The sequence below is a fragment of the Quercus suber genome, unplaced genomic scaffold (genome assembly GCF_002906115.3).
Source record: "Quercus suber isolate HL8 unplaced genomic scaffold, Cork oak 2.0 scaffold_678, whole genome shotgun sequence".
Taxonomy (NCBI): domain Eukaryota; kingdom Viridiplantae; phylum Streptophyta; class Magnoliopsida; order Fagales; family Fagaceae; genus Quercus; species Quercus suber.
In genome coordinates, this window is record NW_027070119.1 from 312,876 (window position 1) to 382,310 (window position 69,435).

The 69,435-nt window shown below is 33.9% G+C and overlaps 4 protein-coding genes across 4 annotated transcripts; 2 read left to right on the forward strand and 2 right to left on the reverse strand.

Annotated features, from left to right (window-relative positions):
* The first annotated feature begins 452 nt into the window (after positions 1–452).
* On the forward strand, positions 453–3,447 carry LOC111988865 (protein PATRONUS 2). The gene is made up of 5 exons (XM_065766075.1): positions 453–581; positions 674–769; positions 875–1,141; positions 2,607–2,611; positions 2,956–3,447. Exons 2-5 carry the CDS (start codon positions 700–702, stop codon positions 3,142–3,144), a joined length of 531 nt encoding a protein of 176 aa, XP_065622147.1. The 5' UTR covers positions 453–581; positions 674–699; the 3' UTR covers positions 3,145–3,447.
* Positions 3,448–16,191: 12,744 nt separating this feature from the next.
* On the forward strand, positions 16,192–19,382 carry LOC136064388 (uncharacterized). Its single transcript, XM_065766076.1, has 4 exons — positions 16,192–16,578; positions 16,766–16,991; positions 17,835–18,169; positions 18,607–19,382. Exons 1-4 carry the CDS (start codon positions 16,192–16,194, stop codon positions 19,135–19,137), a joined length of 1,479 nt encoding a protein of 492 aa, XP_065622148.1. The 3' UTR covers positions 19,138–19,382.
* Positions 19,383–25,213: 5,831 nt separating this feature from the next.
* Positions 25,214–30,671, reverse strand: LOC112038138 (uncharacterized). Its single transcript, XM_024070956.2, has 7 exons — positions 30,106–30,671; positions 28,616–28,687; positions 28,019–28,077; positions 27,726–27,882; positions 27,252–27,332; positions 26,948–27,037; positions 25,214–25,583 (listed from the first exon to the last, which is right to left on the reverse strand). Exons 1-7 carry the CDS (start codon positions 30,403–30,405, stop codon positions 25,464–25,466), a joined length of 879 nt encoding a protein of 292 aa, XP_023926724.2. The 5' UTR covers positions 30,406–30,671; the 3' UTR covers positions 25,214–25,463.
* Positions 30,672–35,200: 4,529 nt separating this feature from the next.
* LOC112038136 (probable apyrase 6) lies at positions 35,201–42,612 on the reverse strand. The gene is made up of 8 exons (XM_024070953.2): positions 41,782–42,612; positions 40,744–40,856; positions 40,126–40,233; positions 38,807–38,861; positions 36,574–36,765; positions 36,375–36,472; positions 36,060–36,256; positions 35,201–35,932 (listed from the first exon to the last, which is right to left on the reverse strand). The coding sequence occupies exons 1-8, from the start codon at positions 42,362–42,364 to the stop codon at positions 35,659–35,661; spliced, it is 1,620 nt and encodes a 539-aa protein (XP_023926721.1). The 5' UTR covers positions 42,365–42,612; the 3' UTR covers positions 35,201–35,658.
* Positions 42,613–69,435: the final 26,823 nt, after the last annotated feature.

The window sequence follows — 69,435 nt, forward strand, 5'->3', positions numbered from 1 at the left end:
ACTTGCAAGGCTCCTACCATCCTTTTTTTTTTTTCTCTTCAAAAAAAGCATCAATAAATAACTTTCAACAAAAGAATAATTAGATCACCGCTCATCCTTAGTACGATGCAGCGATGATCACTTCACAAGTGCTTGTGGAGTGTGGGAGACAAGAGCCGTGGTTCAAGTCTCTAGGAGAGAGTTTCACATATATATACACTTAGATTAAGTTAGAGTAGAATTTCTATCACATATAAAAAAAAAAACAAATAAAAAATAAAAAATAAAAAACAAAAACATAAAAACAAAACAAAAGAATAATCAGCAAAAGGGAAACCGTAGCCCCGAACACCAAACTCACTAATCTAATTCCCAAACAAAAACCTCACAATATCCGTCATATTTTTATTTTCCCCAAACACCTTTTCTTGTATAGGAAATTACGATATCTTAAACAGGTACAAGTGAAACCGTAGCCCCGAACACCAATCCCACTATTCTAATTCCCAAACATACCCTCACAATCTCCGCCATTTTTTGATTTTCCCCCAAAATTTTTGAACTGTTAACCCTAGCGCCTTACTCCACTTCCAAGTACCAAGGTAAGATTTTCCATCTCATTCTCCTTCTAATTTAATTTGTATTTCAATTTTTTATTTCAAATTTTCTTAAGTATTTGTTCATATAAACCTAGATTTCTGCTCAGTACCAAAGATTGTTATGGCATCTCGTTTCGCACAGAGACAACTCATCATCCCAAATGAAAATTTCGATGTTCACCCCAAAAAAAGTAATACCCATTTTGTTTTTTAATTTCTACATAGTATTTGACTTTATAATTGTTGTTTTCCTTAAAAAAAAACATCGAATGGGTTTGTTTCGTTTTGTTTTGTAGAGGCTAATGTTGATGGTAAAGTGAATGGTCTGATAAAAACAGTTACAAAGAAAGGGGATCGTAAGGCTCTTAATGACATAACAAACAAATCATCAAACATTCGTATTGAAGACACTTCGACCACGAAAAAGAATGTGCCAAAAAAAGAGGAACTTTTTGATGTGGCCCAGGAAATGTTTTTACATGATCACAAAAAATGCATTGAGTCACAAAAACAACAAAGTGGAATGAATTCATTTTACCTGGACTTGGTTCTTCCAGGACACGGTAACTAACTATACTTTGCTTCTTTACTTGGATTGTGTTCGTTAACATTGTCTTATTCATGTGTTGTTGTTTTACTATTCAATGTCTTATGTTATTTGATTTGATTGTCAATTCTGTTTCGCGGTTGAAATCGTTATCTAGATTTTATAGTGAATGTTATCTTGATACTTGGGACCTACTGGGAACAAAATATATGACCACTATATTAAGATATTGAAATGGGTACTTAGCAAATTTGGTTTGTGTTCGATCACATTTATCTGTTTGTTGTTGTATAATCACATTTCTCTGGGAATATGCATAATCCAAGTTCTTAAGTTTGCTTGCAATTTTCTGTGATAAAGATTGGGCCAAAATTCATGAATCCAAAAGAGTGTGGAAGATGAAATCAGTGCAGACGTATTCAAGCATCTTATTTCCTAAAATCAATAATTCACTGGAAAACATTCTCATGTTATTGTCCAAAATATATTTGTTTTTTTTATTAGATTTCATTTACTTGTAATATTTGATCTATTTTTTAGGCTACCTTGTATTAATTTTTATGCATAAGTTAGTTCTTTTGTAATGAAATCCCTTATGTATCAAAGAAAAAGGGGGAGGGGAAAGATCCTTGAGCAATGGAAGCACTGATACTTTCACTTCAATAAAAAGTTTGCTTTCTACCTATCAAAAAATTAAAAGTTTACTTCTTAAAATATCCTTGAGCAATAAAAAGTTTTCTTTCTGTGTGTATTCCAGAATAAAATCTGGAAATGGTTTTCTTTCCCTGATTTTGAGAAATTTTTATCTTATATTTGGGTTTGAAATACTTTTTGGCTTACTTATCTTTTCACTGGGTCTTAAAGGATTTTTATTGCAATCATCCATGTTTAAAGGCGCTCATCCACGATTAAGAGACAGGAATTGCAGACTGAAATTAATAGGTTAATGGCTTAATGCAGATAAGGGTTTAGACACAGAATAAGCCAAAAGAAATTTAAAAAAAAAAAAAAAAATTGTCTTGAAAAGTCTGTTTTGGTTTTAGATTCAAATGCTCTCTCTTCCCCCCCCCCTTTTTTTTTTTTTTTTTTTGCAATCACCCACTTTAAAGGAGGTCATCATCGATTAAGAGACAAGAATTGCAGACTGAAATTAATGGGTTAATGGGTTAATGCAGAAAAGGGTTTAGATACAGAACAAGCCAAAAGAAATTTTTTTTTTTTTTTTTAAATTGTCTTGAATAGTCTGGGATTGTTTAAGATTCAAATGATCTCTCGATACAGAATAAGCCAAAAGAAATTATTTTTTTTAAAAAAAAAAAAAAAAATTCTTGAAAAGTCTGGGATCGTTTAAGATTCAAATGATATCTCTCTCCCCCCTTTTTTATTTTAATATGATAACTCTCTTGTATTCCTCTCAAGTTGTGGGTAGTGGCAAAGTACATGCATGACTATATAAGTTATTTTTTCTCCCTCCTGTGCAGATTCTGTATGTACTTTGAACATCAAGATGCTTCTTTTTCACTTTCCTAATCCTATATCTCTACTTTGATATAATGTAAAATGTAAGGATAGGGTCACTTAACAAAAGCCAAATGATTTTGAGAATGTTATTCTACGATTGAGATTGTTTATATGGATTTGAGTTACAAAATGCAGTAAATAATTTTGTTATCCTTTTTCATTGAATTGACAATCATTCTCCTAACAATATTGGCATTTGGCACTCATATAGCTTGGCTTCATGAGTTTTCATTATTGTATTTGTTGCTTTGCAATGTTGCTTCTCCTTACCTTATTTTTTTCTTAAATTTTTGCCTATATTTGCATCAGGCTGATCTTTATAGCCCCTGTTGCTACCCAGAGCAGGTGGAGCTGCCCATGGCTGATTGGTTAGAATCTTCAACAGATTGGACCTCCCCTCCTTGTTCTCCTTTACATTGGGACTCTCCACCATCCACCCCTTTTGCATGGGAATCTGAGGTGGTTGAATTTGTTCTGAAACAAGAAGTTGATATTTGAATCATTGAATGTCTTTTCTTTCTTTTCTATTTGTTCATAAAATGTAATTCAAGGTTCACATTTTGATGCTAATGATTCTTTCAATTCTTCTTTAGAACTGTCCACTATATTGTTCGAAGAGACAATGGCACATAAGTATAAATGTGTTTCAGGCTTACAAGTAGTACAACAGTAGGAGAGTGAAGTAGAGAAGGGAACTATGCCAAGACTTCGGTAGATAAACTTGGGAACGTTGCCTCTGTTTTAAAGCAGTCGTATTGGATGATTGTTTGCGTTTAACTGAGTGCTGCCATTATGGTTCTCTATTTTTATCCACTTATGTTATATGGTAATTAAATTTTATGTGGTTTATTGAATAATACATTATTATTATTGTGCTGTTATCTTAAAATCATCACATTCCCCTAGAAAGTGGATTTTATTTATTTATTTTTAATGTGTTCTCATTTTCATTGTGCAAAACAGTTTTGGGTGTTTTCTCTTTTCATTTCTTGTTCAAAAAATTACTACTTATTATAATAATAAGTTGCGGACCCGCGCGTTGCGTGTAATTATTTTTTAAGGTAGTCTCATTATTATTATTTTGTAATTTAAACTAATTTAATAAAAGTAATGCACTTCATAATCATATTTATCACAAGATAATTTTTTATTATTGTATAATTGTTTTATTTAAAATTTGAAACCTTAATTCTACCATAGTCGATTGGCTAATTTTTACATCTCTAAGTCAATTAAACACATTTTCCATGCTACATGTAAACCTTCTGTTCCATAAGGATTGAAATAATGTGGATAATATTCTTTTCTATGGAAGTTAAAAAAATTAAAATTCACCTTGTCTTGATGTTTTCTAAAAATTAAATTTGGCGATTCTCTGTCAATAATTGTGAAAATCTCAAGCAATAATTCAGAAGGTAATTCATGTTACATGTTCATGCTTTGATTGTGTACTTGTATGATTGATTTGGGTTGTAATTTATAAGTTAAATATGGTGGTGTATATCTAAAATAACCTAACTCTGTAGCTTAGGATATTGAATATAGTATTGTGTGTGATTTATAGAGTAGCGACGGTTATAGTAATTAAAAAATGGTTTTTCATTGTCTTTTAAGTTAATAAAAACCTTACATATACTTTTTTTTTTAAACATTTACATAGTTTTTTAACGTGAATCTTTACATATACCTTAATAAGTAAACTCTATACATTTCATTTTCTTAGATGCATAAAAAAAGACATTTATTCTACAATAATAGTGGCTAATTAGTTTTTCATGATCTCAGTTATAACGTTTCTTACTATTATCATATTTTACTGGCTGGTAATTTTCATAATAGAGGTATTAAATGAGAGTTAAATTCTTAGAACATTTCATTAGATTTTAGAAGTCGTGGTGTGTGAAGAATATAAGCATTTAAGGATTTTTTTTTTTATATTTTATTATTTATAAATAATGTTAAATGAAATGACAAAAAAAATGATTTTGAAAATTTTCATCTTTATTTCTTATATATTTCTATTATTACTAAAGAACGTCTTCCTTTTAGTTTATTTTTTTACTTTTGGGAGACAAAAAATCTGTTCATGAACAGTGCGGGCACTGTTCATGCACTGTTTATGCACTATTTATGTAATAAAAAATATTAAAAATGGGTCTCACGGTACTATTTACACATTTAAAAATTATTTTGCTACAGTGTTTTCAGTTTTCAGTTTTCAGTTTTCAGTTTCAGCAACAATAAGTTCAATCCAAACACACTCTTAGTATAAATAGAGGGTCATACATAATTCTTATATAATTCTTTTTTTTCTTAGTATAATTTAAAATAATGCCAATCGCCATTGGCCAAATTCAGAATTGACATGTAAGAGTGTACCATGACCTGTTGACATTAAGTGCATAGCTTCACCCTTTCACAAGTCAAACATTACATACCTGTTTGGATAACGTTTCTATTCCTGCGTTTTGGCGTTTGGCGTTTGGTGTTTTCTTCATTTTTTTTTTTTTTTTTGAGAACGTACACTAGTTTTTTTTTTTGCTTTTCTAATGAATCTCGTGCACTGTTCACGAGATCCACAAACCTATTTTTTCAATAAAACTTTCATTAAAAATGAGTCTCACGGCACTATTCACACATTTAAAAATTATTTTATTAAAGTGTTTTTAATTTTTAGCAAAATAAGCGGTATCTAAATAGATCAAGAAATTCATTTCCAAAGTGGCCATAGATGAAACCAAATAATCTATATCTGACCTCATTTTGCAAAGAGAAAATCTTTAAAACTTATTAGGCTGCCCATGTCTAAGAATCTTTCCAATATCAAGACCTATTTTGATCACTTACTATTTTATTATATGCATTACAAAAATAATATCGGTTTATTAATCACACTACTTTCATGCCAAGTTGGTAGGGCATGAATGACATCATCATGCCCAAGTAATATTTTACTTGATGACAAATAGGAATTGAAGGGTAGGAATAAGATATGGAAAATACTAAAGTCACATACATTTTACAAACTTCTCATAAAAAATACTTATATGATGATTAATTATTGGTAAGTAAAAAGAAAGTAATGTTTGTGGTAGATACGTGAAGAAAAATGTACACCAAGAGGAAAAGACAATAATTTCCTACTCAACCACACAAACTCCGTAAAAGACATTTGAATATTGCTAATTATACGTGAAGTGCAACAACACCATATGCATGTTTGGAATTTCATTTCAAATTATTTTGTTTGGAAAAATTTCATTTGATTTAGAAAATATTTAAAGGGACCACTCACACAAAAATCATTCACACAAAAATTTACAGGTTCATAGCACACCTAACTTCCCGCGTGCCAACCCTAACAAACTCAAACTCAAACTCAAGTGCAGGTTTGTAATGCCTCTCTCAAACAGAACCAACTCAGTTAGCATTGAGTCATGAACCCAAGCCCCTGGCTAAACAATTCTTTGACCATGAGTTGTCTGGACCTTCCTTTCACCCCAACCCAAGTCCCCAACCCCTATAAATAAATTGTTTCCCTTTCTCCAAAAGTCCACACGGTTTCACTTACACACATACAAAAATATTCTTCCTTACAGCCTGAGGCCATTGCAAGTTTCTTCCTCTCTCAAGTCTCAAAACTTGCAATGCCCTCGGCAGTAAGGAAGAAAATTGTGTACCGAAGTGTCACTGCCCATTCTGAACCAAGGCTGACCTCAAAGACCATATTAAAAATGGACAACACTGAGCAATGATAACCAGTTTCTATTGTGTTTATGTGTTTCTATTATGTATTTATGCTATTAGCCCTGTTCCTCTTTATCTTCAAATTATGTTTCTCTCAATGTAATTCTGTGTGTTTATTTATATTAATTTGAAGATAAAGAGAAACAGGGCTAAAAGCATAAACACATAATATAGAAAGAACAAAGTACCACTGCTCAATGTTGTCCATTCTTGATATGGTCTCTGTGAGGTTTCTTGCACAGAGGCAACTCATCATCCCAAATGAAAATTTCGATGTTCACCAGAAAAGTAATACTTAAAAAAAAAAAAAAAAAAAAAAAAAAAAAAAAAAATTCTACATAGTATTTGATTTATAATTATTGTTTTCCTTAAAAATCGAATGGGTTTGTTTTGTTTTGTAGAGGATAATATTGATGGTAAAGTGAATGGTCTGAAAAAAACAGCTACAAAGAAAGGGAATCGTAAGGATCTTAATGACATAACAAAACAAATCATCAAACATTCATATCGAAACGAAAAAGAACGTACCAAAAAAAAAGAGGAACTTTTTAATGTAACCCAGGAAATGTTTTTACACGATCACAAAAATTGCATTTAGTCACAACAACAAAGTAGAATGAATTCATTTTACCTGGACTTGGTTCTTCCAGGACACGGTAACTAACCATATATGCTTCTCTACTCGATTATATTCGTTAACATTGTCTTATTTATGTGTTGTTTTACTATTCAATGTCTTTATGTTTTTTGATTTGATTGTCAATTTTGTTTCACGGTGGAAATCGTTATCTAGATCTTATAGTGAATGGTATTTTGATATTTGGGACCTACTGGGAACAAAATATATGACCTCTATTGAGATATTGGAACGGGTACTTTGCAAATTTTTGGTTTGTGTTCAATCACAGTTCTCTGTTTGCTGTTGTATATTGCTTGACTGACGACCCTAGGAAGGGAACGTTGTTAAACTTGGGAATATGCGTAATCCAAGTTCTTAAGTTTGTTTGCAATTTTCTGTGATAAAGATTTGGGGCCAAAATTCATGAATCCAAAAGAGTATGGAAGATGAAATTGGTGCAGATGTATTCAAGCATCCTGTTGCCTAAAATCAATACTTCACTGGAAAGTATTCTCATGTTATTGTCCAATATATATTATTATCTTTGTTTGCTTGTAATATTTGATATATTTTTTATGCTACCTTGTGTTAATTTTTATGCATAACTTAGTTCTGTTGTAATAAAATCCGCTATGTATCAAAGAAAAAGGGGGAGGGAGATCCTGGACCAAGGAAATCGCTGATACTTTCACTTCAGTAAAAAGTTTGCTGTCTAAAATATCTTAATGCTCATTATTAAGTAACCCCCAAAGTTTCCATTTGTGCATGTAGGTGTGAGAATGAAATCTAGAAAGGTCTTGTTTCCCTGGTTTTGAGAAATTTTTATCATATATTTGGGTTGGAAATACATTTTGGCTTATTTTTTCACTTGGTCTTAAAAAAGTTTTTTTGTTTTTTTTTTTTTTTTTGAAAGTGCATCTGCTTTTATTTATATATATATATATTTTTTTTTTTTTTTTTTGCGTATAATTCAGAATAATGCAATTAATGGCCAAATTCATAATTGACATGTAAGAATGTACCATGACTTATTGACATTAAGTATAACTTCACCCTTTCACACATCAAACTTTACATCAAGAAATTCAATTCCAAAATGCCCGTAGATGAAACCAAATAATCATTATTTGAGCTCATTTTGTAAAGAGAAATCCATTAAAACTTATTACTTAGGTCTGATTGCTTGCCTTTTTGGTTCTCATGGTTAAGCTTTCTAGGTGCAGATGCTTTAATTTGTGATATGCTGATTGCAATCTTGCTGCCTAGTTTGGGTCTTAATGGACAAGAATTACACTGCTGGATTAGGCTGACCATGTCTATGAATGTCCAATATCAATACCTATTCCGATCAAAGTTACTGCCTTATTAATCACATTGCTTTCATGCCAAGTGGGTAGGGCATGATCATGCTATTGTGAACTATTTTATAAACTTTTTTTTTTATTAAAAATTGCTGGGTAATTATTGGTAATTAAAAAAGGGGTAATGCTACATACACAAATTATTTTACAATATTTTTAAAAATTGTCACTTTGAAAAAATCTTACTGATTCTCATATAGGTCCACCAATAACACAATATTTTTACTTACTAATAACCCACCTATTAGTACCACATCAACACTTTGAAAAAATATTGTAAGTTTATGACTTTAACATTTTCTTTCAATAATTTTACAAATTGTCACCTCAAAAAATTCTTATTAGTTTTCATATAGGTCCACCAATAACACTATCTTTTACTTACCAATAACCATCATGCACATCAAGTGTGTAAAAAAAATTGTAAAATAGTTGGTGACTTTATTATTTCCTTAAAACTTAAAAAAAAAAAAAAAAAAAAGTACTGTTAGTGGTATCACAACCACGCATAGTCCATGGGATAAGAATGGAAGACATTGCAATGGTACCTGCTTAGACGTGAAGTTCAACACCATATGCATGTTGGGATTTCATTTCAAATTATTTGTTTTAGGAAAATTTCATTTTTATTTATAGAATATTAACAATCATTACAATTTTTAAGGGTACCACTCAAATGGAACTTACTGCTATGTAACTCCTTTTTTTGACCCAAAAAATAGAGAGTTGGTATCACACTTAAGCTTTGTTTGGATTGCATCTGCAATGCATTTTTGGCTGCTTCTTCTTCCCCTTCCTCCTTTTTTTCTTTTTTTTTTTTTTTTTTGGTGCACTGTTCATGGGACGTGAACAGTGCATTTAGGCTTACTAACAGTAATTTTAAAAGTGAACAGTAATCAAAAAATAATTTTTTATTATTTTCAGTTTTCAGCAAAATAAGTTGTAAACGCATACTTAGAGGGGGTTTGGATTCCGCGTTTGCGTTTCAGCAAACGCGTTTTCCTCCTCTTTTTTTTTTTTTTTTTTTTTTGCCGCATTTTTTTACTTTTGGGAGACAAAAAATCTGTTCATGAACAGTGCGGGCACTGTTCATGCACTGTTTATGCACTATTTATGTAATAAAAAATATTAAAAATGGGTCTCACGGTACTATTTACACATTTAAAAATTATTTTGCTACAGTGTTTTCAGTTTTCAGTTTTCAGTTTTCAGTTTCAGCAACAATAAGTTCAATCCAAACACACTCTTAGTATAAATAGAGGGTCATACATAATTCTTATATAATTCTTTTTTTTCTTAGTATAATTTAAAATAATGCCAATCGCCATTGGCCAAATTCAGAATTGACATGTAAGAGTGTACCATGACCTGTTGACATTAAGTGCATAGCTTCACCCTTTCACAAGTCAAACATTACATACCTGTTTGGATAACGTTTCTATTCCTGCGTTTTGGCGTTTGGCGTTTGGTGTTTTCTTCATTTTTTTTTTTTTTTTTGAGAACGTACACTAGTTTTTTTTTTTGCTTTTCTAATGAATCTCGTGCACTGTTCACGAGATCCACAAACCTATTTTTTCAATAAAACTTTCATTAAAAATGAGTCTCACGGCACTATTCACACATTTAAAAATTATTTTATTAAAGTGTTTTTAATTTTTAGCAAAATAAGCGGTATCTAAATAGATCAAGAAATTCATTTCCAAAGTGGCCATAGATGAAACCAAATAATCTATATCTGACCTCATTTTGCAAAATATATATATATATATAATTTTTTTTTCTTCAGATTTTGGTATATATATTTTTTATTTTAGTGTAACAAGTTGACCATCAAAACATACTGATGCAATATTGAAAGCTCCACCAAATGCATTGCACAAATCAGTTTTAGACTACTAGAAGTCAGTTAGTTTGCTAAAATTGGAATTGACTCGTAATCCAGTTTAATACGATTTAGTTTTGTTTTTTTTATTCTTATTTGTTTTTAAATGTTATTGTAGGGACTCAGTTTGGATTGACCCTGAGTATGAATGGGTTTTCAGCCCAATCAAGCCCAAACAATAAATTTATAGAGAGTGAGTTAAAGGTTTAGGTGCTGGCCGTCGCTCATCAAGCATGAACTTTCTTTTATAAAAAAAAAAGACTTAGAGTTTCTTTACAACTGGGGGGATGCTCCTCGGCCCGTGGCCGAGGAGACCCTTATCTTCTCTTTTTTCCCCCTCCTTTCTTTACTTTACTTGCTTTCCTTATATAGTTTTCATCTTCCTATCTCCTTATTCCATCTGTTGATCATCCATTTGCCTCTCTTTTGGCCGTTCGTCCATCAGAGGCCTTATCAGTACTCAAGTGGTTCACTCTGACCAACGTTGCCCTGCTAAGGGGTTATCTCCCCATTAATGCGGCCAGAGGGGTTGGGTGAATGCATTAATGCGAGGGTGACAGCTTACTTTGGGGTTGGTCTTTCCTAAAAATCATCCTTGTCAGGCCGAGGATGAGGAGGTCCTCGGCGTGGATTGGGAAAAGAGGCTTTCCCCAATTTAGCCTTGAATAGTCAATATTCCTCGGCGTGGGCCTTGGGCCTACTACACGATGGACCGAGGCTATCAGGCCCACGGGCCCCACAATAGCCCCTCAAAACCCTGCTGCACGTTCCCTCGGACGGGGAAGAGGGTTTTGATACCTGCGGGCCCTCTAGACGAGTCGCCCCACTTCGGTTCGTGTTAATACTGGCGACTTTTTGATTGCCCGATGCGCGTTTTTAGCGTTTCAAGACTTAATGGGTGCCCACATTAAATTTTGGCGGCACCACGTTTCCCACTTTCAACGGTATGATCTCTTGCTTTTATGGGTAAGCGGCTACATTTGGAGAACCTAAGGGGAGTATAAGTACCTGTTTGAACCGCCTGGTTTCCTCATTTTCGCGCTTACAATTATTGATGCGTATGATTTGAATCTGGTTCGACTTGCACACTATTTGAAGAGCATCGTGAAACTTCTGTAGTCTTCTTCTTCCAGTGACCCAAAATTTTCCTTAGTTCAATCCTTCTTTTCTTCTTCTGGAATTTTTAGTTGTTCTTGGGGGGATGGGTAAGTTTAAGAAGTTAGTTGAATCCGACGAGATGATGAACAAATTCATCGTAGACTATGGGATACCCAATAATGTGAGTCTGAAATACTGTGAAGAAGGGGAGTGGTATATTAGGAGGAGAGAGGGTGAAGTCGTGATTCCGATAGTCGCCTTCGTAGAGGGAGGGATGAGAATCCCTATGAGGCCAGTGACTCTCACTACCTTAGGCATTTCCGCCTGACTCCTACTCAGTGTGCCGTGAATGTATTTAGGATATTAGGGTGTGTAGACACCCTGAATGAGAAAATGGGGCTGAGACTGACTCACCACGATGTGAACTGGTGCTATAACCTTCACCACCTGAGGGGTAAGACGTACTATATGAAGACAAGGGACGATAGGGTTCGTCTCATCCAGTGTCTTCCTGATTCCAATAAGGGGTTGACATAAGATTTCCTCATAGTGTTGGGGAGTGGCACAACGGTTTTCACTGCCCAACAGTAGAGGGGGAGCCAGGTAGGGCATCCGAAGTAAAAGACAATCTAGGTTTCAGTATTTTCAAGTTTTATGACTGCATATTCGATTTGGTTGATTAACCATAGGAGTTTCATTTTTCTTTTCGCAGATCCGCACGCCTTTGCACGTCATTTCCACCTGGTTAACAAAGCGGATTTGGAAACTGTTCTTAGGTCGGACCTTTTCCTGAACGAAACTGATTACCAGGTCAGAGCTGCTCATCAAATCTCGGATGCGACCCAGCTCAGAAATCATTCCAGTCCTGAAGCACGTAATTAGAGCTCGTGACCCTCGGCTTACGCAGATTACCGTGGTGGAGGACGGTTTTGCATTTACTGAGGGGTCTTATATACCTGAAGGCATTCCGCTATCAGGTCCCTCTTCATCCTAGCAAGTAACAGTGGCTGAGGAAGGACTATCTAAGAAGGCAAGGGAGGTGGTTGAACTGAGTTCCTCTGAGGACGAATATAGCGTGTTCGACTAGCTGATCAGTCCGAGGATCCATCTGGTGATCTGGGAGACCTTCATTTGTCCGAAGCCGATCTCCAGTCCCTAAGAGTTGGCACTCCGACTGAGATGGGTTTAAAAAGACAGCCAAACCAATCCTCTTGACCTGCTCGAAGGCGGTTCAAGAAGGGTGTACCAGAAGAATCGCAGCCCCAGCCCCTAGCACCTCAGCCCCAGATTTTAACTATGCAAACCAGGTCGTCCTATGTCCCATAGTATCAGACCCCCAGACCGAGTCTCATGACTCGAAAAGGAAGAGACTTTCTAAGGGTAAGGAGCCAATGGATGGGAGTAAATACCATTCCCCGCCCGAGGAGGGTAGGTTTCGCAGGCCTCCGAAGCAACTGAAGCTCGGTGGTCAACGGAAGGTAAGAAGGCCACCCAGCAGTCCGAGGCTCAAGCCTGGCTGCCCGCTGCCATGCTCCATGATCAGCCCCTGATGGATAATGCGTCATGCGGGAATCTCAAGGAGAGAGAGAGAGAGAGAGAGAGAGAGAGAGAGAGAGAGAGAGAGAGAGGCTTTTGTGTGTAGAAAAATAGAAATTATGCATGGAATAAGAGAGGGAATGACAATTTTATAGTATGAGGATAAAAATAAAAAGAGTCAAAAATAAAGGAAGATAAAAAGATAGAATAATAGTAATACTGAGAGTAGTGGGGATATAAAAAGTTAAAATGGAATGAGAAAGGTTTAAGAAAGTTAAGGTAGAGTAGTGGTGATATGAAAAGTTAAAATGGAATGAGAAAGGTTGAAGAAAGTTAAGGTAGAGAGTAGTGGGGATATGAAAAGTTAAAATGGAATTGAAAATTTAATAATAAATAAGAATAGTTAATAATAAGATAAATTAAATATGATATTTTGATTGTAATATAGTAGAGTTTTTGATTCACCTTAAATGTTAAAAAATTGTATAAAAAATTGGAAAAAAAATTAATGATGACATGGCTGCTGACGTGGCTTAACGTGAGCATGACAACATTAAATACTACGTTTTAGTTTTTAGTAATATATAGATATAAATTCGATCAATAAACTTATTTTGTATACACAATTTTAGATCATAAAAATTTAAAATTTTAACATTTGTTTGATGAGATAGTAATTGATCTTTGATCTTCTTGAAATTTTACATGATGAATAATATAATAAAAACATGCAATCTAAAGTTTAGATTTTCAAAATCCACACTCAATATAAAGATATATGAGGAGCTTGTCTAGTTTGGAGAGAATCTTTGTTCGAAAGAAAGGGCCATGGAGGTGGAGTAGATAAATTGAGGGGGTGAGTGGAGTAATGTTGGGGACACCAATTTTAACACAACTTTGTGTCACAACTCATCACATGGCGAATTATGATTGGTAGGGGTGTATCCCCACACGGTCCACTGACACACCCTTACCAATCACAACTTGCCATATGGCGAGTTGTGGTAAAAAGTGGTGCTAAAGTTGGTGTCCCCAGCATTACTCGAGTGAGATTGCACTCCTTCATTAGCGTTGGAGAATTATATTTGAGAACATTTTACATAATTTTTATGTAAAATACGAACATGCTATTTTTTTTTTCGTCATTCACAACTCAATACGTTTATATGGAAACTTATAGTATAAATGAGTTATGAGTAGTGGAGATGTAAATCTATTATTATTTGGTAGTGTTAACGGGCACCACAAAGTGCCAGCTAACAAACAACTTTATGTTAATAAAGCTAACTTTTTGTTAAATTTTTAACCAATTTTATTAGGTATAAAGCCAATAGAGTTAACTTTTTAAATTTCACTTATCACTTTAATACTATTTTCACATATTTCATTAATTTATACTAATTTTTTATAAGAACCAATTTTTTTTTTTTGATAAATAAGAAGAACCAATTTTTTATTATCTTATAATGCCCCGTTAATATTTTCCTATATTCCATTGTTCAAATGTGATGTTAGCACTTAGCTATGCTCATTATATTTCTATTAGATTTGGATAGAGAACGGATTTTAATTATTAAACTTCAATAAAGAGAGAGGTGCATATACCTACTTTTTTTTGTTATTCTCTTCATCATTAATGTTTCTTCAGAATGTACAAGTTTTATTGCCAGAGGCCATGTGCACCACTTCACGAGAAAGTTATGAGAACTTGCTGAACTGATTTGAGTCATTGTATCGTGATTCGTGATCGAGATTTCAGATTTTAGAAGAAGATGAGATTTCGGCTGTGTTTGTTTTGACTTCAAACTACTTCCAGAAATTAATTTCTGTAAAATTTGGGTGTTTGGCTGCTTAGGAAAATTGGGTCAACGGAAAATAATTTCTCCTTTGACCGAAAATAACCCCTCCCCAGGCGGAAATGCATTTCACCTTTTATTTTCCCTTAAACCAATTTCCGAAAAAAACTCTCTCAACTCTCCAAGCTCTCTCACACAGCAACTCTCTCTCACACAGCAACACAACTCTCCAAGCTCTCTCACACAACTCACACAGCAACTCTCCAAGCTCTCTCACACGCACTCAGCAGTACTCCGATCCGGTCCAAACCAAAGCTCCAAGCTCCGATCCGCTCCAAGCTCCAAGCTCCAAGCTCAGCAGCAAGTCTCCGATCCGGTCCAAACCTCCGCTCTAAGCTCCAAGCTCCAAGTTCAGCAGCAAGTCTCTGTTCCGGTCCAGACCTCCGCTCCAAGCTCCGATCCGCTCCAAGCTCCAAGCTCCAAGCTCAGCAGCAAGTCTCCGTTCCGGTCCAGACCTCCGCTCCAAGCTCCAAGCTCCAAGCTCAACAGCAAGTCTCCGTTCCGGTCCAGACCTCCGCTCCAAGCTCCGATCCGCTCCAAGCTCCAAGCTCCAAGCTCCAAGCTCCGGTCCAGACCAACGACCTCCAAGCTTGAACCTCCAAGCTCTGATCCCCACACCGACGAGCTCCAACCTCCAAGCTCCGATCCATACACCGAGCTCCACCATCTCCCTCACGCAGCCGATCCTCTCCACGCATAGTGAGTTTTCCTTTTCCCTTTCTCAATCCGATCCGAAAATTTCTCAGTCTAATCCACCCTCATTTCTCAGTCCAATCAACCCTCTCATCACTTCATTTCTCAACCCGATCCACACACCAAAAATACAAAAACTGAAAGGGCCGACCCACCCTCAAACCCATAAACAATCCAACTGAAAATCATCAGTCCCTCGCAAACAACCCAACCTTTATTATTATTATTATTATTATTATTATTATTATATTTTTTTTTAGGTTATGGCTGAAATTTCCTCAGTTTTATTTGGTTGATAATGAGTATTGGGTTTAGCTGATGTTGAGTGGGTTGCATAAATTGATGTGGATACTGTTGGTTTGGGTATAAATTTGATGTAAAAATAGTTGCTATGGTGGGAGTTGGTTATTGGGCACAAATTTGATGTGGCTATTGTTGTTCTGTGAGTTGTGAAATTTGTTGCGGCTATTGTTGTTCTTTGTTTTTTCTTTTTTTGGGAAACCCTTGTTCAGTGTTTTCTATAATAACAATGCAATGTGATTTGTTCATAGGTGTAAATATTGACTGTGATGGTATTATATTGTATACGTTGTTGATGATACAATTATACAGAAATATATGTGCATAAAAATTTTGGTACTCGTTATCAATGCGGTTTGGATATTTTCTGTTTGTGACTGTTTTTATTTACGATGTAATCAATAGCATGCTTGTGTACATACCTCTTAGACCACAATGTTTGTGATTTTTTAGATGAAGAAAAAAACCAAAGCCGCAATTCTTGCTTCAGTTGCATCTGTCCTTCTTTTGGGTGCTGCATTGTTAAGGAAATTGCAGCGTAGACGTAAACGACTGCCTAGGGCGCCTTTTGTTAATCATGCAGCCGAGAGAGAGGAATACATAAATAGTATTCTGCATGGAAGTGGGACATATTGTGTGAATCAAATTAGGATGAAGCCTATATCTTTTCACCGCTTATGTCACATCCTCACTGAGGGGGAGCATGTACGCCCGACTATTCACATGCCTGTTACGGAGCAAGTGTTTATTTTCTTACACATTATTGGTCATAATGTGAGGTTTCATGTAATGGGTAGTCGGATTTATAGATCAACTGAGACTGTTCATAGATACTTTAAGGTCGTCCTTAGGGGGGTCCTAAAATTATATAGAACTCTAATAAGACTGCGTAGCGAAGATACACCTCAAGAAATAAGGAATAGCAGAAGGTTCTACCCATATTTTAAGGTAAATATTGCGACTTGTGTATTTTTGTAAATTATGAAGATTCATGTAATTCTAAACCATTATGTCTGTCAAAAATTAGGATTGTGTTGGAGTAATAGATGGTACACATGTTCGTGCATCTGTGCCACTTGAAATACAAGGAAGATTTCGTGGTCGCAAAGATGGAACCACGCAAAATGTGTTAGCTGCCATTAGTTTTGACTTAAAGTTTACTTATGTATTGGCTGGATGGGAAGGCAGTGCACATGATTCACGTGTGTTAAATGATGCATTTGCTAGGCCAGGGGGATTTTCAATTCCCAACGGTATTATACGTTTACTTCACCTTTTTGGTTTATTAGTTTAATAAATATTGTGCGTTTTCTTAAGCATAGTAGTGATTTGGTTTTATTTTTTAATATATGTAGGTAAATATTATCTTGGTGATGCTGGGTATGGTAATAAAAATGGGATATTGTCACCTTATCGAAGTGTGCGATATCACTTAAAAGAGTTTAGTGATCATCCTCCTGAGAATGAGAAAGAATTGTTCAACCTGCGACACTCTTCATTGAGAACTACCATTGAGCGAGGGTTTGGAGTGTTGAAGAAACGTTTTCGAGTGTTGGATGCAGAACCTTTTTGGTCTTTTGAAACCCAAGTGAAAGTAGTGTTAGCATGTTGTGTGGTTCATAATCACATTATGGGGGTTGAACCACATGACCATATTATGGAAGCTGCAATGAATGAAGTAGAGTCTAGTGACCCTCATCAAGAAACACAATCACGTCGAGAGTCCATTGAAGACAGTAGATTGTGGAATGCTAAGAGAGATGAGATATGTCAAGCTATGTGGTCTGATTATATCAGGAGTGGAGAGTAGTACTTTATTTAGATTTCTATGATTGTAATATGTATTTTTTTTTTTTATTAAGACAATGTATTTACTATAGACTTTTGGTGGTGTAATGGAAAAGTATTTTTAGCATTACATTGTTATTTGATGGTATTACATTGTCATTTTGAGGGTTAGCATGTTTCATTTTGTTGTGCAAATTTATAAGTATGGTTGTATGTGTGTTTGATTTGTTGTTCATATTCCGAGCGTAATTACTAAATGCTACTCTCATTTTTAAATGCTACTCTAACTATACAATTTTCATATGTAGTAATGTCAAAGGGCAAAGAGAAGGTAACCAGCAATAAGCAATTCAGGTGGCTGCCTCCCATGCATGAAACGATGCTGAGGATACTTGCACAAGAGGCTGCAAAGGGCAACAAGCCCTCTAGCACCTTCAAGGCAGGCTCCTTCGCTCTTGTAGCAAAGGAGATAACTGCCCAATTTGGGGTTGAGTGCCACCCATCATATGTTGATAATCGGATGCGAACTCTAAGGACCATGTGGTCCACTATTGAGAAACTTCGAAAGAAGAGTGGCTTCGGTTGGGATGATAATCTCAAAATGATAACATGCGACGCAAAGACGTACCAAGAAGAAGTCATGGTATGCCTTACAATTATATTTTCCGGATATAAATGCTAATATATGTTTTTGTCCATAAATTGAAATTTTTAGTTTGGAAATTGAAGGCAAAGAATTTATTTGAAAAGATATTCATAGTTCCAAAGAAGACATCTATGAATAAATGTTAGAGGTTAGATGAAGTTTTAGTAAATTATATAATGGTGTGAAGTAAACTTTATCATGATTTATTAAGTTTTAGTCCTAGAGTAATGTCACACTACCATAGCTAGATGTTTAAATGCAGCATCTATTCCACACCATGATTTTATGTTTAATTTGACAAGGATGGACACCCACTTTATTTTTCATGTAATAACAGTTTTTTTTGTTTATTGGCATGAATAATGCATTGAATATTGAATTTATGCGTGAAGTAATTATTGCATTGTTAGTATACGTTCCTTTCTCCTTTACAGGCGCATCGAAAGCATGCGGAGTTTTTAAACAAGAAAATAGAGATGTATGATGAGTTAGCTCTTGTTGTGGGCAAGGACACAGCCACAGGTGGCTTTTCAAAGTCCTATATAGATTATGAAAATGAGCCAGATAATGGCGACAGTGCTGAATTTGTTGCTGATAATGTGGAGGAAGATGTGGTGGAAAAAGGTAAGAATGTAGTGGAGTCCTCCACAACTGGGTCGGGAATTTCAAAATCCCGTAAAAGAGGTCGTGCACATTCTACTGCTGATGATAGCGTGTTGACTGATCTGTCTGATCAGTTGAAGGATATAGCTACGGCTCTTAAAGAAATCAATCGGGGCCCGATAGATTATACATCTCTTTATAATGAGGTTATGGCTATGATGGCGGATGGGTATAGTGAAGAAATGCTTGCAACTGCGTTTGACCATCTGTGTGAAAATGAGAAGGTAGCACGGGGATTTCTGGCTAAGAATGCTAGGCTGCGAAAGCTGTGGTTGGATGGTTTTTTTTTCTCACAACTTTGACTTGCCTGTTTCATGTAGACTGTGATGGTAGCTTTATGGATTCACTGTTGTTGTAGAACTAGTATTAACCTACTATTGTATTATATGTAGTACTTTGTATTATTGGGACAATACAGTTATGTATTTGTACTATTCAGATACCACGAGTAGGTATCATTTTTGTACACCATGGAGGTGTAATGACAATGGTGAACGATGAATGTGGCTATTTTTATATTAATATTATCGGTATATTTAAATGATTATTTTTTATGTTGAAGTGGATGATTATTTTTGTACTGTTACAGATATGTATACACAATGCAGGTGTATGTTGAAGTGGATGATTAGTTTCTAATTATTACAGGTTTTTCTAGATAATACAGGAGTTGAAATTTGTAAGGCATTTTATATTTTCCGTAAAATTAATTCACAAACCAAACATGATAATTGATTTTCCGGAAAAAATGGATTTCATTTTCCGTAAAATGTTTACCTGAACCAAACATAAAAATTGATTTTCCGTAAAACAAAAAGCATTTTCCGTAAAATGTTTGACCGAACCAAACACCAGAATTGATTTTCCGTAAATCGATTTCCGAGACAGCCAAACAACCTCAATACATTTTCCTTTTCCGGAAAATAGCATTTTCGGAAAATATGTATTTTCCGAAAAACGTTTTACGCGAACCAAACGCAGCCTAATGCCAACGAAATAATGCTTCATCCTTTCACATTTATAATAAATTTTATCATAAATTTAACATATAAACCTTAATATAAATGTAAGAAGAAAAAATATTATTCTTCATGTTTCAAGAATCTTTACGAATTACTCAAAAAGAAATGTTAATAGATGTTATTAGGATATTAGTTAATAATTCATTTAAAAATAAATTTATGAAAAAAAAATTAATATTTTGGTAATCATTAAAACAATAAATAAGGTTCTTTTTTTGATAATCAAGAAAATGAGGTTCTGTGTATGACTTTGACTTGACAGATACAATTACTGTGCATGGGAACCAAATTTGAACAAGCAAAGCTAGAATGCCATGAATATATCCCTCATCTCTCTCCTTTCTAGAAATTTCATTGATTCAAAATATGAAATTATTTCTCATTAATTTTTGTGTCTAAAGTCAAAATTTTTAACACCTAAAACTACCACAAAGTGTCATCTTTATTAACTATAATAATAGCTGTATGATTCCCATAAAAAAAAAAAAAAAAAAAAAAGCCTATATGATGAATATAAAAAATATTATTTAAATAAAAGCATGAGAAATAGATAATTTAGTGGTAAAAGAAAAAAATTTAATATATATTGTAAAGTGAAGTGCTAAAATAAAGTAATTAATTTTTTATTAAAAATTAAATTTTTTAATGATACTGAATGCTTAAATACTCTAGATTTTTTTATTTAATCATTTAATTTATATATATTTCCCCTTTTTATATCTAGTTGACCAATTTAGTTTACAATTGTTTGCCCAGGATCATCGGCTAGTTTGCATGAGTTTTCTTTTCTATGGACTGTTTTTATTGGTTTTTTTCTCCTTAATCCTATCAATGGCCAGACTTTCAATGAGTTTCCTATAAGTTTTTTACTTTTAAAAAATGAAAAAGTGATTGACTTTCTTGACAGTTTTTTTAATTTCTTACCAAATGTTTCCTAAAATAATGATTAATGTATGCTTTAAAGGTATACATTAACTTGTAAAATTTTTCACATCTGCTATCCAAGTGGCAATTTCACAACTGTTATTGGTGATTGACACCTATTTAATAAAATAATNAAAAAAACTATATGATGAATATAAAAATATTATTTAAATAAAGTGTGAGAAATAGATATTTAGTGGTAAAAGAAAAAAATTAAAATATATTGTAAAGTGAAGTACTAAAATAAAGTAATTAATTTTTTATTAAAAATTAAATTTTTATTGCTACTGAAATGCTTTAAATACTCTAGATTTTTTTATTTAATCATCTATTTATATATATTACCCTTTTATATCTAGTTGACCATTTAGTTTAGAATTGTTGCTCAGGATCATCGGCTAGTTTGAATAAAACTACTTGTAGTGCATTTAGCATTTATTTATTTATTTTATTTTATTGTGATTAAGGATACATCAATTAATTCAATACGTAAAGGCTCATATTTCTTGAATAAGAAATCTAAGATTCAATCATATCCTACGCTAAAAAGTAAAAATCAATTATTGTCTTAATTCAATGATAAATAGTAATCATCTTCAAGTAAAAGCCATAGCTTTAAAATACCAACGTATGTATCTAGCATTAATTTAGCCCACTAAATGGGCCGAAGACGTTCATCCGCTATTAAATCAGCTAAGATTTATTAGAGTTCAATAGTGAAGATGTCCCTTAGTTTTGAGTGAAAATTGAAGTGATGCTCTTTGAGGTGGTGTTTGGTTCCTGTTTTCAGTGTGAATTTTATTTTCATTTCTTATTTTTGTAGGATTTAACGTGAAAAACTTATTTGACTTTATTTTCAGTTCTCATTATCATTTTTAATACCCAAAAAATGTGGATATGAAAAAGGAGAAAAAAAAATGAATACAACTTTTTGGTTTTTTTTTTTCCAACAAATATGGATTCAGTGGCAGATTTGTAAAAAACCCAAAGTTGATATGCATTTTTAGAAGTACAAATATTGGTTCTAGGCCCATTTATCGAACCCCTTTGAACTTTGAAGTTCAAAATATATGTCCTAAAATTCCTGTGATATTGGAATTATTCAATTAACATTTAATATTTAATTGCTATATAGCTAAAAAAAGTTGTAGATCTTGGTACCCATAACATTTTCACAACAAATTATAGATAATTAATTATTATTGGTTCTAAATTAAACCTACCATTAATATTACTTTTCTACCCTACTAATAACAACCTACCACATAGAATTTATTATGAAAATGTTGTGAACATACCATTTCTTGTTTTGCTGATCATTGGCTTGATATACCAAAATTGTAAAGGATTAATTATTAGCATAAAAATTAGTAAATTTTCTTTGTACCAGTAACGTGAATCTGAATGAAAATGATACATGATTGAAGGGTAAAAATTGAGACTAATTGCTATATGCTGCAAAAGAGATTGTAATGATTTTTGTTTTTATTTTTATTTTTGAGAAAAAGGGGACTCTAATGATTTTAATTTTTTTTTTTTTTTTTTTGATGAATGATTTAAAAACAAAAAACTGAATCATTAAAAAAAATAGGAATAAAATTGAATCATTACAAAATAGGTTGCAACCACATATTTATGTGAACAAGACAGCACATTCCCGATAAAAATAAGGTGATTCAAGGTGCTCATGCCAAGGAATGTGTTATTAATCATTTAATCTATACATAAATAGAAAACGCAAATACAAAACCATGATAGAATTTACCACATATATAACCTTTGTGTTTTCTTTTCTTTTTTTTCTTTTTATTCTTTCTGGATAAAGGAAATTTTATCGTCTCTAACTTCTGCCAAATCACCATCTCCGTATTGCACAGGAAACTATGAAGAGTAGTAGCACGGCCAAAAAAATTAAACAGGTTCCTGGTGTGAAGGCATTGTGGCTCCTGGTGCTAATGAAAATTGTAGACCTCTACCTTGGCCAGACTGTAGCACAATAGCAACTTGAGTTGCTGCCAAAGCTGCAGCCTCCTGTGTCACCAAATCATGTAAAAAAATTAAAATATATTGTAAAGTGAAGTACTAAAATAAAGTAATTAATTTTTTATTAAAAATTAAATTTTTATTGCTACTGAATGCTTAAATACTCTAGATTTTTTTATTTAATCATCTAATTTATATATATTACCCCTTTTTATATCTAGTTGACCAATTTAGTTTAGAATTGTTTGCTCAGGATCATCGGCTAGTTTGCATGAGTTTTCTTTTCTATGGACTGTTTTTATTGGTTTTTTTCTCCTTAATCCTTATCAATGGCCGGACTTTGAATGAGTTTCCTATAAGTTTTTTATTTTTCAAAAATGAAAAAGTGATTGACTTTCTTGACAGTTTTTTTAATTTCTTACAAAAAGTTTTCTAAAATGGATGATTAATGTATTCCTTAAGAGCACACATTAACTTGTAAAATTTTTCAAAAACTAGGGTAGGGAAAATTTTTCACATCTGCTATCCAAGTGGCAATCTCACAACTGTTATTGGTGATTGACACCTATGTAATAAAATAATAATATCTCAAATATCACTCAAAATTTTGAAGATATGAAAGAGATAACAATAATTTAAAATACATATTATTTTAATAAAATAAAATTTTGTGTGTATCATTAATTACATCTATTATGATTGATGACATATCATTTTGTGAGGCCTATTTTCCTTTTTAGTAGTGTTAGGGATATTACTAATTTGGAAAATGCTAAGAGATTTTCTTAGAACAATGGTTAACAATTCATTTAAAGAAAGTTTTTATGAGAAAAGAAAAAAAAGTAATTAATGTTTTGATAACTTTTTTCATTTTCCATAAAAATGGTGTCAAAACTTTCTTAAAATGGATTGTTAACCATTGTTCTAAGGACACTTGTTAGCATAACCCTACTAATTTTACTACAATAAGCTTATAAATTGATGTGTCGTCATTTACAAAGAGGAAATAAATATATTCATTTATGAGATGTTGAAATCTCCAATCATATTCATTGTTATATCGGTTTATAAGTTTTATATAGTAAAACTACTTGTAGTGCCTTTAGCATTTATTTATTTATTTTATTTTATTGTGATTAAGGACACATCAATTAATTCAATACATAAAGGCTCTTGTTTCTTGAATAAAAAATCTAGGGTTCAATCATATCTTACACTAAAAAGTAAAAATCAATTAGTATCTTAATCCAATGATAAATAGCAATCATCTTCAAGTAAAAGCCATAGCATTAAAATACCAACGTATGTATCTAGCATTAATTTAGCCCACTAAATGGGCCAAAGACGTTCATCTGCTATTGAACAAGCTAAGATTTATTAGAGTTCAATAGTGAAGATGTCCCTTAGTTTTGAGTGAAAATTGAAGTGATGCTCTTTTAGGTGGTGTTTGGTTCCTGTTTTCAGTGTGAATTTTATTTTCATTTCTTATTTTTGTAGGATTTAACGTGAAAAACTTATTTGACTTTATTTTCAGTTCTCATTATCATTTTTAATACCCAAAAAATGTGGATATGAAAAAGGGGAAAAAAAATGAATACAACTTTTTGGTTTTTTTTTTTTTTTTTTCAACAAATATGGATTCAGTGGCAGTTCTGTAAAAAACCCAAAGTTGATATGCATTTTTAGAAGTACAAAATTGGTTCTAGGCCCATTTATCAAACCCCTTTGAACTTTGGGGTTCAAAATATATGTCCTTAAATTCCTGTGATATTGGAATTATTCAATTAACATTTAATATTTAACTGCTATATAGCTTAAAAAGTTGCAGATCTTAACGTCCATAACATTTTCACAACAAATTATAGGTAATTAGTTGTTATTGGTTCTAATTTAAACTTATCATTAATATTACTTTTCTACCTTACTAATAACAACCTGCCACATAAAATTTATTATGAAAATGTTGTGAACATACCATTTCTCATTCTACTGATCATTGGTTTGATATACCAAAATTGTAAAGGATTAATTATTTGCATAAAAATTAGTAAATTTTCTTTGTACCAGTAACGTGAATCTTAATGAAAATGATACATTATTGAAGGGTAAAAATTGAGACTAATTGCTATGTGCTGCAAAAGAGATTGTAATGATTTTTGTTTTTATTTTTATTTTTGAGAAAAGGGGGGCTGTAATGATTTTAAAACTTTTTTTTTTTTTTTGATGAATGATTTAAAAACAAAAAACTGAATCATTAAAAAAAAAAAGGAATAAAATTGAATCATTACAAAATAGGGGGGCTGTAATGATTTTAAAACTTTTTTTTTTTTTTTGATGAATGATTTAAAAACAAAAAACTGAATCATTAAAAAAAAAAAGGAATAAAATTGAATCATTACAAAATAGGGTGCAACCACATATTTATGTGAACAAGACGGCACATTCCCGATAAAAATAAGGCGATTCAAGGTGCTCATGCCAACGAATGTGTTATTAATCATTTAATCTATACATAAATAGAAAAGGTAAATACAAAACCATGATAGAATTTACCACATATATAACCTTTGTGTTTTCTTTTCTTTTTTTTATTTTTATTCTTTCTGGATAAAGGAAATTTTATCGTCTCTAACTTCTGCCAAATCACTATCTCCGTATTGCACAGGAAACTATGAAGAGTTGTAGCATGGCCATACAAATTAAACAGGTTCCTGGTGTGAAGGCATTGTGGCTCCTGGTGCTAATGAAAATTGTAGACCTCTACCTTGGCCAGACTGTAGCACAATAGCAACTTGAGTTGCTGCCAAAGCTGCAGCCTCCTGTGTCACCAAATCATGACGGAACAATTTAAGTACAACCCATATTGCATCACAGAAAAATATTCAAATTCTCAAGAGTAAGTCCTTAATGTAAGCTATTTGCAAACAATAATGTTTTAGTGATGAGACTAGATGCAGAGCTAATGACAAAGTTAATAATTTGGTGGCAAGATACTTTAGAATCTAAGGGCTTTCAATTAAGTAAGACTATAAACATAGTATAGAAAATGTGTGTGTGTGTGTGTGTGTGTGTATAAAATAAAATAAAAGATGAAGATAAGGTACAGCTTGATGATCAAGAGATATCAAGGAACGAGAGATTTCCATATTTTGGATCAATAATTCAAAAAGATGAAAAGATTGAAAAGTATGTGAATCATAGGATAAGAGCAATGTAGATGAAGTAGAGAAGCATATCAAGAGTATTATGTGAATGTAGAATACCTAATAAGTTAAAAGGGGAAATCTTATAAGACTATTAATAACCAACTATGCTCTATGGTGGATGTTGGGCTGTTAAGAAGCAACATATTCCTAAAATGTGAATTTGAAATGATGTTTAAACGGATAAGCAGAAATACAACGAAAGAAGGGATTTGAACTGAGAAAGTTCATTTAAAGATAGGGGTGAACCCATTGATGAAAAAATGAGGGAGAGTTGCTTAAGATGGTTCCGTACTAAAAAGTGAGATGATTTAAGTGTAGGGAACAAAAAAAAAAGTAGAAGACAAGAATAACATTAATGGAAGTACTTATCAAAAAATAATATTAATAGAAGTAGTACAATTAAGAAAATATGAAAGAGTATGACATTGGATAAAATAGCATGGCGAAAAAGAATACATGCAGCTGACTTGTTGAAGATCCATAGCCAGCCCTAAAAAATTTTTGAAACTAAGGCTTGGTTAGAGTTATCTAGAGATGAATAAATTTTGCATTGCATATTTATTTACCAATATAGTTTATCATAGGCAGCACTTCTTTTTTGTTTTTTGTTTTTTGTTTTTTTGTTTTTTTTTTTTTTTGGGGGGGCGGTGGTGTTGTTAATGTCTAGGAAGCATGGACACTTCATTTAGGGTGCGGTACCCATGTCATACCCATATCCATGTCCATGCTTCCTAGGGTAACATAGGGAACCTTTCTTAAAAAACAGCTAACCCCGCCTTCATCCAGTAAAACCTAAGGAAAACTAACCCCGCCTGCATGAACTAGTTGTTTGGTAATCTAGGGGCATTCAACCCTAATGGGCTAAATAGTTTACGCTAATTAGGCAGCACAGTGGAGAAAAAGCATAATAGGTTAAAATAATGAACGAAACAATTTAAAAAATTACAATTAAGACTAGAACTAGTGGCAAAACTGACCTGTCTTTGACGTCTACGCTGCAAGATACTGATGGCCCAAGCCATAATATAGCAGGGCAATAGAAAACCAGCAGCTCGAAGCAAGAAGAGCTGCAAAACAGCCACTAGATATCAGCTTGCTAAACCACACAATGACCATTTATTTTTAGTATTAACCACACAATGACCTACAAACTAAACAAATCAGAAGCAAAACATCAACTATGTATCAGCACATTCAACCACAAAATGACCTTAGGACTAAATGGTCCAGCAACATACAAGCCCTTTAACAGAAATAAAAACATGTTCAAATTCCACTTACAGAGAAAAAAGTAGACGTGTCATCTTCACCATCAGGATCTGTGATGGTCAATGCATGCCGCAAGAGCAAGAGGGCAATTAACTGCCAAAGAAAGCAAATTAAGTCCTTAACTGCATGGTGTATCCAAAAAATAGGATATAAATTTTTTTTTTTTTTTTAAATGTCACTTCCATGACCAACTGTAATTGGCAATTTGGTGTAAATACTATTTTAAAACTGGAAAGTGGAACACCTTCAAGGGCTTAAAAATCATAGCATGTACTCCTTGTTTTTTCATTTCTCTGAAACATCTTTTCCATAAAATATTATATACTAATGAGCTATGAGCATGACTACATGGGGTTAAGAGATTTCTTATTATACATGTGTGTGTGTGTGTGAGTCAGTACAAGCTTGAACGCATGCAGCCATGTGATGATTCATGGAATTCAGCCTAAAAGTTCCAGTAAAAGGGTTCAAAATTTTATAGCTTACAATTAAAGCAGCTGAACGGCAAAATGCAGCTCCACTGGCATTTGAGGATGCATACTCATCATACTCAGCTTCCAAAAAAGTACGTTCTGCCTCTGCAATTGCCAAGATGCGAGGATCACTAAGATCCAAAGGGGTGCCAGATATTGTCCAGCCTCCACTACATGAAGGAACCATCATCCAAAAATTTCATAAGACAAATCCAAATTGATATCTATAACACATAATTATAAAAAACCACAAAAGTATATACTTAGATATTTGGAAAGGGAAACACATGAGAAGATTTAACTTACCCAATATTAATGGCAGTTTCTTCAGGGCGAGGTGGTGCAGTATAATCAGGTTGATAAGGCTGTTAATCAGAAACAAAGACCACCATCAACAATGAAGTGTATTTTAACGTCTTAAAAAGAATTTAATTAAAGAAAGATGCAGCCAAAACAATCCTAAGCACACCAGCATCTAGTTTTATCCCCACCCCCCCACCAAAAAAAGTTCACTGGAAACAAAGAGGTAGCCTACTTATCTAAAGGTAAAATGTACATTAGCAATTAACACATCAATTGGTACAGTATGACCACACTACGCATAAGAACTCTTTGAAGTATAGGTATAAAGGTTTAAATGTATGGCTTCTATTTCAGTTCAAAATTATTTTTCTTAAGACAACAGGAAACCAGTAGGTTCAACCCATGACTAATTATATTGCATCTTTAATCATCACATTTCCAAAGGTAATGCATGCTGTGCCTTTCTCATCTCATCTCAAGATTTCCTTGAAGAAAAACATTAAGTATCATAGCCGTCAGAGTTGTAAAATATTAACTTAAAAAGCATCTATGCTTCTAAGGAAATAGCACAAAGCATAAAAGGCAAATTCAAAAGCATACCTGATGGCAGATCTCACAAGTTATATCTCCTTTCTCATTGCACCAATGCTGGACGCACTTTCTATGCGCATACTGAGGGAAAAAAAAAATTAAGCCATTAATATACCAGGAAACCAAAATAGCAAAGAGAACTAATAACAAATTCACTGCATATAAATAAGAAAAGAAAAACAAAACATCAGAAAAAAGAATGAGCATTGTTATTCTCAGAGCACTTTTTTTAAATAAGTCATTCCCTGAAATTTTTCTAGTAGCATCCATGGCTTAATAAAGTATCTTAGTGTCTGTTTGTTATGTCTTAATATTATTATTATTATTATTTTTTAAGTGATAAAAATTTCACTATAGTACTAATGGAATTGACTTGCTAGCTCTAACAATAGTGTTCCATAGAAAAGACTCCAATTCCAAACCCCCCCCCCCCAAAAAAAAAAAAAAAAAACACGATAATGAATAGCCATTGTTTTGACATAATCATTATAGTTTTGCATAAATTGACAAGCTAGCAGAAATTAGTATAAGGATGAACAAGAATGATTCTTAATTCATTGTCATCAAATGCAAAATCATTTCTAACTGCATGATTAGTGGGGGAAAAAATTCTCACTGCACTGCAAAGGGTCTATTAGCTATTGCCATTAGCTTCACCTCTAGTGACCTGTAAAAAGGTTTTATGATGCAATACAGCACAGCAAACTCCGACCCAAGATGAAGCACCACTACTTTTCAAAAGTAACCTCATAGTGAGTTTTATTTTTTATTTTTTGAAAAGTAATAAATATTTTAAAGATAAGGAAAAACCTCATAAATTCATAATGACACAACACATTTACAAAACCTATTACCATCCACAGAGGCACTCCGAATCAACTAAATGGACTTGAGAATTTCAACAAGCTTGGAAAACAAATAACCACAGTGCCTCTATATACACAAAAAACAATAATAATAACAACAATAACAAATCAAAATTCTAATAATTTGTTTCCTTAGAAGCAAATTCATTTCCTAACTTCGGATTTTTGGCCTTTTCCCGCCTTGTTTTCCATAAACTGAATTTTCATCTCCCACAGACCGACCGACCAACCAACCAAACACACACATTTTCGACAATAACATCCTACTCTAACCTATAAAACACAAACACAAACCAAACACTACTCATTTCTTATAATAGCCATGTCATATAATAAAGTCTAATCCCACAACAATTTACCAACAAAGCCCATACTTATGTAACCCTTATAAAAAAGGGTCCTTCCGACTCGCCTCGAGCAAGTAAAACCTCCGGTCAAACTAACCCACTCGCCAGAACCAGTTTGCGGGTAATCCAAGTTGGTCTAATTCAACCAAATTGTAAACTTGATAACACACAATTCAAAATCACATGTAATCTAAACATTTTTAGGGTACAAACACATTTCAAATACCTCAAAAAAAAAAAAAAAATCTAAATTCAACATAACCCCATTTGAAATAAGCGATTATACCTTGAGGCTTCCACTACAAGCACAAGGATTCTCCAAATTGCTGACGCTATCTTCCTCCTGACAAATCCGACATTCCGCCATTTCCATCAGCGGCTTCTTCTCCCCCTCCCCCTCCTCCTCATCTCCATCTGACCCATCGCTACAAACTTCAATTCTCTCATCATCATCACCATGATCATGATCATGATCATCACAAGATGGGCCTGCAATTTCTGGGCTTGAGCTCGGCCCAGAAGAGCTCCCAACCTCCTCAGCTGGACGAACCAGACGGTCCACGTACAACACCAAGTGATCACTCATTCTATCTATCTCTCTTTCCCTCTCTCTAAAAACCCTAAAATTTTTTTTTTTTTCAAAAAGCCCTAGAAATTTGGTATCAAATTTGTGAAATTTGATCCGAAAATATGAAGCTTACAGAGAGAAAGAGAGATTTTTTTGGCTTTTGCTTTGGTTTACGCGTTTTCTGGGAAAATGTTTTCCTTGGGGGAATTGGTTTTATTGGCGTGGGTTTGGGATTTGCCGAAAATAAGGAGTGGGGGTAGTATTTATATGGAGAGTGGAGTGTCTTCGGATTCACCGATCGTCAACGGGGGGGTTTGCTAAAGTAAAATTGCCATAACTTGTTTCCAACGGCTTTGAGGGCATTTATGTCTTTTCACAATCATCCCATTGCCGCGTAAACAGCCCACCAAACCAAGAGGATCCAATTGTTTTTCTTTCTCTTCTTGTTTGTTCCTTTTCTTTTTCTTTTTCTTTTTTTTCCTTTTTTTAATAAACTATATATTTTTTTCCTTTAATTATGGTCAGTTAGTAATGTTGTTTTAAATTTAAACTTCTAAACTGCATTTCTCCTTTTTTTAATTTTAAAAAAAAAAAAAAACCTCTTCAAAATTGTGTAATGTCCTCTTTTAATTGTTGGTAATTAGTTGGTTTCAGTTAGTTTAATTAGTATAAATTTTATCGTTTAGTAAGAGATCTGGTGTTTGATCCTCGTCTGCACTAAAAAATCAATCGGTATTAGATATAATAATAAAGAGTTATCATCAAGTGCGAACGTCATAATTTGAAATTATCTAAAATAATAATATAAAATAACAGTTGTTAATTAATACTTTAATATAGGAGGATTGAAATCAAGTTCTTCCTATTAGGAGGATTTCATTGAGTCGCATGGTTTTTGGAGTGTTATGTATTCATTTAACATGATAATAAACACTTTACATCTATTGTTAGGATTTTTGTCACATTAATGAAAAAATTATAATTTTTTTGAAAAATGTGTATGTAGGTTATCAATTTGAATTTTTGTTGTTAAATTTAATGAAAATCCTAACTATAAAAAGTAAAATGCTTATTACCAATAGTTAAGATGAGACAAGATAAATATCTATAGATATTTATTTATTACCAATAGTTAAGATGAGTAATATATCTATAGATATTTTAAAAGACATTTTAAGTTGTGAAGTTTAGGGAAATTGCAATTGAACCATATTTAAGATTAAATGTACAATTTATCCCTTTTTTTTAATATCTAACTATTATTATTATTGGGGAAAGGATAATTGTCAATGTTCTTTAATAGTTTAATGCACATATAGATAGACTTGTAGTGGGGATATTCTTGCTTTGAATTAAATTGGGAGAATTATCAAGATAGCTTTATCTTTTTAGAATTTTGTGAGTGGGTGACCAATGGAAAAAGGAAATATTCAAAAGAGATTACTAATTCTATTGTGTTTATATTTGGATGTGACAAATTTTGGTGTTGGATTAGGATTTGCAATAAATAGGAGAGCATACTTTTTGACTGGCCAGAACCGACTCGCCTCCACCAATTGCCACCCCCAATGTTTCCCAATCAAGGCTTCAAATTTTGTGATGGTTTCAGCTTCTTGCCACATGTCAGTTTACTATGGAATTGGCTAAGCAAAGGCAATAGTCTATTATGGTGATTATCCACCTCATATATTTGGATTTTCTTTTTTGAGATACATAATCTACAATTCAAACATCTTATCTGTGTTACAGCTTCTAAATCCATTTCATACAGCTCAAAAGACCACTTCATTATTTGCAAGACAATGAAATTGATAATCTCGCTATGGGCCTTAGCCATATGCAATTTCATCTAACAATAATTATTACTCTCTTTTTTTTCCTTTTCCTAATGTGGGTGTCTAGAATTCACTTACTATTCTTTCAGTTACATAGTCTCTCACATGCATAGAATAATTATAGAGAAAAATCTCTTAATGTTGACTCCAAAACATTGGTTAGGAAATTTAAATATAAAAATTCGTGAATTATATCAAGTTTAGAAACTATTAGACCAATCTCTTGAGATTAACAAAAACATGAATCGACCCACTTGTTGTGGGACTCGATATATTAATTTTAATAGGGGTATGAGGACCTCATAATGTGTGACTTGTTTTTTTTTTTTTTTTTGATAATCTTGTGGTTTTTATTTATGTAAGATAAAAATTATACTTTAACATAATTTAAGTGTATATGTGTGTAAAGTTCTTTCCTGAAGATTTGAACTTCGGCCGTTACCCTCTACACCCTATAAGCACTTATATTTGTAGAGCAACACCCCACAGTGGTTAATCCTAGGACTTGTTAAAGTAATAAGATTGAAGTATCCCTAAAAAAAAGTAATAAGATTGAAGTCTCATTCCTAGTATTATTGAGGAACCAATTGGTAAATTCAAAGTAGAGTAAATGACACTCACAAAAATCAGAATAATTAGAGAGAAGGCATGGCCCCAGTGACACTAGAAAGTAGAAGGTGAAGACCCAATCACCCAAGCGACGAAATGGACTAGTACCTTGCTCTTTCAGGGAAGCAGTCTTTGTAATATTCGAGAAGACTTTTTCCAAGTTTTACTAATGTATATATTTATTATTGGTGATGGCAATTTATAATTTTCTATTTTGCTCTAGATATTTCATTTTGATTTTCTAGTCCTTTGACTGTCTTCTTTCATTTCTTAATAGCCACCAGTTTTTTAGTATCCATATATTTATTTATTAGGAGGCCAAAAGGCTGGCCCCAATTGAACCAACCAATTTTGTGTGTTCACTTTCACCATTGTTTACGTCAATTAATAAATGTGCCAGAGAAAAAAAAGACTTACAACTTACAAGAATCTATGATTTCTTTTTACTCCTTCTATATTAAAATTCACCATCCTATGTCCTTTTTTCTCTGTTTTAAATATATGATATTGTTAATGTTATAATACTTAATTTTATTTTATATTGAACTAGTTTATTGATAAAATTAATTTTTTAAATTATATTGTCTTTTTTTTTAATTAGTTTTTGCTTTCTATGTTCGCAGAATTTTAACTTGATCATAAACCAATGTCTATTTCATTAATAAATATTTCAATTTTTAAATTGGTTTAAAAAGTTATATTTTTATTTAAAATACTAAAATATGACTTAACATATTAAAATTAAGATATGGTTTGTGTCCAGTGCATTTGTGTACCGAACACGATACAATACAAACACATATTTAAGACTGGACACTTATCCACATCATATTGTATCCAATACACAAATATACTGAACACAAGCTTCGCTCTTAAAAAATATATATCATTTGTTCGACACAACATTTATTCTTATAGAAAAATTTTACTTTTTCTAAAATTTAAAAAAAAAAAATATTACACACTTGTGTGGATCCACACAAGTGTGTAATAAACACTCCCCATAAAAGATCCACACAAGTGTGTAATGTGTGGATCCACACAAGTGTGTAATAAACACTCCCCATAAAAGAATATAGCCAACATAACATTTCTATATTTTAAGATTTGCATCTTATAATAGACGTGATCTTGCGCAAGATTTATGAGGAAATTGTCTTCGTAAAAAAGAGAAGAAGAAGCAGTCAGATAAGGCAATAATGCCTTCAAAAACATTACTGAAATTAAAATAAAAAAGAAAAAAAATCCCCAAATCTGACGTGAGCCATGACGTGTTCTTTCCGATTCTCAAAAAAGTGCTACCAAACACTTTGCTTCTCTCTCTCTCTCTCTCTCTCTCTCAATATTATTGTTTTTTGAACTTTTAGGAAGTTTCTGACCATGAACTTGTGAAGTTACCATCGACAATGACAGACCGTGTTTCACCACGACTCATAGTCCATGGACTAGAGAATTGCCACGAACAACCATCTTTATGGGTGTGTTACACGATTTCTTCTACAATATAATGCAATTTCGCATTTGAGTGATATTAAAGCACTTTTTGAAAACCATGAAATCACTATAAACGAATTGTACTCATGGCAATTCATTGCGGAATTACCAAGAACAAACAATCTTTATGTACACGACATAAAATCAAGTCAATGGAAGAGGAATTGAAAAAAATATAAGACAATAAAAATTTACCATAAATGGGTTGTTTTCGTTGCCATTCATTCTTGTTACAAACGAAGTTATTAGGTAAGGTAGATGAGCTACAATAAACAGCAATATAGCATGACCTTGATAAAGCCAACAGTTTTAGAGAAGTCAGAATTAGGAGGTTAACCATAAATAGTTTGTGGTTACTTCATCATCAATNTTTTTTTTTTTTTTTTTGATAATCTTGTGGTTTTTATTTATGTAAGATAAAAATTATACTTTAACATAATTTAAGTGTATATGTGTGAAGTTCTTTCCTGAGATTTGAACTTCGGCCGTTACCCTCTACACCTATAAGCACTTATATTTGTAGAGCAACACCCCACAAGTTTAATCCTAGGACTTGTTAAAGTAATAAGATTGAAGTATCCCTAAAATAAATTTTTTAAGTATAAGATTGAAGTCTCATTCCTGTATTATTGAGGAACCAATTGGTAAATTCAAAGTAGAGTAAATGACACTCACAAAAATCAGAATAGGGAGGGTTCCAACTTTTGCCATAGAAACAACATCCTGGTTTTGAACCTAAACTTGTAAACTTCTTTTTCTTTTTCTTTTTTTATAAGAAAGATATATATTCAAAAAACTAGTTTATGCAGAAAAAAGCATAAACCAAAACAATGAGTACAAAATTGTAGACTTCTAATTTGGGAATTGATCAAGCATTTGGTAAGGGATAAAATTAGATAAAAATAAATAAAAAATAAAAATAACTGAGATTTTTAATTCCCACTAAATACAAAATGGGAATATGATCCTTGTACCATAGCCCTACTATTTTACCCAACCTTGTAGACATCTAGCTTGGGTAATGATGAAGCATTTGGTATAAGAATTAAATATAAAAAACTGAGGTTTTGGATTCCCACTACATACAAAAAGGGAATATGATCTACCCTAGTACCACATAAAACATTACTTTATATTCTGTACCAATACCCCCATATTTATATTCAGTTCCCATCCACGTGACTTAGAGCATAATCAGGAAGCATAAACTAATTTAAATGTATCATAGTTACACAGCTTTTTTCTTCCTGATTGCGAAACCAGGGACTAGGTTCAGCGCCCTTGTGGATGAGCAATTTACCAAGTCCCCTCGTGGAAACTATTGGATAAGCAATCAATATCTATTGACACGGGTAACTACATACCGTCCTCTCTCTAGATCAAAAATTGTCTTCAACTGGGGCTTCCTCCACTTTGATACAGACCATGCCGTAAACATCAAAATAACAAAGATAGCAATTATAGAGAGCAGTGTAGGTGATTCATCACTAATAATGTTAGAGATCCAGTCAGCTTGCTCTAACTCCAAGCTAGCTGTGCTCTGTAGGATGAAAGCTCCTAAAGCCCAATCAAGTGGAATATTTCCCACCTGATTAGCAACCCCAATCCTGGTAAACCAAAACTCCAATCAATATGATTCAACTTACCGCAAACATACAGCCATATGTACACAAATGCACACAAGCGTGCCATTAAAGGAGCATAATCTGCCCAGTGGTAAAGCCAGGAAAGTACCTTTCATCATCCAAAGAAACTCCAAGACTGTCATGAAGTAGGGCCACAATATATGCTGAAGAGAAGCAATAGTGCAGCAAATCTTCCCCTTTAAATGAATGGTATTTCTTCTTCAACTTTGACCAATCTTCTCCGCAAAATCGTTGTCCAGCCATCGTCAATTCAGAAAGATATGCCCTTGGACCCAAGCGAAAGAACTAATCAAACAGAAACAACACAGAGAAAAAAAGACTCAGAAAAACATGTAACTAGTGCATCTAAATGGTAACACGATATGTTGACCTAACAAGAAAAAATAACAAATTAGCTATATACCTTCGATGTATAGAAGAAATTTTCAGTCGCCAAAAACTTTCCCTGAAGTTTAGGCATAAAAGTTGATCCTATGTAGCAATGCTGGTAAGAGCATTTCTCTGTATTCAGATAAAGAAATGATCATCCTCACCACTATTTGGAAAAGAATGAACAGAAATTCTGTGAAACAAGAAGGTATCACAAAGTGAGTATTGCTAACCTTTTCCTTTTTGTAACAGCATTAATGCAGCAGATCTGCACTCTGAAAAATTCCCCTTAGATTGAAGATCAACTAAATTTCTATTCTTTTGTTCCAAAGAACCAGGAGAAAGCTTCCATGACTCTAAATTATGTGAGTACCCCTTAGGAGTACAAGGATCTATGGAAATTCCCTTATGAAGAGATTCATCAACTGCATCAATGGAAACTTGTCAGAACTAAAGAAAAATAATTTCCTCCTACTGTAAACCATGAGGCATTATGTGGTTATGCCCCAAACCCTCTCAATCAAAGATAGCGACAACAAATAGAAAACGGTAAGCAGAAATAATACTTTTGATCAGATATGGTCTACTAAAAAACTTCCATTAAACCTGCACAAAATGTATGAATCCCAAATCCAGGTTTAAAGAGAGGTTTTTCTTCCCCTTGAGGTAGGGGCTTTAAGACAAGTAAAGAATGATGTTCTTTGTGCTGTTTAATCAAGCCAACTTTATAATAAAAACGATAGCAGGTAAACGAGGAGTCAATTTAAGATTTAATACATGTCATCTTTTCTTCCTCCCTTGCATATTTTCTAGATTCAATTTCTCAAAGAGGGCAAATTGTCTAGTTAATTCTGCATGAACATGTTATTAATCTGACATGTATTAAAATCCGATTTCAGTCAACTATGATATGGGGCAGCATTCCACAACCAAGAAAAGACTTTCAAATTCATATATAACTCAATTACCTAAAAGTTCTAGATACCACTCCTTAGATCTGCTTAAATCAAACCATCTTACATGACTACTGCACTGCTTCAATTTGTTTCACAATAAATACATAAAATAAATTTGAACAAATTTGACATATATATAAGTTGAGTGAGAAAATGGCATCCATCATTTCATATTTGATTAAGCATATGCCAGGTAATAAAGACTTCAATTACTTTATGGGAAAATGAACAAAGACCCCCTGAGGTGTTAGTCAAAAATCAAACTGACCCCCTGTCCTTTTGATTTGAAATTAAAAACCCCTAAACTTCAGAAAATGCCCAAATTGATACTTCTATTACCAGTCCATTAATGTAGTGGATAGAAAATGCTACCACATGTGGTGCACAGGATAGCATTTTAATATAAAAGTTCTCTTTAACTTAAATATTGATAAAAAAAATCATTTTAATATTCTAATTCCCCCCCCCCCCCCCCCAACCCCTTCTTTTTCTGCTGCTTCTTTTTCTCTCTTACTTTACTCTCCTATCTCCAGCAACCACCACTTGACCACCAACCTTGTTAATAAATAACACTAACTTCTTCTCTTTTAACACCAATAAAAGAAAAAAAAAAAACCCAAAGAAAACAGAGAGCAACAACCAAATTCTGACACAACCACTCCAAAACCATTACACAGACATGATTCTGCTGGAATCACCCAAGCGTCCTCTAATCAAAAAACACCGCCCTGAAACTTTTCACCAGCAACCAAGACCCATAACTGCTCATACCCATAATTTGTCTCCACCAACCATGAGCATCTTTCAACTCTGACAACAAACCTGTGAAAATCCATGCCCACAAACACCACATAACTAAAGCCCCGTGGCCTCAATGCCCAAACCACCACTAAACACCTTAGGAAAAACTATATTCCAATAAACCCATCACCAATCCAACCACTATCATGGGTTGGTGCCTCTTTCACAAACAACAAAGACATAACTCTAGTGGACCAGTGTTGTATGTGTAGATGTAATGGCCATAGTATGTACCATTTGTGATTGCATTGTTGATGTAGCTCAAAAGTCGCGGACAATAGTTCTCTCTATGTGTAGGGTTCACTGGGTGATGCCTAAGACCATAGCAAAACTCTTCTTTGGATGGAGGAATTGATTTGGAAAACATGGCAGCTATCTTGTGTAGAATATGACCCCATCATCTTTTGTGGGTGCTTTGAAGGAAGAGCGACAACTGCACTTTTAATGGGATGGAGGTTTCAAGTGTCGAACTGAAATCTTTATTTGTGAAGAAGACTGTTTGAATGGTCTTGGTGCATGGGTGTTAGTAATAGGCATTCACTTGTAAATTTCAGACTCTTTCTTTTAGACGATAATTCTATTTTGTTTTACTATTCTTTAAAAGATTTTTGTGTGCATGCCCTGCCTACATAAATTCTCTTATTTTACCAAGAAAAATATTATTTATAAAAAAAAAAAAAGAGCACAAAGCAAAAGCATTGTTATTTACCCAAGTTCAAGTCTCCTGAAATAAGTGATCCCCTCAATGAGTCAAAGGCAGCATTCTGCAAAAGAAGAAAGGTTACAAACTCTCTAAACTATATAGTAGCACCTCAATGAAAATCAAAATGCAAAACTCCAAAGCATTCACAATAAGGTTACTGCAATTAGAAGCAACTAAGCAGGGTAAAATCTATAACCACAATTACATTTTGTAGTTTGCTAAAAACTAAACAAAAAGAAATAATAAAATCTGTTAGAAGGTATGATATTTTCAAAGTTTGGAAAATGAAGCTGACAACATACTTAAACACATGATTTTGGTATGTTTGGGGAAGGTTATAGAACCAAAACCTAGGGTATGTCTGAATATTCCAACCAACTCCCCTCTCCTCTCCCTCCATCCAAACAAAGGGCTAGTTTTTACAAGATACACCTACCAATTGTATAATATGAAAGTAGACTGCATACAATGTGTAATTTAGCTCTCAAACATCTCCTTAATCATCACTAACAAAATTAATAATGACAAGAAGTCTAGCAGTCAATGATATTAATTTAGATCAAATGGAAGACAACACAAAATAACAATAAGGAAGCAGCTCTATATTGATTTCCACCAATGGGAGAGGGTAAAAAAGTTGAAATAAAGAGCAACACATTTGTTCTCAGACCTCAGTCATCTAACCACTATTACCCAAAACAAAAAACCATCTCCCAAAGATTCTGAATTTTTCATTGAACCAACAAAATCACCAGATGTTCAACATGATTAACTTCAATCAATCAAATTTTTCTCTTACCTTTCACCCAAGAACACCCCAAATTTTCACTTTTTTATATAAATAAGAATATCCCAATTTTCACAATATTGGCAAGATTGATGCTAAATTTTAATGGAACTAGTGGGCCTCCTGCTCACAACAGTTGATGATTAGCATACTAGTCAGGTCATCACATTTACAGGCTAGGTTTCTAAAAAAAAAATTGTTACTGTGGCAGCGCCCAGTTAAGATCTTACTAGTTGACCAGTTACAGAATAAAGTCTTAGTAAAAAGAGGAAGAAATACCTTAATATCTCACCATAAAATATAGTACAAGAGAAAAGTAAAAGTATAATGAGAAATTCAGACCACTGGTACATAATATAATTTTTTTTATTTATAAGTAATTAAATTTTATTGATGAAGAGGAACTACCTCATGTACACAGGATGTATAATAAGATAGATAGCCTAAGAATTACAAAACAGTAACACTGGCAGATAATAATATAATAGAAAGAACACATGTCATACTGTTTAAAATTTGAAATAGAAATGAAGAATACCTGTCCAAATTGAAGAAAACTGTGGCTGTAAAGATTATATGTAATATTTCCAAATCTAACAGAATGTGAAAACTCCGGAGGGACTGACTCACTTGAAACAAATGTAACCTGAAAAAAATCAAACCAGATATTCTAAGTAATGATCTCATCACATATTTCCATGCTTCTGAACTTCCAAAACCAAGCAGAGTAAATAAAATTCATTCAGAAGCACTGCAATAGGATATAGATAGGACAAATAAATTACTAGTTGAGGCATGAAGCCAAGTTGCACTAAGTCTTTAGTTTCAGCTTTTTAAACTAATTCTAGCATGAAGTACTAGATGGGACCAAATCAATGAACTTTTGCATTTCACAGAGCATATCAATAGAATGACAAATTCTTGTCCTCTAGAGCTAGATTTCTCAAATATATTCGCTAACCACTTTTTTTCCACGTATAAAAGGTGCATACTACTCTGGAACAGCAATGCCACCACAAACAACTTGTTTGCTTGAATGACTAGCAATTCTATTGCAGTGGAAATGGCATGTTGGTATGGGACAAAATTTAAAATACTACCAATAAAGTTATAAACATTTCGAAAACACTTAAAAGTAGGGGGAAAAGAACTAAACCTGAGCAGAAGCCCCACCAAGTTCAATAACCCCAGTTGTCTGTAAGGGATCACCTCCTAGAGTCCCAAGAGCATAGTTTGCAACAACCCAAGCATATATCCCCTCATCAGAGCCTAACACAAACACATCATTCAGCATTAAGCTTCTAGCTAGGAAGTAAAGTAAAGCAAAGCAAAATTTGTGGCACTAGGGTAGATTTACTAACAGCATTTATAGGCATATGATACCCAGATTTTTTAAAGTGTCCCTTTGGGTTAGCTATTTGACAATGTGCACTTTCTTTAAAAAATAGCAATTCAAAAGTTGCATTTTAAAAACATATTTTAAGACAATTAAGCATTTGAAAATGCACCTTTTTACCCATTTTGAAAAACAATATTTTCTTAACAACACATAACCATACATCATTTTTCTTTTGTGTGTGTTTTTATTTAAAATCGTTCTTTGCTCCACAAACGGACCCACTTTTTCCTAGTTTAGCTTATTAACTGTCCTTTGGTTCTGACATTGCTGTCCAGAGGCTCAATGAACTATTCATGCAACCCAATTTTCAATCATAAGCATAAAGAATATCAGTGTCATCAAATCAATGGATCACTACAGTTGTAAGCTCATTAATTTAAATAGCACTATTAACAGAATAAAGAGTTAAACACCTGAGAAATTGTTGGATTGATCTGAACCTCGACTTAACTATTGAAATAAAAGTTCTCTAAAATTGGGCCCTAATCGTATATTGATTATGTATCTTAAGCAATTAACTACGTGTTAGAGCATTGAATGCTCTCTAAATAGCTAATAAAGACAATTGGCCATCACACAAGTGTAATGAGTAACAATTCATTGTTAACAAACATTTTGAACCTAAATCATCATATTTGTTCTTTTTCATGTCCTAAACACGAAAACATGCACATTTTTCTTTGTCAATAAGAAACTTTACCGGTTACCCTCATCACAAAAACACGTAGTTTTCTTCCTCTACAAGAAACTTTACCAATTACCCTAATTGCTTATTAAAAGAGTGAGTGGCATTACCGGTAATAACCGAAGCCCAATCGTCCTTAAACTTAAACCCGGAAGACCTCAAAACCTGTCTGCACGACCCGAGAATCCTCTCCTGGAGCTCCGAATCGAGCAACCGGAGCCCCGCAGTAGCCATGAGCCGAATCTCAGTGTCTCCCCAATGCTCCCTCGGAACTCTCCCCTTCCCAAACTCCACAAGCTCCCTCAGCGACCCGCCGGCCGCATCCGGATCATCCGAAAAGGCCGACAAACCCGGCCTGACCCGCATGGACGCCAACCCGGTTTTCCCAAAATCGTACACCGGAACTTGACCCTCGACCCGGTACCCGAAAACGTGGATCCGGGTCCCGGTACTCCCGCCGTCGATCACGATCCCGTATTTTCTTTTACTTGCTTTTGTTGTTTTCCCGAAGACTAACACGTAAGAGAGTAACAGAGCGAGAGAGACGAAGACCAGAGAGAGAATCAAGATGGAATTGGATTTTGCGGGCTTGGAATTGGGGTTCCGAGAGAAGAGGTTCGATCGGGCGATGGGTCGGATCGGGAGCTGGATCGGATCCATTTTATTGGGCTTAGTGGCATTCAATCTTCGCATCAAAGAGTGGGAATTGGCGAGAATGGAGACAGATTCATGTGAGATTGAGAGATATATAGAAAGAATGAATGAAAATGTTAGGGTTAGAGAAGACAGAGAGGGCTAAGAAATCAAATGGATTCGCCCTCTCTATCTGATTCTGATTCTGATTGTGTTTGTGTTTGATTCTGATTCTGTTTCACTTTCTCTGTTATTTTGGAAGAGGAAGCTTTTTCGCGTTGGTTACGGCTTTACGCGTGAGTGACCACAAGGAATACGTTAGAAATTTTTTTTAAAAAAAAAATTTAAAAATAAATAAAATACTATTTTGATCAAGTTTAAATAAAAAAATAGGCCAATTGTTTAGGTAGGAAAAGAAAACAACTTTTGATAAAGTTAAAGCGCATAAAATAAAATATTTTTTTACCTAGATGCCCAAAACAAGGAAGGGCGTAATAAACCATAAAATGATTTGGAAAGTTGATAATCAGTGTAAAACCCGAGATTACCAAATAGGTTAACCTTTTGAATTGTTGCGAAATCTATGGGTAAGCAAGAAATAACTTGGTAAATAACTTAGTAGTCAGAGGAAAATCAAGCAAAAATAATTCTCGTAGTAGTGATGAGCAAAATGGGAGCAGTCTAAAGGGACGAGGAAAAAAAAAACTTTTTATAGTTTAGAGATAAAAACAAACTTTTGGCAAGTTTATACAAAGCTAACTTATTTTCTTGCTTTTAGTTGTGATTTTACAAATAAGTTAGAAAGCATTTGTAATATAGGGTTTATTTGTTGTTGGGTATGTGAAATTCAGGAAAACATTTTTGGCTGCATACAAATTTTTTTTATATATTTATTTTGGTACCAAACTCCAAAAAATGTTGATTATGTTTAATGTGCTAAAAACAATCGAAAGTTTTAAGATGCATGAACATGTGAAGATGAACATGAAAACAAATCACACAAAAAATTATTAGTATGAGAATTGTGACATAGAGGGATTGCGATTTTTAATGTGCTTCATGGTGAATTTGATAGGAAAATTAAGACAAGCCTTCAAAATTTTATGAATACATGAAAACTCACTATTATCTCTTGGAACCCAAGAAGAAAACAAAAATTTTTGCAATCATCAACTGAGGAAGAGTGTTGAGTTATGGTATCTGTTAGTTGTGAGATGGTTTTGTTGCCCTATATTTTGAATGATTTCAAGTGGCTAGTTACTTGGAAGTTAGAACCAACAATCTTGTATTATGACAATAATATTTCATGAAACAAACCAAGTTCATAGAATTGGATTTTCACCTAGGTTGGGAAAAGATATGCATCTGAGTCTAGTTTAATTTTTCCAAGCTTACACACCATCATTCCTTCACGTCACTGACATGTTCATCAAGCCCTAAGAGCATCAGCATTGGTGGTGTCAAAAATTTAGCGACTTAGCATCACAAAAAACTACTTGATTTATTTTACCAACTCACTTTACAAAACATTCAATGTTAGTAGTTTTATTTTAGAATTGAACATAATAAAATAATATATCTACTATAATAAACAATAACCACCACCACTAACACAATAAAAATAATATAACTTTTAATAAAATATTATTTTGGTTGTGCACTGTAGTTCAACAGCCAATTTTTTTTACTTCCCCTCCACCATTGCAACATATTTTTTTAGTATTTATGATGCTAAAAATAGCAATAAGGCTTTTTAGCCCCACTTATACATATGCACTTAAGAACTCTACTTTCAAAAGTTTCTTGTACAATTTGGACACTCTAATTAAACATCCATGCACAAATTTGAGGGGTAATGTTAAAATAGAGTGTCCTTGCACAATATGATAATGTTTGAATGTTTACCATCTTTAATTTAATCTATATTTATTTCAGTCACACGAATGATAATCCTAGGTTTTTTTTTTGTTTTTTTATTATTATTATTTTTTTAATGATTGATGATCCCAGGGTAAGGCTACAATAAATACTAAGCATTATAATACAATAGTTTGATACATACAACACAATAATATACCATAATAATCTTCTCAAAAAAAAAATACTAACATTATTTTTTTTTTTCTTCTTCCACAAAAATAGATTTCAGAGTTTTGTTATCCATACAAAAAGAAGGTATTCGTATTAGTTACGCTACAACATCTATTAATATGATGATTATCTTATTTTGAGTATATTAATAGATTATCTTATTTTCATTATCCCTCACAAATGTTACTCAATAAAAAGGATTTGATAAGCATACTTAAACACATATTTTCAGTTTTTAAACAACAATACACGTATTTTCACATACTTTTTTACCCACACATATATCAATAAAATACAAACAACATTACTCAAACTCCTCTACCAAACATGCCCTAAAACTGCTGACTTCTATATTTTATGTCCAAAAAAACTAAAACTATTGGCTTGGTATTGGGGTGGACTTCCCATGGTCTTGTGTATGCATCAATGGTGATTACACTATTTTTCTTTTTGTCTTTTTTTGAAGAGAACACTAATGGTTTTTATTTATAAAAACCGGGTGAAAAGTGAGAACAAATGAGAGTATATCATTATTATAAAACTAGCCTTACTACACACGTTTCGCGCATGCAATGAGTTTTTTTTTTTCTTTTTTTCTTTTTTTGGTCAAAATTTTCTAGAAATATAATAGAGAAAGAAGCAACTAAAAACCATATAGAACAATCAAAATCATATGAGCAATAAAATGATTAAAAAAAAAAAGCAGTAAAAGAATTACCTTGTAGGAAAGGACTACTCCTAAGAGGCATTTATTTATGTTTGATTTTAGTATCTAACTAGTCATTCAGAAGGAATAAGAAGACATGAAAGTGCCTAATTTTAAGGAATATGAATAAGTATCTAAAATTTAGAAGTTTTTAAATTAATTCTTTTACATATCTAACCTTATTATTTAAACTTTTTAGTAGTATAGATAAAATAAATAATCACTTACAATCTACTGCATCAGAGTTGTAGTAAGGAAATTATAAAATAGTTTATGGGCCTAGAAACCACTCAATAAATATTCACAACGATTTCATGACACTGACATACCAGTCCACCTCAAACTACAATTTAATATTTTGAATGCCTTGTGTGGGATGGTACGCAAATTTAGAAATGATATGAAATTGTTGTAATTTTTTGTTGCATCTCTGTAGGGACTCCTCTTTTTCTTTTTCTTTTTTTCTTTTTATTTTAAGGAAAAGACTATTAAATGTTAAAATAGTTTATTTAAGTAAAGTTATATTACTTACTTTTCAAGAAATTTGAAATGCTACTTCAATGAAAATTATACTACCAATTTCATGTTATTAATTAATCAATTTCTCTATTATTATTTATTAATCTCAAATTCATGCCGATTGGTCCCTCATAAAAAAAAAAATTCATGCCAATTGGCCCAATTCTATCATGGGTCTAAAATTGTGACCTGCAAAAAATAAATTTGACCCAAACCCAGACCGACACAACCCGTTGCAAGGTCTAGTTGTTGGGCTCAGGTTAATGAGATGGGGTAAAGAACAGTTAGCCTTACCAAAGATTTTTATGGTATCATCGAATGTGACTATGTGGTGTTTCCAACAACCCTCTCTGTCTATTTCAAAATTCATACCTCTATTAGATTTATATTCAAAGGATAAGCAATTTTTTTTTGTCCATATAAATTCTTCATGAAAATTACCGTTAATATATATATATATATATAGAGAGAGAAGTATATAAATCTAAGTAAACAAACATAAATACCTTGCATACTTACTTTTATTTAACTCTCTCTTTTGTTTTCTTTTGTATTAGAGAAGATTTTTCTTTTTTAGCACAATGACATGATTATAAATTGACAAAATTTTAAGGGAGGTATTTCAACCTTAAAATGTAAGACTCTCTCTTCCTATATATAGCTTAAGTAATAGATGAAGTATTGAGCATAACTTTAACAAAATTAAAAATGTGGCTAACATGGAAAGTGTTTTGGAGTCAAACTTAGAATTCTTTTTCTAGAAAAGTATAGATGGCTACTTCTTCAACTTCGTTCATTTGTGTGTATCAGTGCGTACAAGTTTCCTATCACTATTCATAAATATTTGGTTGGTTTGTTCACTTAAAATTTGTCATGTAGATGTCAAATACTGTAAATTTTGGGAGTTTCATACCTGTCATTGAGAAAAACACACATAACAGTCAACAGGAACCCTTCAATAATGAGTGACAATTGAAATGAGAACCTATTACCATTCAAATAAGGATAATCTTAGTTCGAACTATAGTTCTCAATACCCTCAAATTAAACATTCAACATCTGTTTGGATACTGCTTATTACTAAAAATTGAAAATTTATTGTTAAAAACACTATAGCAAAATAATTTTTAATTGGCAAAAATACTGTAGCAAAAACTCTTCACACGTTTTTAGTGCTTGGTTGGTCCAGGCTGGTCAATAAACAGTGCCATGGACCAGCCAAATGCAAACACAGAATCATCACAAAACAAACGCACACTCAATCCTTGGAAAAAAATAACATAAACACAGACAAAAATGCCTGAAATATTGAGATAATATTTATATGGAAGTTCAATCAATTTTACTTTTAGATTGGTAAGTTGCACACTAATCTGATTGGCTTTGATCTCATAAACACATCCTTCACCCTATTCTTGCCGGAAAGGTGATGCTATCAGACTAGAGCTCATTGGCACACCGGAGTTTGATGATGACAACCTCAATCAAGCCACAAAGTGATTCGAATTTTTTCTTGGTAAATTTAACAACACAATGTAATTGTTAAAACTAATTAAATAATTGTGAATTCAGTCAATCAATACCTTCAAAATCATAACTATATTATTCTTAACATTTTTTTTTTTTTTGAGAAGGAAAATCACTTTTTTTGGATGGACGATATATATATATATATATATATTTTTATTGAATGTTGAACAGAACAGCAAAAATGATATAAAAAAGAAAAAGAAAAAGAAAACTAATTGTTGAACAAAATAATAATAATGGAAACTGGAGTGGCGTGCACAGTAGCACAAGGGAATAACTAAATAAGTAAATTCGATGAGTCTATCATCTTTCATTGAAAGCTCACTCACTATCCGTTGGCTACTTCGAATTTGGATTGAATGCTTAAAATTCTATGGATGTTTGTTGTGTGTAATGAGAACAAAAAGTATATAAATTTAAATAAGCAAGCATAAATACCTTGTCTATTTGCTTTCTTTTTTTTTTTTAATTACATTTTATGCACATTTGTTTTTCTTTAACTTTCTCTTTTGGTATGTGTGAAAAGATTCTCTTTAACTTTCTCTTTTGGTTTGTGTGTGAAGATATTAGAGAAAATAGAATAAAAAGTATATAAATATAAGTAAACAAGACACTTATACTTACTTCTCTTTAACTTTTTCTTTTGTTTTCTTTTGTGTTGGAAAAGATTTTTCTTTTGGCACAATGTCATGATCATAATTTGATGAAATAATAAGAAACATATTTCAACCTTAAAGAGTAATACACTCTAGTCCTATATTTTTTTTTGGTGAACACACTCTAGTCCTATATATTGTTTGAGCCATCTTTTTTTTTTTTTTTTTGATATAGAGGAGTAAAGAATCTTATAAATCAGGGGTAATTACACATAACCCACCTGTGGTTTGGGCGAAATCATTTTGCCTACCCGTGGTTTGAAAAGTATCACTTAGCCTACTTGTGGTATGTTCCATTTGTTTTCCGTAACTCACCTCTGTTAAAATTAGGGGTAAATAGGTATTTTTGCTCAAATTTTATGTCTCTCTCCTCCCTAAACAAAAAATAGAGCAAAAATGCAAGAGAAACAAGATCAAAAAGTGGTATTTCTCTCTCTCTCTCTCTCTCTCTTTCTCTCTCTCTCTCTCTCTCTCTCTCTCCATTCACACAAACTTTGAACATGAAAGAACATAAAGAACATACCCAACAAAAATAAAAAGCCTAAGCCCCGTTGCCTCCCTCAACCCTTTGGCTAACTCCTCGAATTTATTAAAAAAAAAAAAAAGATTGGAAACCAAAAAGCATAACATAAACTACATTTGGGAACCATTAACAACATTAAACTAAAACCAAATAACTTGAAACCTTAGTTCATTATCATGATGGCAAAGACTTATTTCCACCACTACTGTCACTGCTAGCAGCACCACCATCACCACCACCACCACCACTACCTTCACCTCTCCCACCAGAACCTCCATAGCCACCCGACCCACCATCCGAAATTGCAGAAACTAGAAACTGATCAAAACCCAGTTGCCCAAATCACATTTCAGAACGGCCCAAATTCTTAAACTCGGCTCCATGGCCAGAATTCAACAGGTGAGAGTAAGAGTGGCACGAAAAACAGGTACGAAACCAACTAATCTGAACTAGGTTTGCGGGAATTTGGGTGGAATGCGAAACGGGTTTGCGAGAAAACCCCATGAAACTGTAAGAGAGTAGGGATTTGCGGGTGAGTGATGCTTGGTTTGGAACCATTTTTGTTTCTATGAAGATTGAAGAAAAACAAGAGTTATGGGAAAGTCTGTGTGACTGTGCGTTTTTTTTTTTTTTTTACACTGGTATAGGATAGGAATGCAGCTTTTAGGTTGAGGGAGGCAATGGGGTTAGGCTTTTTATTTTTTTGGGGTATGTTCTTCATGTTTAAAATTTGTGTGAAGGGAGAGAGAGAGAAATACCACTTTTTGATCTTGCTTTCCTTTTGATTCATTTGATGGTTATCCATCCCATACTCCTTATATTGATTAATTGACTCACCCTATTTGTCTGGCTTGCACAATAGCCAAAATGCTACAATGGCTACTCCTTGCCTCCTTGGTAAAGCTCCTACACCACTGTTCCACTACATGCGTAAATAATGATGTTCAAAAAGCTTCTTTTAGCTTTTAGTCCTTTCAAAGTCATAGTGATTCTTCTGGACTTGTGCCCATGCCAAAGCTTACTATTACTCCTCAGAAAGATTCTATTGGTCTCTAAAAGAACACTATTACTCCATGCGTAATCAATGTCCTTTCAAAGTCTTCTTCAAGTCTTCTTCATGTTGGAATTTTGGACACTGTTTTGGCTTTTTGTCTTTTCAAACCTTCTTTAGTTTTGAGAATCATACAAGGCCCCAATTGCTGGAGATTTTAAGTCAAAAAGTGGAAAAAGCACTGTTTACGGATTACTGTTTATGACACTATTCACTCCGAATTTTGCCTATTTAAGGGGGGCTGTCCTTTAAGTTTAGAACATAATTTTTCATAGAATTTTCTCAGAATTCTCTTCTTAGAAAACCTTCTTTCCTTAGAATCTTTCCTTAGAGAATTCCTATTACCTTGTTCCTAGTACTACTTTCCCTACAAACTTTGTAACTAGAACTAGTTCAACCTTTGTAACTATTAACCTCTACTGTTGAGATCTTGTATTTACTACTACTACTGTAAGTGTTTTGTTCTACTTTCAATAACAAGTATTTTCAGTTTTTCTATTCATTATACTACTTGTTGCTACCGCCACCTTGGACGGATTACCGTCATCTTGGACAATTCTAAATTTCTTTCATTTACTTTGAATTGTTTTGACATCTACTGCTTGGTTGATTCTACCACCTTACTGTTGTTCTAAATTATTTGCTTACATTACTTTCACTTTCACTATATTATACTGTGCTTCCATCTCTCTTCGTAAGCTGTGTGTCCCCTTCTCCCCATTTTGGTATCAAAGTCATTCTTTTCTGGCCGATGATAGTGTTGTTGTGTCTTTATCTCTTATCTGTGCTTACCCGACACTTTGGTACTCCGTTGTTATGTTCCTTTCTTACTGTCATTGGCACCACCCTAGATGTAAAGTGAATTCCCAGAACCTGATTGTAAGGCCCGTTTGAGCCAAGAGAGGACGTGTAGGGCATGTGAGAGGTATAGGGTTGCTTAGGATATGTGTTACAAAATGCAATGGTTGTGAGAAAAACATGATAACTGAGTGTTAAACCTAGGATAGTATGGATAAGTTGTGGAGATCCAACTCCTCTGTCAACTCCAGGACTGGTTGTCCTCTTGATATTGTAAATGAAGAAGATCATACTGTTGAAGATAATGAGTTTCCTGATTTCCGAAAATGGAACATTCTCAAAGTTGATGCTAAAACTATTTATAAGACTAGTTTTATTGAAAGTACTTTTCATCCCATTTACAAAGTAAGAACTGTTGAACAAATATTTTCTATTTCAAAAACTCATGAAAAATGTTGCTTGTTTTCTAAAAGAAATATTAATGATTTCATTGCTAAAAAACTTAGTTATTTGCATATTGGCATGGTTCAAGTTGCTGTTAAACCACTCACTAGAAAATGAATAAATGTTTCTGTTATCATGTGTTTAAGAGATGCTAGATTTAAGCACTTTAAAAATAGCATTCTTGGTATGATTACTGCTTCTTTGTATGATGGTCCTGTTTATTTCAACTGTTATCCTGATATTACTCTTGCTTTGGATGATCCTAATATTGTTAAAGCTTTGACTTTGAATATTGCTTCATCTGGTTATCACATGGAAGAAGGTAGTAAACCTTTTGCTTTGATTTATCGTATTTATTACAGACTTTTGGGTACTCAATTAAATCTTGGTTGTTTGAATCATAGAGAACCTTCTGGTAAAACAATGTTAATCACATGTTCAACCTCTGATACTAAAGTTCAAGTTCCAAAAATGATTCAATGGCAAGATGTTAAGCTTCCCACTGAATGGTTGTTGGAACAAGAATCCCCTATTGCTAAACCTGTTTTTGATGAGCTAGATCTCACAAATATTCAATAATATCTTGATGGTATTATTAAAATAAGTTTTCAAAACAATCAACCATTGAGGATCAACGAAGGAAGACATTCCTTTGCTGGATCTGAAAGTATTTCAAAAAGAGATCATGATATCAATGATTTTTTGCAAAAGAATCTTGAAAAATCTACTGATTTAAAACTGAAAGGCGTTTCAAGTGACAAATCTCAAATCAGCTTTGTTTTCTATTCCACTAAACCTGAACCTTCTTCTCTATATGGCAGATCTGCTAATGAGGAAGAAGATGATACTAAATCTGTTTGTCCATCTAATTCTGATTTTCCTCCTATTGAAAATCCTGTTTACCAAAACCAATTAAGAGTTTTAAATGTTTTGATGAAAACTTTGAAATTGATTTGGTTTCCCTATATGATGAATTCATGCTTGCTAAAAACAGAAATAAAAGGAAATATTACCAAAGTAATTTTGCTCAGTCTGAGAAAAACCGTGTTAAAAGAAAATGGTTAGAAAAAATGAATCAATTGAAAAAACATAATTTTTTTTCTTTGATTTTCTTGAAAATTATTATGTTTCAAAAGATGATGTTTCAAAAAATCATTTGAATGTGATAAAAAAATCAAATTTTGTTAAAGAAGACAAAACCGTTGTTAGGTCTAGTCATCCACCTCTTGAGACTATTTTGATAACTACTAGCAAAACTGATGTTAAAACTTCTCCTTTCAAAATTGCTGATGATCAAACTCCCATTGTTAGTGTTATTGAACAAAATAATTTTACTAATGAATCTTTGCATGTTATCGGTCAACAGCTTGACTGTATTGAAGAAAAAATTGTTGAAAAAACTATTTCTGTTGAAAAACCTGTTTCTATCAAGACTGAGGAACTTTTGATTAATTTACCTAGTCATGATAACAAATTTAAGTTTAAAACCACTAATCTAAAACTCTTGAAATTGTTGAAAAAATGCTTGTTGATTTAAAAGTTAAAACTGAAAGTACTTCTACAGGTACTCCTGCTACTCGAATTATTTCAAAAAATGAAATTGTTTCTGATGAAAACACAGATTCTGACACTATTTCTTCTGTTTTTGCAAAAAGGGTTTTTAAAGATGATTTACCAAAAATTAAAAGATTTGCTGGAAATTCCAAACCCATGTTTCTTACAAAAAATTGGTATTCAAAACCTACTCCTCCTGATATGCAGTTTGAAGAAAGACCTTTTTAAACCCAGTTTTCTGTTTCTGCAGATAAAATTTATGAATGAAATATTGATGGTTTTTCTGAACAAGAAATTATTAATAAAATGAGACATATGTCTATGGTTGGTATTGCTAATCAAAATAATCATGATTTTGACCAACCTGAAATTGTTGATTTACTTGCTACTAGTTTTTCTGGTAGTCTTCGTGGATGGTGGGATTCATATCTCACAGAAGAATCCAGAGATTCTATTAAACATGCTGTTAAAAAGAATGATGAAAGTTTGCCTATTTTTGATGAACGTATTGGTCGAGGTATTCATGATGGTGTCAATACCTTGATTTATACTATTATCAAACATTTTGTTGGTACTCCATCTAATGTTTCATCTCGAATTTCTGATTTACTAAATAATTTGAGGTGTCCTACTATGTCTGATTATAGATGGTATCAAGATGTTTTCCTTTCTAGGGTAATGCATCGAAAAGATTGTTATAAGCCTTATTGGAAAGAAAAGTTTATTGACGGTCTGCCTCCTATCTTTGCTCATAAGGTAAAACAAGAATTAATTGGTAAAAATGATTCCATTGATTATGATAATTTAACTTATGGTGATATTTTAAGCACTATTAAAAAACTTGGTATTAATATGTGCAATGATGAAAAACTGTTAAAACACCAATTAAAAAAAAAAAAAACTAAATATGAAATGAGAAATTTTTGTGAACAATATAGTTTGCTCCCTATTGCTCCTTCCAGGCAAAAGAGTAAAAAACATTATAAAAGTTACAAAAATTATAGTCATAAAAAACATAAAAGATACAGAACTAATGTTAATGATTTTTATGCTAAAAAGAAAAATGTTTCTAAAAATATGATAAACAAAGATTAGGTAAAGGTAAATGTTTCAACTGTGGAAAACCTGGCCATTTCAGTAAAGATTGTAAACAAAAACCTGGTAAGTTAAAAAAAAAAGTTTAACATGTTAAATATTGATGATAATGATCAAGAAGAATTATTCAAAATCCTTGAATCAAACAATTTGTCTGATTCCTTGGAAGATGATTTTTCTTCTTCATCTGATTCTTGCTATCAATTTGCTGATGATTCTTCTGATTCTCCCAATGTTAAAAATGGTTGTAGAGATTCTTGTTGCAATGTTATTAAACTGTTAATACTCACACTAAAGGTGAAGAAAATGAAAGTTTATTGGTTAAATTGATAGGTCAAATTGAAAATCCTGAATTACAAAAAGAATATTTAGATAAGTTTAAGAAAATTTTGTTAATAGAAGAAACTAGTAAAAAACTTAAATCGACGATAAGTTTTGAAGAAACTTTCGAAAAATTTAACAAAAAGAAATCCAAAGATTTGACTGTTAATGATTTACAATAAGAAATTAATATTGTTAAACAAGAGATAAGTGAATTAAAACATGAATTTAAAAGCATTAAAAATGATAATAATAATCTTAAACAAGAATTGGTATTGTTAAAAATTGATAAAAATATTGATCAAAATAAGTTTGATAATGAACAAGATGAGCACAAGGATGGAGATGAATCCAATCAACAGGCTCTTCTTTCTGATAAAGGTATTGCTGATTCTAAACTTAGTCTTGTTAATAAGATACTTCCTCCAAAATGGTTTACAAAAGTCAAAATTGTTGTTTCTCATGATTATCATTTCACTGTTATTGCTATGATTGATTATGGTGCGGATATGACCTGTACTCAAGAAGAATTGATTCCTTCAAAATATTTTGAAAAATCAACTGAAAGATTGGTTTATGCTAATGGTTCTCAAATAAAGATTAAATATGAATTGAACAATGCTCATGTTTGCCATGATAATGTCTGTTTCAAGATTCCATCTATTCTGGTAAAAAATATGACTGATAAAGTGATTCTTGGTTTGCCTTTTATAAATGCTTTGTATCCTTTTCTTGTTGAACATGATGGAATTACTACTGATCATTTTGGACATAAAGTAAAATTCAAATTTGCTTCAAAGTTTGAAATTGATATTGATTATGCTTCAAATCTGATTCATGCTAAAATCAAACAACTTAACTTCCTCCAGCAAGAAGCTAAATACAAGAAAATTGCTAAACAACTCTCTGATAAATTGTTACAATCAAAAATAGAAAATTTTCAAAAACATTAGTTGATGATGTTTGCTCTGATGTTCCTAATGCCTTTTGGCACAGGAAAAAACATATTGTTGACTTGCTTTATATTAAAAGTTTTGATGAGAAAAACATTTCTACTAAGGCTCGACCCATTCAGATGAATGCTGAATGGTAACCTCTTTTTGATAGGTTAAAGAGTAATCCTCCACCTTGGTCTGATGTCCATACTTCTCTTGTTAAACAAATCAAATCCAGGTAATCATACCAAGAATGCTATCTTTAAAGTGCTTAAATCTAGCATCTCTTAAACACATGAGAACAGAAGCATTTATTCCTTTTCTAGTGAGTGGTTTAACAGCAACTTGAACCATGCCAATATGCAAATAACTGAGTTTTTTAGCAATGAAATCATTAATATTTCTTTTCAAAAACAAGCAACATTTTTCATGAGTTTTTGAAATAGAAAATATTTGTTCAACTGTTCTTACTTTGTAAATGGGATGAAAAGTACTCCCAACAAAACTAGTCTTATAAATAGTTTTAGTATCAACTTTGGGAATGTTCCATTTCCGGAAATCAAAAAACTCATTATTTTCAACAGTGTGATCTTCTTCATTTACAATATCAGAAGGACAACCAGTCCTGGAGCTGACAGAAGAGTTGGATCTCCACAACTCATCCATACTATCCCAGGTTTAACACTCAGTTATCATGTTCTTCTTACAACCGTTGCATTTCATAACACATACCTTAAGCAACCCTATACCTTTAACATGCCCTACACGCCCTCTCTTGGCTCAAACGGGTCTTACAGTCAGGTTCTGGGAATTCACTTTACTTCTGAATCGTATTATTTTTGAAGAAATGTGGGGCCCCAACCTTGCCGCCACAAGAAGGCTACCAAAATCCCCTATTTCCTATTCATATCATGATTATATTTTTGCCTGGTTCAGATTCATGCTCCACCAAAATGAAAATATGACTCATTCATGGTTTGTTAATTTTGATAAAGATTTCAATTCTGATTTCCCCCTCTGGTTCATCCACTGGTGGTCCCAGTTTGGTTCAGCTGTTGAAATATTCCCTGCTCCGTTGAAGGATTCCTTCCAAAATTTTTCACTAAGGTTCAAAATTGATGCTCATGGAGCTAAGTTCGCTCCCCTACTCCATTTTACTAAGAAATATTAGGTTCCTTGGATTCTGAAATGGCAGTATGCTAAGGAAGGTGATGTTCTCACTCACTACTAGTATGTTAATTGGTGGGATAAATTTCCTCACACTCAATCAATTATTAACAACGTTTCCAGAGATTTCCCTTCCCCAAGTGCCTTTCCAGCACTAAGAATCACTACTCCAGTGCAAAAAGCTGAACTGGTTGACTCATCTTCTAAATCTGTTAAACCATCTGCTAAACCTAGAAGGAAGGGTTCTCCTTTAGATAAAATCCGCAAGGACCCTGATGCTCTGTATGCTCTTATCAAAATGATATCAAAGGAAAAAGAAGCTGATTCAGAAGATGAACGGTCCTCTGAAGCCTCTGTTACAAAAGACCCTTACTACCCTTACAATGATGAGTGGTTTGGCCATGATGAAGATGATGCTGATGATTTAGCAAAAGATTGATTGATTCACCTTATTTGTCCGGCTTGCACAACGCCGAAAATGCTACTATTGTTTCCCATGCTATAATAATGTTCGTTTAACATGTTAAATATTGATGATAATGATCAAGAAGAATTATTCAAAATCCTTGAATCAAACAATTCATCTAATTCCTTGGAAGATGATTTTTCTTCTTCATCTGATTCTTGCTATCATTCTGCTGATGATTCTTCTGATTCACCTAATGTTAAAATTGGTTGTAGAGATTCCTATTGCAATGTTATTAAATCTGTCAATATTCTCACTAAAGGTGAAGAAAATGAAAGTTTATTGGTTAAATTGATAGGTCAAATTGAAAACCTTGAATTACAAAAAGAATATATATATATATATATAGAGAGAGAGAGAGAGAGAGAGAGAGAGAAAAGTATATAAATCTAAGCAAGCAAGCATAAATGCCTTATGTATCTACTTTAAGTAATTTTCTCTTTTGTTTTCTTTTGTATAAAAGAAGACTTTTTTTTTTTTGGGTGCAAATGGCATAATCACAAATTGACAAAATTTTAAAGAACATATTTCAACCTAAAAATGTAAGACCCTCTATGACCTATATATAGCACAAGTATTTAGATGAGCTACTGAGCATAACCTTTAACAAAATTGAAAACAGGGTTAACTTAGAAGCTTCCCAAAGAGTGTTTGGAAGTCAAATTTGGATTCCCCCCCCCCCCCCCCGGAAATAGTGATGGCTACTTTTACAACTTCACTAACTAGTATGTAATCTCATGCTTACGCATGGGAATTGTCAATTGTAATGGCACTATTGATGTAAGCTTTGGTAATTAAACATATAGAACATTAGTTCAACTAAGACATTTGAAGGTACTAAAATCATTTTTCCTTACAATTTTCATGATATTGGTTATGTCAAGTTTCTTACTATACTGCACAGTTACATATATGAATAATCACAATTAAATATATAAAATTTTGATCGAATATACACATTAATTTCAATTTTCATTAGAAAATAAACTCTAACTATCATCAAAAAGAGCCAAATTGCGTGCCTTTTTGTTTTTGATAATACATAAAAAGATAAAGTAGGTTTTTGATGTGTTAAAACGACATATTTTTACAACACCTTATGTTGATCTCTAAGAGGAATCACTTAATGGCAATGCCTCATTAATGATATTTATAGCCATATTGTTAAAACTATAAAAGAAATATGCAATAAAAACAAATTTTATTTATTTATTTAAGGTTGCTCTTAAATTTATTTATAAAAAAAAAAAAAAAAAAACCCATTTTTTCCAATTGCCAAGGGGCCTCGATAAGTCAGGATAGAATTGGGGCTGAAGCCTTAAAACATTAAATTTTATAAGAATGTGGTGTAAAAACAAAGTTTTACCCCTTCAATCCCAACATGCCACTTCATCATATTACATGTATTAAAGAAAAGACACAACTACACTCAATCAATTCTAGTACTCATTTGAAAATCTGTGTAAAACATGGGTTTTACACCCCATCCTTACCGAATTCAAACTCAACCCTTAAATCGGCTAAGGCTCACAAATATCTTTTCCACAACCTACTTCACTAAAACTAATGATACAAAATTATAAAGAAAAATAACCAAATACAAACAAAAGCAAAAACTAAATTTTAAAGTCATATTTATTTGGATTTAATAGATGAGAAATACCACCCAATAAGAATCATAGATGCGATATTGCAAATTGCATCCAATAGCAATAAAAACGGCTTGATTATTTGAATAATTGATTGTAGATATATTGAGTTAGATGCTTCATTACATTTCTTGAAATCTCCCACGTCACAACTCCTTAATAAGTATGGAAACTGCTTGGAAAAGGCTGTAGCAATACATTAAACATATATTATCAACACATGGGGGTAGAAAACGATGAATCCAAATGATTCGTTTATCATAGAATTTAGTGCATTGATTGTAGGAGTTAGGGGTGTCCAACAGACCCGGAGACCCGCTCAACTCGGCCAACCCGCCCGTGTCCGACTCGCCGCCACCCGATCCGACGACTCCGGCGGTCGGGCGCGGGTTTCGAACTCGCCAACCCGACCCCACGCGGGTCGGTTGTCGATTTTTCCTTTCGAAACCCGTGACACCCAACCCGAACCGAGGCCTTTCTCTTTCCGACGAGTTATTACGAATTTCCCAACCATTTTCGGCGAAATCAGGTCCAGATCCTTCGAGATCCGGCGAGATATCGCCGTTATCCGACGAAATCTGGGCCAGATCGAGGCCAGATCTCGACGGATCCTGCCAGATTTCAGCCTGATATCGCCGGATCCGGCCAGATTTCGGCCTGATCTCCCCGGAGCAGGCCAGATTTCGGCCTCGGTGATAAAACTCGAGACCGACCCGAATCAACCCGAAACCGACGAGACCTGAACCGAAAAATCCGACCAGATCTCCGAGTCGGTTTCGGGTCAATTTTTTATCCACCCGCCTCATTCGGGTCGAGTCCGGGTTGGGCACAAACCCGACCCGGCCCGACCCGTGGACACCCCTAATAGGAGTACTCAACAATCATAAACCATAACAATTGCAAGCTGAAAAATTGTCATTGTAAAAGTAGAAAAGAAAAAGAAATGTAGACACATTAAAAGTAATAGGTCTTACAAAATTAGTCCCAAAAAAAGAAACAATATCTTCTACCAATTACCCAAACAAAAATCATATATATTGCCCAAATTTAAAAAGTAAAAATTAAAAATTTACAAAAAGTTGTTTCAGCAATTTGACAGAGGTGAAAGGGTGATAAGTGGTAACCCTCAGATCTCTCTCTCTCTTTTGGTCTTTTTTTTTTTTTTTTGAGTGAAAATAGCAATAACTTTCATTACATAGGAATATGGTTGAAGCTTAATCAAGCAATATGGTTGAAGCTATTCCATCCACGCTTGAAAGAGTCCACATGGCGCTTATAAGGGACAAAATTGCTAAATGCCCTTTTTGGGCAAACTAAGCAGCGTTTTGCCCTATTTTTCAAACTAATTAGGGAAATACCCCTCTTTTGAAACTCGATTTTCTCAAAATCAAGTTATATAAAAAAAAAAATTCTAGAGCCCTATAGCAGCGTTTTTAAGGACCTATAGTGACGTTTTGTAACTCGACTTCCATTAAATCGAGTTATAGGCAATTTTTTTAATTTTTTTTTACCTATAACTCGATTTCATATAAATCGAGTTACAAAATGCCACTATAGGTCCTAAAAAGGTCACTATAGGCTCCTTAAAAACGTCGCTATAGGGCCTAAATCGATTTTGAAAAACTCGATTTTCAAAAGAGGGGTATTTCCCTAATTAGTTTGAGAAAGAGGGCAAAACGCAGCTTAGTTTGCCCAAAAAGGGCATTTAGCAATTTTGTCCCGCTTATAAGTGAGCCATGGACTTACATGGGACAAAGCAAAACTACACGTCTACACCCATCAAAATTCTTGCGTAACATCTGGCATCATGTAAAATTACTAAAATATGACCAATATAAATTTTCATCATGTATGAACATTGGAGTAGTTCAGGAGATATATGGAATGGACGAAACCCCCTTTGAACGTGGACAATGCCATCATACATGAAGAGTATCTTGTGGGACTTCATTACAATTATTATAGAAATGATCCTATAAAATACTTCATCGCAACAATGCTATCTTCGTGGGGAGTGAATCAGTATTTGCTTGCCACAAAAATGTCTTCAGCCTTGGCGGAATCTTGAGAGACCATAAACGATCTCACAATTTAGACTGTTGTACAGAATCCCTAGTACTTGGCCGCCCTCTATTTTGTTCGTCCATAACGGATTATAAGCAATATGTAATTATATAGAGAGAACTGATCTTTCTGTTTGCCACTTCTTTCTTGGTCTTTAAGTTTTAACGCATTAGGCCCTCAGTTTTCTAAGAGCATCACCAGTGGGAATGCCAAATGGGAAATGTAAGGATTATTTAGCATTAGGAGCCAAAAATCACCTAGCATTTGGACTTGTAAACATTCGGAATTGTAAAATTTTTTACAATTGTGCTACAGTAGCATCTTATTAATTAGATGCTACAGTAGCACAATTGTATTTCTAAAAATTATTTTTTAATTGTCTCTCTCATCCTTTTTATCCGACCAACTTTCTCTCTTCTCTCTCTCTCATTATTTCTTTTCTTTCCTCTATCTTCCTTCTCTCTCTCATTCTGCTTTCCTCTCTTCAGACTCAAAACCCCATAGCCACCACAGTGACCACACCATGGCCTGACCCACTGCCACCGGCCATGACAAGCCACCATCCACTCATTATTTCTCTTTTCTCTCTCGTTGCAGATCAATGTGGTGGCGTGGAGATCGGCGTTTAAGGTTTGGCGCAAAGATCAGTGTTTGGTTGTGGGGTGGAGATCGGCTTTGGGTGTGGGGTGGAGATTGGCGTTGGGTGTGGTGATCGGTGTTAGGCGTAGAGATCAGCGTTGTGCGTGGGATGTGGAGATCGCTGTTGGGCATGGGTTTCCGGCATTTGGGTCGAATTTGGGTGGCGACGGTGGCGGCAGCGGCGGCTTGAAGACTAGGTCAGTAGCTGTCTGGTAGTTGTTGTGGCGGCGAGATCGGCATGGCTGTGGGTGATTTTTTTATGGTTGGTTAAGTTTCTTTTGATTTGGGTGATTTTTTTGTTGTGATTTTGCCAGGTATGGGTTTGCTAGAGGTTGAGGGAGAAAGACAGGAAAAGGAAGAGAAAAAGAGAAAAAGAGAAATAGTAAAAAAAAGGATTAAAAAAGAATATTAAAATAAAATGGGAAAAAATAGAGTTTTGGGATGTTGGATGTGTTGTAAAATCGTATGGTATAATTAATAAAGTAGTTTTTTGAGATGGTAAAATGGGATATAATGGCATTTCGGGATGTGGATGCTCTAAGTGGTATAAATTCCTACACAAAAATTAAAACAATCAGCTCCTTTTTTTGTACTAAAAAACTTTTTTGACACTATTAAGAAGGATAAAAAGAAGAAGGTACAAATTACAACCAGAGGCTCAGGCAGGCGTGTTTTAAAACCGTTCCTACCAGCTAGTCCTACAATCAGAGGCCCAGGCGGACCCGTCCTAAAACTAGCTAGAGGGAAGTGTCAACCCGTACCTTACTGGCATCAAGAGAATGGGAGAACTTGACAGTAAGCGGGCGGGAAGGGGCTGCGGCTGGCTTGTTTCGAGGCCACACAACAACTCCTTTCTCGGAGCGGCGGAGCTTGAACAAAGCGAGGAGCAGAAGCAGGGGCTCCGGGACGCCTCCCCCGTGATGTTCCCTTGATTTTCTCCAACCTCCACGAGCGTTGGCCGTTGGAGACGGCAACGCTCGGGCACCGCCCATGATGTGAGTTCGCATGTCTCTTTGTCGGGGGTGCGCTCCAAGGAGAGACGTTAGGTACTTCAATGACATCCCTCCGGGCCACAGTGCATGGCGCCATCGGGGTTACGCCTAGACTCTGCCGCACCAGAAGCCCAGTGGGGGCTGCGGCCACAACGGCTCTTGGCACGGATGTCCTCACACCCGTCCAAAGCCGCCCCATATCTCCTAACTCCGGTCGCAATTCCGGCGGGGTTATTAGAGGCTCTTGGGGAGTTGAAGGGGTGTGTTCTTTCTGTTTGTGTTGGGAGGTTCATGGAGTATGGAGAAACCATCCCCCGGAAAGCCTTATATAGAGGATGAGGGTTGGTGAGAATTAATTCACGCAGAATTCGAAAAGAGCGTTACCGAAGCGTTGGATAATAATGAAGCTGCTAGATTTAAGGGTGCCGCAGACCGTTGGACTTATGTTGATTTACGAGGCTATTAATGAAGGCGCGTCTCGCGCATCGAAGCGTCAGGCGCGGAACACGAACGGCCAAGGACGCTTCGCAAATAAAAAAGATGGGGGCTCGAGATGGAGGCGAGATCAACGCCACATGTAAGATCATAATCCGTCCGAAGGAGGAATCGTCTCCAGTAAAGCAGTCCGAGGACAAACCCCTACTTACAGAGAAATGAAAGTGTTAGACAGAACCAAGGCGCTGCATGGTCCTCGGACTAAGGCCTATGGGGAAACTAATACTTCAGAAGACCAAATGTTAGACAGAACCAAGGCTCTGCATGGTCCTCGGACTCAGGTCTATGGGGAAACTAACTACTTCAGAAGACCAAGTGTTAGACAGAACCAAGGCTCTGCATGGTCCTCGGACTCAGGCCTATAGGGAAACTAACTACTTCAGAAGGCCAAGTGTTAGGCAGAACCAAGGCACTGCATGGTCCTCGGACTCAGGCCTATGGGGAACTAATTACTTCAGAAGACCAAGTGTTAGACAGAACCAAGGCTCTGCATGGTCCTCGGACTCAGGCCTATGGAAAAACTAACCACTTCAGAAGATCAAGTGTTAGACAGAACCAAGGCTCTGCATGGTCCTCGGACTCAGGCCTATAAGGAAACTAACTACTTCAGAAGACCAAGTGTTAGACAGAACCAGGCTCTGCATGGTCCTCGGACTCAGGCCTATGGGGAAACTAATTACTTCAGAAGACCAAGTGTTAGACAGAACTAAGGCTCTGCACGTCCTCAAACTCAGGCCTATGGGAAACTAACTACTTCAGAAGACCAAGTGTTAGACAGAACCAAGGCTCTGCATGGTCTCTCGGACTCAGGCCTATGGGAAACTAACTACTTCAGAAGGCCAAGTGTTAGACAGAACCAAGGCTCTGATGGTCCTCGGACTCAGGCCTATGGAAAACTAACTATCTTCAGAGATCCAAGTGTTAGACAGAACCAAGGCTCTGCATGGTCCTCGGACTCAGGCCTATGGGGAAACTAACCACTTCAATGAGCCAAAGTGTTAGACAGAACCAAGGCTCTGCATGGTCTCAGACTCAGGCCTATGGGAAAACTAAACTTCAGAGAGACCAAGTGTTAGACAGAACAAGGCTCTGCATGGTCCTCGGANTTGTAATTTGTACCTTCTTCTTTTTATGAAATAATATCAAGTTTTTTTTTTTTTTGCTATTGAATCTTCTGTCTCGCGCTTTTGTCTTTCTGCAGTGTTTGTTTAGTAGCTCTTTTCTTTTTTTTTGCATCACCACTGATCTTCCGTAGAATGGCTATTTAGAACAGTCGTCTGCTGCGCCGGCCGGCGCACTAATCCTTCCCACAAACGGCGCCAATTGTAGGGTCTGGTTTTTGGTGCCCAAGCCCAAGGGATATGGGTCAAAGGCCCAACGAACCCTGAACAATGAATTTGTAGAGAGTGGATCGAAGGTCTAGGTGTTGGCCGGCGTTCACGAAGCGTGAACTCCTTTCTCCTTTATTGAAAAATACTTAGAACAATTTATAAATGGGGGATGCTCCTCGGCCCACAGCCGAGGAGGCTTTTTTCTCTTCTTCTTTCTTTTTTCGCCTCTCCCCCCCCCCTTTTCCAGGAGGGAATCCCTTACATTATATACCCTTTACCCAACCAATCCTAGCCTTACACTTGTTGAGCGATCTGGACGTTACTCAAGTGCTTGTCCCATCAGCCGCCTTCGCAGTCTCTTTGGGAGTTGCGGCAACCAAGGCGACGCTGGTGCGGGGTCCTTTCCTCATTAATGCGGCCAGGGCGGTAGTCAGGTACATTTAATGTGGAGGTGACTACTTGTTATGAGCCTGTCCCTCTCTCGGACGTCCGATGATGGGGTCGTCCTCCGATTTAGGGTGCCTTCTTGGTTCGGGCCTTCGGCCCAGGAACGAAGTGGGCTGGGCCATAGGATTCTTTGGCCCCACAATATACATATATATGTGCTGTGTGTTTTTCTTAATATTGTTCATAATTAGTTGGTTGGTTTGCTCAATTAAAATTTTCCATGAAGATGTTAAATGCAGTAAATTTTGGGAGTTTCGTAGCAAGTGGTCCATTTTCCATTGTTAGAGCATTTTCCCAGTTATTAAAGTTGTTGATTTTGCATTTGATTTTAAAATAATCTTTAGGAGATTCATTCGAGAGGTATAATATTGCTAAATTTCATGTTAACAATTTATGTAATTGAAATTAATTTCCTAAATATTAATGGAATCTTTTACCATATTCTTACCAATTTATAATTATGAGTCTCGCTCTCAAATAAATGGTTTACAAACTTCTCAGGAGAAAATTTATATTGGCATATGTTATGTGATACACACGTATTAGTTAAGGGAGTAATTATATGGTCTCTAGGGTGAATTCTTTAGCTAATACCTCCCTTCTATTATGCCGTTATAGTGATTCCAAAAAAAAAAAAAAAAACTCATCCTTCAAGGAGTATGAATAAACTTTAGTTGCTGGATTTTGAGGGGATCATATCATCATAGCCCTTAACAGTGATGGAAGAGTGAAACAATATGGTTTTATGCCTTTTGAGGTAAATTGGTTTGCCAAAAATCCTACTTTTTTTTCCCCTAAAATGTTTAATACTCTTTAAAGGTAGAATCCAATCTGCTTAATTGGTAAAATTTCTAATAATTAAATAAAAGATCTTTGATAATAAATAAGACAATTATCACAAGCGATGCTAAATTTGAGGAATTGTGTCATTTGACATTAATGGTAAAGATTTACGTTGGGTTGTGTTTCTTGGCTGAAATTTATGAGTGTTTTAGCAGCTTAACTTTTAAGCTAGTTTTCAACATGTGATTGGTTTATACTTTATATAGTCAACTTCTAAGGGTTCAACTATTGTTGCAAATTTTCCCTCGAATCCAAGGGTGCACAAAGGAACTCTTTCTTTAGCCCTCCACACTACATTTGCCCCAATTCCCCAATGGACTTCTCAGGAGGGCTTGGGCCATATGGAAGTAGAGAAATGTAAGGATAATGGGTTCGGGTTCATTTGGGCCTAACCTGAAAATTTGGGCCTCCTATTTTTATTTGGGCATTCTGTTTTGGGCTTGTCAAAAAATGGCCCCCTTGACACTCTTCAAACTTTCAAATATAGTGTCAATAAATTTTTAAAACAAGAAATATTAAGCACAGTTGTGGCCATGAATCTATCCAATAGTTGAGCAAATGATTTCATTGCAATATTGAGAAGATCATCTTTATCAGTTAGCGGCTGATAAAGGATGAATATCTGGTAATAAAGTGACAAAGCATATATTCTCTTATAATCTTGGCATGATTGTGATGTTATGAGAACAATCTTAAAGTCGAACAAGGAACTTCTTTAACATATATTTGGGTAACATTCTATTTGTTGTTCCCACTTTTGTCTTTGCTTTAGAAATAAAATAATACATTTCTTTAATAAAAAAATTGCTTTAAAAACAATATATATTTTCTTATTAAACTATCTCCCTAACTACTACTGTAACAACATACTCATTAATGTATGTTTAAGAGCATTAGTATTGGTGGTGCTAAAAAACTAAATTACTATTTTTAGCACTATAATATACAAAAAATGTACTACATTGGTGTTGGTTATACACTGTAGCTCAAATACTAAAAGCAAATAATATATTTTATTCTCCCTTCCATTATAATAATATTTATTTCATTTTTTTTTCTCTTTTTATTTTCCTCCGTTCAACTCACTCTCTTTACAGCCAACTCCACCGGCACGGCCTTCTTCGAACTTAAGAGCATTGCTAGATTCACCACGAGACCAATCAAGGAAGAAGCAAGGCAGAGGAATTCGGCTATGGAGAGGAACGAATTGAAGTTGAAATTGAAATTTTCGCTACCGTCATCGACTATGACACCGTCATTTTTGGTTGCGGCTTTGAGTCTAAGTGTGAGGCGAGTTGGATGATGATGATGATGGTGGCGGAGGAATTGATAATGCTGAAGAGGTTTTGGAGAGTCAAGTGACATTGTTTTGCTAACTATATGTGTGTGCACTGTGCAGTCAGGTTGTTTTTGTGGTGGTGTGGGTTTGTGTTGATTGTGTGGTGTGGGTTTTGGTGGTAGTTTCCATGGTTGTGGTGGTTGTGGCAATGGCTGTTATTTATTGTGGCGGATATGTTGTGTATTGTAGTGGATATATTATTTTATTGTGTTATTTATCTATACTACTATTTAAGGGGCTTTTCCTGTTTTGTATGCTTATTTTTTTGGTTCAAAAATAGCCTACACCTTTATGTTTAAGTAGAGACAAATAGCTCAACTGGTAAAGTCTCTGATGGTTGTATAAGAGACCTGAGGTTCAATCCCTGCCTATACCAAAAACTGATTGGGGTCTTGGTCTGATGATACACATCTATCATCGGGAACGGACGCCATAAGTTAAAACTCTCTAAAAAAAAAAGTAAAGACAAAACTAAAGGATAATTTGATAAAATATAGTTCTAACTCACACTAAAATATTGCCTAAAAAATAGAGTCATTCTCTTGTTGTTTTCAAATTGCTTTATTCACTTATAAATTAGATTCTCAAAATAAAAAGGATGTTTATAAAATAAAAAAAAATATATATATATATTTCACTTATAAATTAGATTCTCAAAATAAAAAGGATGTTTATAAAATAAAAAAAAATATATATATATATATATATATTTTTTTTGGCTACACTCCGGTTGTATTAGTAGTTATAAATGCATAATATTAATGAGAAAATGTGTAAATCTCAAATTGAAATGAATGAAAAATTATGACATTAAAAAAAAAAAAAAAAAAACTTCATTGCACGTGCAAAAGCTCATGTGATGAGGCTAGTATTATTTTATTACATTGAACACTAAAATAAAATCACGAACGATGGATGTTTTGTAAAGTAAGGTGGCAAAATAGATAAAGTAGCGTTTTGTGGTATCAAATTACTAAATTTTTTGCACCACCAATTTTGATGCTCTTAAGGTTCTTTGTGACATACAGCGTGGATGTAGGCTCGCAAGCCAAATCACACAAATCTCTGTATTTTTTCCATTTCTACTTTCTCTTTTACTTCCACTCTATAAGTTTCCTACATCTACTTTATTTCTCTACAATAATTTTATATTTCATCTTTCATTTCAGCAATAATCATTTTTATAATCTAATTCGACACAACTACTTTATTTCGGACTATCTGGCTTTTTGCCCTTTTCGGACAAATTATATAGCATGATGCCGCATTTTCCAAACTAATTAAGGTAATGCTCTTCTTTTAAAACTCGATTTTTGATAAATCGAATTAGATCTTATAGTGGCGTTTTTAAGGAGCCTATAGTGATGTTTTTAAGGAGCCTATAATGACGTTTTAAGGACCTATAGTGACATTTTTAACTCGACTTCAATGAAATCGAGTTATAGGCAATGAAATCGACCTATAGTGGCCTTTTTTTACCTATAACTCAATTCATTGAAGTCAAGTTAAAAAACGTCACTATAAGTCCTTAAAACGTCACTATAGGCTCTTTAAAACGTCATTATAGGGCCTAAGAATTTTTTTTTTTTTTTAACTCAATTGATCAAAAATCGAGTTTTAAAAGAGGGGCATTTCTCTAATTAGTTTGGAAAGGGGAGCATAATGCTATATAATTTTCCTGAAAAGGACAAAAGCCCATTTTGTCCACTTTATTTCTCTACAACAATTTTATATTTCATCTTTCATTTCAGCAATAATCATTTTTATAATCTAATTCAACCTAAGTAAAGATTTAATGTGAGATCAACACACATTTGCACAACATAAACTTATCCATTTCAATTCACATAATTCAAAATATTACAAATACGCATGGTTGCTGCTAATCAAAATCATTGTTCACCATGTCTTAATGGATCATGCCACATGATCAATGATGCTAGTTTTCCCAAAGGTGGCTTAGCATGACCCACAAAATGCTGCATTAATGCTCAAATTTAATCACATGTTCTAAGTTTTTACAGTATTAATCAAACAAATAAACTTTGGAAAAAGTAATGGAACAGGGAATTGTTCAAAGATGGGGTGATGAATAATGATCTGTAACAAATACCAACTCAATTTGCTTTATCTTCTTTTACTTGCTTTGTTGTGCTCCTTTTTCTTTCTTTCTTTCTTTTTTTTGTATGGTGGCTTAGTCAGTAGACCATATGGATGGAGACATTGCACTGAGACCGTTAATGTGGGGGAGCTAAAGCCTAAACCTTATGGGGTCCTAAAATTTAAAACAAAACTAACCAAAAGCCACAACTTTAAGACTAAACTCGAGAATCTAGAAAGCCTAACTCTGTTTCCTTATGTTTTGATGCTGATTATATGATAAGAGAGCATGGGATCCACCTAATTATTAAAGATTCTAATGATTAACAAAAATAAAAAATAGAAGCTAAGGGTATCTAATAAGTACATGAACATTAACATAGTACTTAGCCGTACCACAATTTTAAGTAAAAAGCCCCACCTAGCACTTTTTTATTTCCTAATGTGGCAAAGGCATGAACCAGAGCAACAGTGGCCAATTGCATCCATTTCACTAGAAGCCAAGATGCCTCTTGGCACCTGGAACCGACCAAGACCAGCAGATTCAGCAGACTTCTCTTTGTGTGTGTTATTCCTTTGTCTCTTCATGCATTTGAATTCAAGCATGATTTTTAACACTAGTGTCACCACCTAAGAATATCATTAACTATATCTGTGCTATAATCTTTTTTTTTTTTTTAATTATATATATATATATATATATAGTTAAGTTACAAATGAGCTTTGCTTAATCACTAACATAGCTCATATAGACTTAATATACATTAGATATGTACCCTAATTCTAGATTGATATTGATGGATTTGATATGAGTGTGGATTGCATAGTGCATGCTGGTTTCATATCATGTGTTTGATAGGCGATTTGTTTATATAAGTGATTACGATGAGTCCTTATTATAACTGACTAGTATTTTAGGGTATATCACAATTTACTGCTACTTTCCTCAAGTTGTGACAAATGGTATTGATAACACAATTGACTCAGGAACACCACAACATAGTGCGATCTTAACAAGGACATTAGGGATGATGAGTGAGATTGTGATGCCTTGTCACAAATAGTATTCTTTGCATCTGCTACTAAAACAACCTACGTTAGAATCTTAGTGATCCATATGGATACTAAATCTAAAAAGCTAAACAAGAATATAATGTGATTAATAGGTGCTTTATTGCTAAGTCTTGTATAAATTATTCTAATTTGTTAGAAATAACATAGAAGAAAATCCTCTAGCAAAAACATACAGTAGAATAAATTCAAATCAGTCGAATGAATCTAAATTGAAGAAAATTTATCACCCAGTCTATGGAAGAGAGAGAGAGAGAGAAGGGGGAGGTGGTGATTCTATGTCCAGGAAAATTTGATGTTTAGCA

Bases quoted from the DNA above. Each gene is read 5' to 3' on its own strand.
- LOC111988865 (XM_065766075.1), top strand. From the start codon at position 700: ATGGCATCTCGTTTCGCACAGAGACAACTCATCATCCCAAATGAAAAT. The intron at 770-874 runs GTAATACCCATT...TTTGTTTTGTAG, and splicing joins CGATGTTCACCCCAAAAAAA to AGGCTAATGTTGATGGTAAA.
- LOC136064388 (XM_065766076.1), top strand. From the start codon at position 16,192: ATGAAGAAAAAAACCAAAGCCGCAATTCTTGCTTCAGTTGCATCTGTC. The intron at 16,992-17,834 runs GTATTATACGTT...TTTCATATGTAG, and splicing joins GGGATTTTCAATTCCCAACG to TAATGTCAAAGGGCAAAGAG. The intron at 18,170-18,606 runs GTATGCCTTACA...TCTCCTTTACAG, and splicing joins CGTACCAAGAAGAAGTCATG to GCGCATCGAAAGCATGCGGA.
- LOC112038138 (XM_024070956.2), bottom strand. From the start codon at position 30,405: ATGAGTGATCACTTGGTGTTGTACGTGGACCGTCTGGTTCGTCCAGCT. The intron at 28,078-28,615 runs GTATGCTTTTGA...TCTGATTAACAG, and splicing joins CTTGTGAGATCTGCCATCAG to CCTTATCAACCTGATTATAC. The intron at 25,584-26,947 runs GTCAGTTTTGCC...TTGGTGACACAG, and splicing joins AGCGTAGACGTCAAAGACAG to GAGGCTGCAGCTTTGGCAGC.
- LOC112038136 (XM_024070953.2), bottom strand. From the start codon at position 42,364: ATGCGAAGATTGAATGCCACTAAGCCCAATAAAATGGATCCGATCCAG. The intron at 40,234-40,743 runs GTTTAGTTCTTT...GATTTTTTTCAG, and splicing joins TTGGTGGGGCTTCTGCTCAG to GTTACATTTGTTTCAAGTGA. The intron at 35,933-36,059 runs GTACTTTCCTGG...TTGGTTTACCAG, and splicing joins GTTTCTTTGGATGATGAAAG to GATTGGGGTTGCTAATCAGG.